At 35.0% G+C, this 72,089-nt stretch overlaps 1 protein-coding gene across 1 annotated transcript; it reads right to left on the bottom strand.

The window, feature by feature from the left end:
• Window positions 1-48,861: 48,861 nt before the first annotated feature.
• LOC149217257 (uncharacterized) lies at window positions 48,862-49,627 on the bottom strand. Its single transcript, XM_089390175.1, has 3 exons — window positions 49,340-49,627; window positions 49,142-49,201; window positions 48,862-49,049 (listed from the first exon to the last, which is right to left on the bottom strand). The coding sequence occupies exons 1-3, from the start codon at window positions 49,625-49,627 to the stop codon at window positions 48,954-48,956; spliced, it is 444 nt and encodes a 147-aa protein (XP_089246301.1). The 3' UTR covers window positions 48,862-48,953.
• Window positions 49,628-72,089: the final 22,462 nt, after the last annotated feature.

Below are 72,089 nucleotides of genomic sequence, written 5' to 3'. Positions count from 1 at the left end.
ATTCATACCATATTGTTATAATATTAATGAAAACATTATCTGTGACTATTCATGTGACAACAAACCTTGTTCGTATGACAAGTTCAATGGTAGTCGTTAGGAATCAATAGTTGGCAGGGGTCGGTAAGATCTGAGTTTTAGTCAGTGGGGCTCACTATTAATTCTTTAGCTCATGCATGTAGAAATAATAGTGTTTCGTAATTAAATTGACAAGGTCTTGAGTTGTGTTTGCACCTCTAACATGGTATTAGAGTTGAGGGTTTCAGCATAGTATTTTGACAGGTGCAGTGATTTTATCAGGAGTAGCATTGAGGAGTTGTGACGGTGTATGAGGAGAGTCATCAATCACTGTGAAGCCAACAATCCTGTGTAAAATTTGAGTGACTTGTGTATGCTCCATGTTGGAGATATTGGATAATGAGGCTATAGATCTGAGCATTGTCTGATTCTGGCGTCAAGTGAATTTTTGTGCTGAAGTGCAATTGAGTGGTGAGGAGGAACCATTGAGTTATTGTGATGAGAATTGTCTAGAGGAGAACACTGCATAGGGGCATTGTTAAACCTATTGTATGTAGAGTATAAGGGCATAGGTGCTCCACTCTGGTTTAATTGAGGTGAGAGTGGATGTATCCAAGTATATTATATCTGCATTCATCCACCTGTGGCGTTGCATGTGATTATCAGACTAAGTTTCAGAGGAGGTGGCCGAGGGTTGGACGTAGTGGAGTGAGCGACTAGCATCTATGGTGTGAAAGACCATAAGAGAGTCTCCTTTGTATCAAAGGTCTCTTTGTATGGGTCAAGCGACGAGGTGCAGTGAGCGTGGAAGGTCGATCTACAGTAGGAATTGGTTGTTAGTCTTAATAATTGAATGTTTAGAGAGATTGATCGGTTGCTAATCCAAATCTCACCAACTCAGAGAAAGGATAAGGTACGAATTAGTACTGAATTCATTGGTTGGAAGAGTAGAGAATTTAATCTTCAATAGTGTTAAAAATTTTCTACCCGGTGTAAAATTGGTACACTTTACGCTATGCATTTAGTGTCAAATCTCCTCTGCAATATGAAAGTGGATGTGTCTTGGTGTATTCTTTTTCAAAGAACTTTTTCTCAAAAGCTAAAGTTGAGCCCAATGGAGAAGTTGTGCTTCTATGGATCATGCTCCAGAAACATATATTAGAAGAAGGATTTTGGAGTTTGCAGAGTTGCATGCAGTGGCCAAGGAAGCTTGAGGAGTGACTACAAGGTTGTGACAAGAACTGTGTAAAGAGTCATGCTTTTTCAGAGCTGTGTACAAGTGAATATAGGAGTTACCAAATATGTAGAGAGATGTGATGGTGAGATAGGCACTAATACATGGTACAAGTTGAGTTTTTTTGAGAGGCTGTGAGAGGAGGAATATCGAAAAAAATTGTTTGTTGTGGGCTTCTTGAGCTATCTTAGGGTAAGTCAAACCGTTGGCCATGGTTTAAGATAATTTGAAGATTCATTGTTGGGTGTCACATTTGAGCTCAAAGTTCTATGTGGCATTTAGATATCAATCTTATTGGGCTTGATACTGTTCAAGATAGTCATTGGTGCTTGGCATGGGTTAACAAAGGAAATTAAAAGGTTTCAAAGAGAACTAAAACAACTAATGAGAAAGAATCAAAGGGAAAAAGCCATAGAAAAATATGAAATGTTTCTAGTAGAAGAACCCATACTCAAGGATCGAAATGCATAATTGGACCCTATCAATGAAGAATCTGAAGAAACTAGTACAATATTGAAGTGATTAATGTCAGTCCTGCCATCATTCTCAGGTAAAAATTTTAAGCTTTGGCAAATTAAAATGTAGGGACTGCTCAGTTCAATAAATTTATGGAAATTTGTTGAGGAAACTTCCATAAATCCCCATGATAAGAGGAGATGTGTAGTGACATTGCTTCTCATTATATCATCTCTGGATGAAAAAATTGTGTTTAGTATTTTGCATGAATTTGGTGAAACACATAATGAAAAACTATTTTCGGATTTTCTTGAAATGACGCATAGTGAGAAGCTCACGATGATGAACATCTATAGAAATATGTAGATATTACAGAGATAAAGGTTGAGGACTCAATAACAACTGATGAATTGAAGAAAGTGAATAACCTCTTTGAAGTAGAGGCATTACCTCCAAAGGTTGCTTTTGATAAAGATGAATTTGCAACAAGAATAAAATATGATGATGAAAAGAACTCAAATTATGATTTAGTGATTCTCATGAATGTTTACCAATGTGCACGTGTTGGTATTGGTAGTTTCCAGGAAGAAGCAACAAAAAAAGTAGAAGAGAACTCAATTGTAATTTCAATAGAAAAATTATTACAAACTCTCAATGATGGAATTGAAAATGTTGAAAAAGGAGTTGAAATGAATTTGCATCATCCAAGTTGTAACAAGGAGAAATATCCAGTGTTAATGATCTGGAGTAAGAAGAAGAAGAAAGAAGTTTGGAGCAACAAAATTGTTAGGTCCTTATAATTCTATTGTTTCCCTTATTATTATTGTCATTGTAGCCTCTTATTGTTATTGTTGTGCCCATTTTGTCCCCATTTTGTTATTATTGTGCCCGATAGAAGCCCTCTATTTTTATTGTTTTTCCCTTACATTATTATTGTTGTGTCGACTTTGACTATATTGTGACCCCTTGGACTCCTATATATAGAAAGGAGGCCTTGTCATTTGTATCATCCAAGAATTGTTCATATATGTAATGTAAAGGAGGTTTCCCCCTTGAAGAGGCTAATTTGATGTCGTTTCTCTATCTTTTCTTCTATTTTGTGAGTTGGTTGGATAACAATTGGTATTAGAGCATTGGATTTTAGGGTTTTGGTGCTTCAAACAGGTCATCATGGAATTTTTGATATAATGTTTTTTCTATGACATTTCAAAAGCTAAAATTAAAACCCATTTGAGCGACGATATTGATGAAACTCAGCTATGAATTGCAGATCTTGTCTCACTATATTTTCAAAGATAGGATCCAAGAAATGTTGGGCTTTTCCAAGATCCTGAGTTATATCTTAAACATGTGACCTGGGGAAAGTTGTCATAACTTTCTCTCTGAGCATCAGATTGAAATTTCATAAAAATTTACAGAAAGAGGATGCAATGAGTCTTTCTATGAATCAGTTTCAGGTCTGAAGGTTGAAAAAGTGACACGTGGAACTTCATACAAGATCAATCTATTGAACTAATCTATAATTAAGTCATCATGGGGGATTTGGAATAGCTCTCTCTTGCAGAATCCAATATTGATTACACTTCCACAGTTTTAATGAGGATTCAGAGGGAAACCACAAGATAAAATTTCAGACCTTGGATATCTTCAATTACACAGATACAACCGATTCAATATTGAGCTCCTACAAAGCGAAAAAAGGTGTGTAGTTTTTTTTTAAATTTTGCACAAGTTTGGTTTGACAAAATATTTTGAAGGAATTCAAAGGACACAGTGAAGAATAATTATCATTAATTGATGCCTCGAAGAAAGAAAATGAAAACACATAGTAAGGAACCTGAAATCTCTAGCATGACTCATGAAGAGGAGGAAAAAATGCAACATGATATATAAAAATTACAAGACCAAGTGCAACAAATTTCACTCTCACAAAAACTAACAGAAGCTAAGATGGATGGTTTAAGTAAATGCGTGGAAGCTAAGATGTATGGTTTAAAGAATGGCGTGGAAGCTAAGGTGAATGGCATGGAATATAAGATGGATGGCATGGAAGTTAAGATGGATGGAGTGGAAGCAAGATGGATGGCATGGAAGCTAAGATGGATGGTATAGCAGAAGAACTTAAACGTAACATGGAATATTTGAAGATAGATTTCACAAAGTTGCTACAAAAAATGCTTACTAATGGCAAAAGGGTAGTAAAGGAAACTCATGATGAGAACAAAAGAAATGTTAATCATGATTTCATAGACTCTAATGTTGGATTGAAGACCCACCATGTTCCAAAGATCAATATGAGGAAGTTTGATGGAAAGGATACTATAACATGGATACTAGAGATGGAGAAATATTTCGATATCCATAATGTGTAAAACACAAAAAAGGTATGCATTGAAACTTTATATTTGGAACCCAATTAGTTTGTATGGCATCGATGGCTTTTTTCTTGTAACAAATTGTCAGTTGGGCAATTTTCACGGAATAAATGATAGCACATTATGAGGATACAAAAAGCAACACCTATTTTAGCCAATTGATAAATCTCGAACAAAAAGGTTCAATGGTGGAGCACATTGAGGACTTCCAAAAATTGAATATAAGGGTAAAAGATATTCCAAAGGAGCATAGGACTGGTGTGTTCATAGGGACATTAGAGTATAACATCCAACATGAGGTTCACATTTGGGAACTTGATTCATTAAAGGCATTCAGGTTGGAAAGAAAAATTGAATGCAAAATTATGGCAACAAGGAATCCTACCAATCACAACTATAAAGATGGAAGCGTTGTTTCCACTAGCCTTCCACAGCCTACAAGCTTGACACCACAACATTTGGAAGAAAAAATAATAAAAGGGATTTTTTACAATTGTGATAGAAAATACAGTAAAGGTCATAAGTGTGCTGAGAAGAAAATATTTTACATAGATTCGAAGAGGAAGAAGAAAAGGAACAAGAAACATCAAAAGAAGAGGATACGCGTGAGGAGAAAAGACAAGAGAAAGAAGAAATGAATTTGACCATATGTTGTAATGCGTTGGCCGGAATAAAAACTCCTCAAACTATCAAGATAGAAGGACATATCAAGAAGAAAAAGGTAAGAGTGTTGATAATTCGGGTAGTGACCATAATTTTTTTCATTGTAAGATAGTGAAGGAATTGAATTGCTTCCTATATCCAGCACTAGAGTGTCAAGTAATGGTTGCAAATGGAAGAACCATAAGTTTCTCTAGAAAGTGCCATAATATCAAGCTATCCATTGGAAAATATGTGTTGAATAGTCCAATGATTTCCATTGCAATGGGTGGTGCTGATGTTGTACTAGGAGTCCAATGGCTACAATCTTTGGGTGCAATAGCTTTTAATTTTCAATAACTTTCTTGAAAAATATTTCAGAAGGAAAGGAAGTTGAATTAAGGGGTATCGCAGGGAAACCAGGAAATATAATAAGCTCTAATGACATGAAACAGCTTCTCAAGAAATAACAATGTGGAGTAATTGCATAATTATGTTTGCTAGAGGTTCCCACGTCGAAATCATCTATTTCTTCAGATCTCAAAAAATTCTTGGACAATCATTCCAAGTTATTTGAGACTCCCAGAGGCCTCCCATCTATTCATGATCGTTATCGTCATATTCATTTGATTCCAGGAAGTGTTCCTCCAAACATCAGGCCTTACAGATATCCCTATGCTAAAAAGAGTGAAATTGAACGTATGGTTGCTGAAATGGTAGAGGTTGGTATAATTCAGCATTGTCAAAGTTATTTCTCTGCTCCATTAGTATTGGTGCACAAGAAGGATGGATCATGGCAAATGTGTCTGGATTATTTGACCAAGTTGGACCTTCGTTCAGGATATCATCAAATCACAATGAATATTGAAGACATTTAGAAAACAAAATTTAGAACTCATGAGGGTCATTATAAATTTTTGGTCATGCCTTTTGGCCTTACCAATACACCTTCTACATTTCAGGGTTTAATGAATTCAATTTTCAAACCCTTAGAAAATTTGTGTTAGTATTTTTTGATGATATACTGATCTACAAAAGGTCTTGGAAGGATCATGTTCAACATGTTGATAGAGTGTTCTAACTATTGGAGGAGAAACAATTATATGCAAAAACCTGCAAATGTTTCTTTGGAGTACAAGAGGTGGAATATTTGGGTCATATTACATATCATGAAGGTGTTAAGGTAGACACTAGAAAAATTAAAGCCTTTAAGGAATGAAAAATCCCCACATCCATAAAGCATCTGCAAGGATTTCTCGAGTTGACAGGGTATTATCACAAGTTTGCTAAGAATTATGGGAGAATAGTAGCACCTCTAACGACATTACTGAAGAAAGATGCATTTTATTGGACTCTAGAAGCAACGAAAGCCTTTGAACATCTTAAAGAGGCAATGTGGCAAGCACTGGTCTTAGCTACACCAGACATGAAAAAAACATTTATTGTGGGATGTGATGCCTCAGGAAATGGAATTGGTGCTATTTGAATGAAAGAAGAAAGACCTATTGCTTTCAAAATTTGTCCAATCAAAGGAAAGTATTTACACAAAGCTATTTATGAGAATGAGATTTTAGCAATACTACATTCACTTAAGAAATGACAACCTTACCTAATGGGAAGACACTTCAAGGTAAAAACATCTCATGATAGTCTTAAATACTTTTTATAACAAAGATTATCTTTAGAAGAGCAACAAAAATCGGTCACAAAGATGTTGGGTTATGACTTTGAAACCGTCTACAAAAAAGGGAAGCAAAATGTTGTTGCAGATGCACTCTCAAGAAAGGATTAGGATGTGGAAGCATTTCTTTGCACCATTTCTATTATCCAATGAGATTGGATAAACGAAGCAAGGGATGAATGGAAGAATGTCGAAGAAGTGTGGGCCCTCATTCAAAAGTTACAACAAGACCCCAGTACATTTGATACATTTAGCTGTAAAAAGGATTCGTTATGGTACAAAGATTGCTTACACCTCTGTAAGAATTCCCATATCAAACAATAGATTCTTATGGAATTGCACACCTCTCCCTTAGGAGGGCACTCGATATTTTTAAAAAGTTACCACAGGGTTAAGAAGGAATTTTTTTGCAATGGCCTGAAATCTAATATTCAAAAGTTTGTGGCAGAATGTTTAGTTTTCCAACAAAATAAAGTTGAAACAATTAAGAACCTGGGTCTATTACAACCTTTATCCATTCCAAGTCGACATTGGGAAGAGGTTTCAATGGATTTTATCACAGGTTTACCCAAGTCTGAAGGAAAGACTATCATCATGGGGGTAGTTGATAGACTTACCAAGTATGCATACTTTTATGCCTTATCTCATCCCTTTAAAGCCAATATAGTTGCTATTGCATTTATGGAAAAAATTCAAAAGCTATATGGAAACCCAAAGATTATTTAAAGTGACAGAGATCCCATTTTCCCTGGAAAATTTTTGACAAAATTATTTTCTTGTCTAGGTACTCAGTTAGCTCGTAGCTCATTGTATCATCCTCAATCTGATGGGAAAACTGAGATAATGAAAAAATGTTTGGAAGGATATCTTCATTGCTTTCTATCTGATAAACATAAATAGTGGGTCAAATGGTTGCCTCTGGCTGAATGGTGGTATAATACTTCCTTCCATAATGCAACAAAAATGACCCCATTTATGGCACTTTATGGATATTATCCACCGTCCATCACATCATATTTACGATAAAATTATAAGGTTCAATAAGTGGAAGATCACATCGAGCATCGACAATAAGTTCTCCAACTCTTAAAGGATAACTTCACTTTGGCATCGAATAGAATGAAACAACAAGCAGATCAACATCACAAATAAATATCCCTCAAGCAAGCTAATAAGGATAAAAAATTATTATGCTTGTTGCATAACAAAAATCAAGAAAAAGTTGCATCATTATATTGTAGCAAAGAAAGTAAAAATGAAATATTCAAGTAATGTTTGTAAGCCTAGCTGAGACTGTGACTAGCATGAAATTTAAAGTATAGGCCTTAATTAAGGGTAGGTGTTATAATATTAACCATGACGTCTTCCGTGACTATTCATGTGATGAAAAACCATGTTCATGTGATAACAAGTTCAATGTAAGCTGACAGGGAACCGCTAGTCGGTAGGAGTCAGTAGGATATGAATTTCAGTCGTAGAGATCACTATTGATTCTTCGCCTTATGCATGTATAAATAATAGTGTTTGGTAATGAAATTGACAAGCTCTTGAGTTTTCTTTGCACCTCTGATAGTTCCATGATCGAAGGTATTAAGTAACTGCATGTAAGATAAGCTATATATTGGCCAAGAAGGATCAGAATTGTAGAATATCTTTTTCAAAAAAAATACTATGCATACTTACATGATGAGTTCAAAATCAGGCGGTCGAAACCTAACATCCATGAAAATTTTGAAATGAAACGAACAATACATATTTATTCAAATCGGAATCCAAATGTGAATTTTCTAGGAAATGAGAAGTGGTTGAACTTGCTCATATTGAAGTTGTGGTTTAACCTCACCACATTGAACCTACACATCCAACATTAAACATATGATCATTATTAGCCTTGTTCTCATAGTCTTCTGGTAGAGTTTCTTTCACCATATCACGATCACTGTCCAATTGCATAGAGAATACACAATTGTGACTTTCCTTTAAAGTTTGTGTTGATGATGAATATATTGATATATTCTGTAATCTAGGTCAAGCAATACATTTTTCTCCGTGAGAAAATTCACAATCACAATTGATATGAATGGAATGAGCGATTATGTGAGTGAGTGTTGCATTCTTGAGTGATCTTACTAGAATGAGTTCAACTTGGTGATGTGAACCTCAGAGCAATGGAATAAAGATACGATGGTGAAAATTTTGAATTAGAAAGAAATAAAATAGTGCTATGGTGTTCAGAACCAAAAAAATCAGTCGCATTAAACTCCCACAACGAAAAAGTGTGGTCATCCATTATCTAATCAGGAAAAGAACCAGTTAAGCTAACGATCCATCGCGCACCATCATGGTGTATCTATAGTCTCTGCACAACTCTATTGCCGTGTCTTTTTTATTTCCTATGTTGCCACATTACTGACGAAACAAGGACCAACTCGATCGAATTTTAATTAAGAAAATAGCATGTTACATTTTATTCCATCGATATATGCTCCTTTCGCGACATAACCATAGATATGTGTCTCAGACGAAACATATTAGGGGCATATTTGTGCCACATTTAATCTCACCGGTCCAATTATTTTTGTAAAAAAAATCAACAAACCTACTTCCAATATATAAAAGCCTTCCATTAATAAATTTGCAAAACACGAATAGAAACACCATCTCTACTTTCCAAATCTCTACATTTCTTTTAATTGAATATTGTAATTATTTTCAAATAGGGAGATAAATTGTAATCCCCAAACATATACATTTTGTCAAATAAAATATATAGTTGTATGATTATTAGCCAAATGAAATAAAACAACTTGTAAAATGAAGCCAAAAACATTCAAACTCTCGACATGATGAATGCTCAATAAAGATGAAGTCATTGAACAAATGAAACACAACACCATCCCCATTAAAGCACACCATGATATCTATTTGTGGAAGACAAATTCTTTTTCCATAATTTTTTCTTTAGTTCCATTTGTTCTTAGATGAATATAGACTATAATATAGACAAGCAACAATCACAAAAGCTTATAAACACACATATTAGGCAAATAATTTATTTTTTCCCTCAAAACTTGAATTCATTGAACTCATTAGCTAATTAATTTTTTTTTTTATCCTCCAAACTTTTCATTAAATTCTACAAATTAAAAATTGGGATGAAAAGGTAAAAATCATATAATTTACTCTATTTAAATAAACGTAATTTTTAAAAAATAATATTTTACTTAAATATTTTTATTATTATATGACAATTTATTTATTTTTAATAATAATAATAATACTTTTAAATAAATAATAAAATCAATCACTTTGATAATATTTTTTTCATATTAAATCAATCAGTGTTTTAGTAACTAAATGCCTAATATTTTCTTCATAATTGGTTAGCTATGAAATCTACGTATAGCACATGTTTGGTATAATATTGACGAATGACTCTCGATTCCATGATATCTTTATTGGTTTATTTATTTGATGCAATATTTAGTTTCTTTTATAATTATTTTCAATCTATTAAATAAACAATTATTTTTTATATTAATTTTATTTTACGTAATTAATTTTATTCTATTAAATATCTTATATATACATTTACACAATTTTAAGTGTAAATATTATAAAATTGGATTTAGACGCTAATGAGTATTTATTGAGCTAAAACGTATTTTTTTATTTTTTTTATTTTTTTTCATTCAGTTTTTTCCACTCACGTGACTTCAAAATATGTAAATCAGTATTATATGTTTAGGTCTATTCAAAATATGTAGAGTGAGTATAAATTTGATGTAAATTTGTTTCAGTATTTAACAAATGTGCGAAAGTGGAGTAAATTTATAAAAAATAAATAAAAATTAAAAATAAAAATAAAAATTTTTCTCTCTCTAAAAATATAAAATTATTAATTATTTTAATGTTAATTTTGTTAATACTTTTTCATTTAGAAATATAATTATGTTATATTAATAAAATATAAAAAAAAAATATATCATGTAAATTAATATTAAAAATACAAATACATATAATTCTATTTTAGTTTTAATTTTTTAAATCTAAAATATTGAATTCTACTTCATACATATTATAATAGATCAACTATCTTCCCATAAATCAACTAATTATTTACAAATAATATTGACCATGTTCATTGTTTAATGGTTAAAAAATATCTACGTATGTATGTTGTCTAATTATATATGTATTATCATTATGATTATTATTTAATATTTACGTATGTATGTTGTCTAGTTATATATGTATTATCATTGTTTAATGCTTAAAAAATATCTACGTATGTATGTTGTCTAATTATATATGTATTATCATTATGATTATTATTTAATATTTACGTATGTATGTTGTCTAGTTATATATGTATTATCATAATTATTATTATTTTATTAGGATGGAGAGTTTAAGAATTTAATTTAAGTTAGATTTTATTTATATCAAAATTGTAAGTTAAAAAAATAATATTAACGAAATTTGTAAAAGTAATATTCATGCCGTAAAAATTTATATGAAAACTTATATATTTACAGTGTAAATATTGTGAATTAATTAGTGAACATAAATGTGAAATAATTGATATCGAAAAATTAGTTACAAATTAATTTTACATTTGTGAAACAAAAATGACATTGAAAATAAGAGGCTACTCTCAATATCCTTTCCATGTTCATGAATATCATTCTTATTACACAAGATCAATAAATAGTTATTAAAATGACCTAAAAGAGAATATGAAAATAAGAGCTTTTTACAATGTCTCACGGGCATACATAACCACAGAGAATACGTGGAAATGACAACAAGAGAAGAAATGATCTGAGATAAGCTAAGCTAATCATTCATTTGAGGATGAAAGGGAGTTGGTTTTGTCTTGGGAGAGTGTATTCTTATCTTCTCACGATGTGGAAAACAAGGAGAATCCTATATAGATAAGTACACTATGTTTTGTTGACATTAATTCTTATGTCCAAAGTGAATTATATATTTTTTTTAAAGATATTTCCACGAATTTTATTTATTTAGTTGGAAAGGTATGTTTGGGATTTTATTTGGAAAAACATTCGTGGCTTCTGCGTGGAAGATACATAAAATTACCTATATTTTCATTAAAGATTATACATGGACTTTGCAAAACTGAAAGAAGTTATGATATTGCTTTAGAAGACCATGCTACTTTTATGGTAAAAGACTACATAGAATATGTGTCGAGAGTATGTCATTGATAAATATTATTTATTATATAGGTTTTTTGCAAAATAAAACATGTGCACATGAATAATAATATTTTTTCTTAGAAAATATGTTTTGCACGTAGATAATAATTATTTTATTAGCTATTTGGAATGAAATTTTATGTAAATAAACAATAATTATTGTATTAGTTTTTGGAGAAAAATATGTCATGTGTTAGTTCTCTCTAAAATAATAATTTCCCGTAAGAAAATATGTGCTTTATCATGCAGTAAAAGAATAATCTTTTGGAAATAAAATATATATATTGGCATCTAGTCAAGGAATAATTTATTGAAATATATATATAATGCAGTAAAAGAATAATTTCATGAAAAAGAAAATATAAGCTGCAAGCAAGAAAACTAGCTACTATGCATTTAAATTTCTCGGAAAGAAGTATATGTTGCATGTAAGAAAAGCTATCTACTACGCATTTGAATCCTTGAAAAACTAATACGTGTTTGCATACATGAGGGTATAGCTACTATGTTTTTAATTTCATGAAAAATAAAGAAATATGCATAGACAATATTATTGAATTCAATTATTCAATGCATAAGAAATATGGATAGATAGACTTTTATATTAAATACAAATATTCGATGCATTGGAGATATGCATATATAAGTTTTACATTGAATGCAAATAATCAATGCATGAGAAAAACACATGTGAACATTGCACATAGAAGGTGAAGAAGTAACATTATTCTTTTCAAAAGTTCATGTGATTACATGCTATTATGTTTGACTTCTTGAAAATAATAGGTAAATATGTGATTGCATGCTATTATGTTTGAATTCTTGAAAAGAAATAAGTTATTCCATCCACAAAAAGTTAAACTATTATGTTAAATTTCTTGAAAAGAAATTTGGTTTCGCATGCAAATATAGAATAACTATTGAGCTATATTTCTTTAAAATAATATACAATTTTTATTAGTTTCTTGAAAAGAAAAACATGTGCTTAAATGCACATAAATAATAGTTATATGGCAAAATCATGGGAAAATGATATGTGTGAGATGCACAAAACAATAGTCATCATGTTAATTTATCTTAGGAGGAACATGTGTTTATTTTTGAGAGATTTCTTGAGGAAGAGATAGGTATTTCATGTATAAAAGAATAGTTAGATTGTGATAATCTTTACATGAAGGAAATGAATAATTGATATGCTTAGAAAATAAATGTATATATAATGTAATAAGCATATAATTAAATGCGCCAGATTTCTAGGAAAGGAAATATTGCATGCATGGAAAAGAATAATTCTCTTGTTAATTTATTTTGGAAAGTATTATGTTTAACATGTGGGAAGAATGGATATTATATTTGTTATTTTACATGCATAAGAATAGTATATTTTATGTTATCTTTTCTTATGTTAGTTTTTCTTTCGGAAAGATTATGCATTTGCATACAAGATTATTATAGCTTTATTTTGGAAAGATTATGCATTTGCATGCAAAATTATGTTGGCTTTCTTTTCATAAAAGATTATATATATACATGCTATTGTGAAAAGTTTATTTATTCGCATGAAAAATCATAGCTAATGTTCTAGTTTCCTCAAAAATAATAACGACAGTTGTAATGGTTTTTCTTTGGAAATGAATATGGACTCATGTGTGAGGGGAATAACAATTAAAGTGACATTTCTATATAGATGTTCTTGATACTTATATGGTTTTTATTAATGTGTGTGAAATGATGTTAAAGAAGGCATGACATGATATTTTATTTATGTTTTACATATGCACTTGAATAGACGTTGAAGCATCACTGATAAAGTTCAAGTATTGGTTTATTAATACTTTAACTAATCATGATATCGAAGTTTGTTGATGACAACAATTGCAGGGAAGGATGGCGACATATGCAAGTAATACTTTAACTAATCATGATATCGAAGTTTGTTGATGACAACAATTGCAGGGAAGGATGGCGACATATGCAAGGGAAAGATTATGTTTAACTTTACGACTGATAATAGATCCATGCATATTGAAGAATGTCAGTTGTAAGATGATCCATTGATGGAACAACCACATTCTAAACACTTACTATTCAAGGCTTTGTTGGTAAATCATTTCATGATGATTGTAATAACTTATATCTAGTCATGTTACATTTAAGAAGCTATTTCTTTGTAATATTTTATGAAAATGGTTAAGAGGTGGACTCCCTGATAAGAAATTAAGTGAGGGGTGAACACCCTCACAGGAATTTAATAAAAAATAAACATATGTTGGTTTTCACCCTATGGGATTTTCAAGGTATATCAGTGTCTAATAATGTGGTTTCCCATTGTTCCATTTTTATGATGTTGATTCTTTGCATCATGTGATGTTTACTTTATCAAGTATGTGATTAACTAACATAGTTAAAAGAATCATGGAAATGATGCAAGGTTACATCAAGGAGTTTATGACAATATGCCACAACAATGACAGTTAATGACTCTGTAATTTTCTATTCCTTTACTAAAGTTACTTTATGTAAATATGATGCTTTATCTAATGGTTAATGAAGGAAGACAAAAAGTAAATCAAAAAGTTACAGGTTCGTAAATGTTGTAAAAAAAATTTAACTTCAAGCATTTCCATGCGACGTTACTGGTGGATGTTATAGTAAAGGTTAAGATTTTTGCATGGATCAACTTTACGTTGTTTTTTAATATTTATTTATTTATAAAAGATTAGTTAAATTTTTCAAAATAAATTAATTTAATTTAATTTTTAAAATTTCATTAAAAAGTATGGTATTTTTAGAAATTTTAATTGGTATTTTAAGAATTAGTAATATGGTTTATCATGACAATTCTGTGGCAAGACTAATATGGAAAAACAACAATTTTTTAATATTGATTATTTTTCAAAATAAATTAATTTAATTTAATTTTTAAAATTTCATTAAAAGGTATGGTATTTTTAGAAATTTTAATAATTTTAATTGGTATTTTAAGAATTAGTAATATGGTTTATCATGACAATTTTGTGGCAAGACTAATATGGAAAAACAACAATTTTTTAATATTGATGATTAAATCTAGGTATTTTTACAATGGATTTCAATATGATGTAGAACGATAAAAAAGAGATAAATGAAGTATATTTTCATATATATAATTTATTTATACTATTTGTGTATAAGTCTGACTAAATTTGTTAATTTGGATGGATAATTCTATGCACTCTCATAATCAATTTCAACGTGAAAAAAAAGAAGATGAAAGGTAGGGAAATGAAGTAGTTTTTCAAATATATAATTATTTTTTTATAGAATTTATGTATATGCTTGTGAAATTTGAGTTTCTGGAATGTTATTTATCAAGGAAAATATAATGCATATGTTTAGTACCGACATGAGGAAATTTGTCAAAAATTGTACATGGATCTCAAGTCCCTAGGCCAGGTCACTAGGGGAAGTGTGAATCTTACTATTTAAAGGAAATTTCCAACCATATATGGCTAAGGAATATTCCTCAAACAATAATACATGGCATCCCAAGGGTATCCTTGGGTTATGATTGAGAATGTCATTACAAGTAGGAATTTTTTAGTAGCAGGTATATGTCTTAAGACCTTTGAAATTATTTAAGGAATATGGTATTCCTTATATCCCAAGAAATATCTAATACATACATAACCATTTTTTATACCTTAAGGCATTATGTATGCCCAGTAAGGTATACCCTTGTTCTTTAAGAAAAGATGTTAGTTTCTTCACAAGGTTTTGAGAATTGTATGTGACTTAAATCCTTGATACGGTTGATGGGGTAATCCTAATCCTTATCCAAAGTACAAAATTTCTAGGCATCAATGACCAAGCACAAATTCCCAACCACCATAGTAACCATTGAAGGTATCAAGCAACTTGTAGGGCTTTAAGGGTCATAATTCACATCCCCAACAACCGTGATTCACACCCAAAATCATTGGGATGTTTTGATAAGTAAATGTATAGGTTTTAGGCCTATGGATATGATAAAGAGAGGAAACACATGCTTAAAGTCCTAGAGGACTATTCTATTAATCTAGGGACAATAATAACATTTTCAACCACCACAATAGGACCATTCTAGAGTATCCTTGGTTTGTGGATGGGATAATAAACATTATGAATTTTTTAATATTATTAATCACCGTTTATAACCTATAGAAGGTGAACATAACAAGCAAAATACAACCACCCTTAAAAAAATATTAGAGGTTTTTTGGGCTAAGGATAAGACCATGAACCACCTCTAACTAGTTATATAGGTACCATTGAGATTTATAAACACTAATTATGGCTCTTGGGTCATTTTATATAGTCATTACAACAAATATGAACCTTAGGCCATAAAATAAGCTTATATTTGTCAAGACAAAAGAATAATTCCTTGGAAAACCACACATGACCAACTAAGTGTATCCTTTACCTATGGTTAGGAATTTTTGTGCCACTAGGTAGCTTTGAGAAGTAAGTATATGTCCTCAAACAATGAAAATTATATAGGGAACAAATCCATGGCATAGGTACTAGTAAGTCGTTCAAGGAATAAAAATCAATTTATTAATGCCTTGAAGCACAACACATGACTTCTAGAGAGTCTTTTTGGCCTTTAAGAAAGGGTACTAATTCCATAATAAGGATTTTATAATTATGTATTGGATTCAAGGACTTAATATGGTTGAGGAAGAGATCCCAATACTAAACCAAAGTACAAATATTTTAAGAACTCGAGGGAAAACATAATTTCTTGAACCACCACACTTGAATTTTCAAGTATTTTAGAAATGTTTAGAGCTCAAGTGTTACAAATGACAACTCAAACCACCATAGGTGACCTCTTGAGGAGATCTTTGGCCTTCGAATGGGAATATGGGAATCGTTAGGAAATTTTAAGAATTAGGTAACAATTTCAGTTCTTTGAATGTGATGAGAGAGGAAAGCCAAGAATTAGGTCCTAAAGGAAGTCTCTAGGAATCTAAGGTAAAAAACAACATGATCAACTAACTTAAACTACATTTCTACAAAATCCTTTTTCTTCAGATGAAAGTAATCATAATTACGACCTCTTATCCTGAATCCTGAGTTTCTAGACCCTAGATATAAGTAGGGGAACAAACACAATAGTAGGCTCTAAATCAAGCTTCTAGGCTTATGGGGCCAAGAAGGACACCTTGAACCACCAAAATTTACCCCTTGAGGGAATGATTTTCCTATAATCAGGTGTTTCACACCATTAGCATTTTTTTCACTAGCTATAGGTATTAGGGCCTTGAACATGGTCAATGAAAGAAACATGAGCCTTAGGTTGTAAAGGAAGCTTGTATCCATCCAAGTCCCAAAATTTTTCCTCAGAGAACAAGTGAAATGGCCTCCTTGGGGGTATCCTAGCCTATGACTGGGGATGTTAGTGCCACTAGTTGGTTTTAAGTAGTGGGTATGTATCCTAGGCTTTTCAAAACGATCTAGGGTAGAATTACATGTCGTGTGTCCTAGACCAAACTTTGAGACATTTAAAGCTATCATCGGTGCATCAAAGTAGTTCGAGTGACCTCTGAATGTTATCCTTGGCATCAAAGAAAGGAATAAAATGTATAAAAGTTTCAGAGGTTATCTTATGCAACCCATTTTCACAATTTTTTCCCTATATTTCTTGCAAAGATCTTGATATTCAACAATATTTCTACATTGAGTTAAATGTAGATCATTGAAAATTTCCTTGCAAGGTATTGTTAAATAATTAAACTCCAAATAAAAGAAATAAAATTCAATAGTAATATCATAGTGAAACAAGGATATTCCTTCTCTCGAAGATCATTTCTATTTTTGTAGATTAGATACAAAATTAGATATTTCTACATTTTGAATTAAGTGTAGATCATTAAAAATTTCCTTGCAAAATATTGTTAAATAATTAAACTCTAAATAAAAAAACCAAATTCAATAATAATATCATGGTGAAACAAAGAAGATTAATAGTATTTTTGTAGATTAGATACAAAAGTAGATATAAAAGAATTGGGAGGGGGAATATAAGAAAGAGGTTATTTTTGTTATTGCCATTAAAGAATGTGTTATTACAAAATTAAAAGATAGTATCCAAAAATATTTTGATTTAATAAACAAGTTATGCAGTTCCTTAGAAATGAAAATTAACATAAACAAACATAACTATGATAACATTTATTTTCCATATGAATAAATTATCACAACTTAATAATGGAGAATCAAAAGGTATTTTCTTCTCAACCCTTTCATTTAGTTGGGGATAGAATTGGATCTCTTTTTGTGGGCTAAAGAAGCGGTAGTGGGCAACGAGGGTCCTTTATTTTATGCGAAATCAATGATGAAATAATATAGTTATGGTGTTGTAAATTAAATTAAGTTAATTTTGTCTTATTCATTTATTTAGAATTTTATCGTGCCCGAAGCCATATGAGGCTGAAAATGGTTACTATTTAAAAAAAATAATAATAATACAGCTGTAAAACTTCTCGTATCTTATTTTTCACACTAGTAGTGGAGACAGCCATAATGTAGGTGTTTTCACAATAGTAGTGGAGATAACTAATATGCAGGTTGACTGGCCATTTCATTTAAAATTTTATTAAAATTAGTGACTGGTAGGTTGTGAGGGAAGGTTTTAATTTCTGGAGATTTATCTAGGTACTGGATTGTTAACTTGTTTTTTGAAATTGGAAAAAAAAAAATTAATTAAACCAAAATAATTTTAAGAATACTATAAATCTAATTACTTCATTAAAATATATTAAAATCTAAAATAGACCATAAAAAAACATTCAAATTTAGAAAATAGATGAATAATGATGATGCAAAGTATATATATATATATTCAGAAAGAATCCGATGTATCGAGTCATAGGATGTGCAATTAACTTACACATCGAATAATATCTCGTTAATAATTTTAATAAAATTATTAAAATATATACTAAAATTGCAATTTAAATTACAATAACTATATTTCTTTAATGTATTTTCACTTTACAATAGGACAGTCTAACTACTTATTAGATGTGGACGACTTACATCAGCAATAATCCAAAAGCTGGGCTCGACGTGGACAACTTATTCCAAATTCTACAATGAACATTGTCTCTCTCTTTGAGGTTGGCATGAGAGAGCTTGTCCTCCAACGCTATGAATGTTGAATTTCTCTCAGCGCTGCAGGGTTTATTTCTAGCCACCGCTTGTGCTTGTGATTAAAAACACATTAATGAGTAACTAAGCAGAGCACGACGATAAAGAAGGATGAAGCTATTTAACATGTGATGTGGGAAGCCCTTGTCTCTATGCCTTTTTTATTCATATTATTGTTAATGATCAGAATCGATAGTTAGGTTTAGCTGATCAGGAGTAAAGAACGTGACATTCCAATGAATACTGTAGCATGTCACATTCCTCTCTGTCAGTAAATTTTCGGCTCTGTAATCTCAGTTAATTTGTACAATCCTATGCAGTGATTGCCCAGAGATATAAATCATCTATTTGATGAACACATTCCTTTAACAACCTATTTCAGGAGTGAAGTGCCATTGTACTCGTTGTAATGTAGAGGTGGTTTCATAAATTAAAGAAGATGAGAGAGTGTGAAATTTAAGTCTCAGATATGGGAACTGCTCAATGAATTGTACACAGCACACAGCTACCTGCGTGTTAGGGGACTTCATAGTGGCTGTCAAAGCCGCTATTGGCGGCGTCCACTGAATTCAAAAAAAGAAGATCGAAGAATATAACAGTTTCTCTAGGAAACCATTAATGCCATATATCTCGGCGGGTAATGGTAGAACAGATTGTAAAACAAGTTCTCTGTGTGTTTTACTACGAGACAATACTAATGAACTATATACAAGTTTGTTTGAATCCTCATTCCGGATGTGTATTCATCTGGAGGCTCCTGATCTGGAATTTTCTTATCAAAAGATAATCTTTATCTTATGCTGTAGAAATAAAATAGTTTCTTGCATGTAAACGGGTACCGGAATTTGATAGAAATTCGGATTAACTCTATGTCGGGGCAATATTGCTGTTCCTTGTAGTGTAACGAAGTTTCCTGAAAGCAGCCCTATCCCAAAAATTGCACAGGTGAAGATAATTATCAGTGCTATCACTGAGTTTGATATCAGTATCAGTTGAAATACTCATCGGACTCTGAAAATTTTCAACTTAGCATTTCTTAGAGCGGAACTCCTCTGATTCCACACACACAACAGTTAGTTTCGAAGTGATTGCAAATATGGACGCCATAACAATAATTTTTGATATAGCTTTTGATTGCCGTATTTTCAATTTTTATAGGACTTCTTCTAAAAAGTCCAATCAGCGAAAGAAGCACACAAGCTCTGAACAAAACCATTGCTAACTTCAAGATCATTTAATTCTCGCTCCAGCTATAAATGCACAAACTGTAATCTTTAGTTATCTTCCATCCTCGATCTTCTCTTCTGTATAAATATCCTATGTTTATTTACTGCAAGTTGAAGAATCAGTGTCAGGCTATTTTATCTACATATATTCAAGAACATGCTAGTATTGCTTTCAATATAGTAATTTTGTGATATTCTTATAATGTTTTTTAATTTCTATTTTAAATAATTCATTGTTTTAATTAATTAAGGTATATTTCTTTTAGTTAAAAAATTGAAAATTTTCAGAACAATAACATATATAAAAAACATTAAATATAAAAATAGATATATAATATAATATTCAATAAAAAATTGTAAATAGCTAATTTTTTAATTACAAAATTTTGAAGGATTTTTAAATTTTCTTTTAAATTCGGTTATATGGAAAAGCTTAATAGAATTATCTGGAATTTGAATTTGGTAGAAAAGATAATGAACATTCCCTCAATCACCAAATAAAGCCCATTAAGCCTAAGGTTATTGAAACACGCATCATCTCTACGAATAAATAAAAAATCGCTTTCTAAATATAGTACCGTATATCTATCTTAAGTAAAATGTATGATGTATAAAGAAACCAAAAAAAAAGTATTGTATAAATGAAAATGTTATTATTGATTGGGTTGTGGCATAGTGCATCGGTTTTATAGCTAAACGTTGAGTAATACGTCGAGAGTTCCAGTCTCTCTAACCCTATTGGTTCAAGTTCACCAAGCTTTGATTCGATTGTGTAATGTTAAGCCACTTTATGCAAAAGGTTATTAGTAAAAACGTCGAGAGTTCCAGTCTCTCTAACCCTATTGGTTCAAGTTCACCAATGTCACACTCTCATAACTATATACATAAAAAAAAATTTAAAAATAATATTTCGAAACACATATATGCATGGTAACTCTCAACCATATAATCTCTACCCTATTATAATGCTGCATGTCAATTCATATTATTGTGGTCTAAGTTTTACCGCATAGGGATTATATATATAACGCATCAATTATATGCACTGCACGGTGATCGAGTTATGGCGGTTGTAACATGTTGTATAACGTTAGCCTTGCCAACCCTCAGTACGTGATTTATGTTAATGGGCGCGGAGATCTTTGGTCCGGCAGCTGCCTTTGCCGGCGCCGAGTCACTGGTTGCTTTTATGGCAAGGGCTCATACCTTGACAGGTGGCTTGACTTACCTGCGGGACCATGTGACACCTCGGGCTCCGTCTTTCCGTCCTCCCTGCTCCATTTTCCCACGCTGCATCGACGGCCGAGATCCACCGTTTAGATCGGAGGGCTGGGATGAGCCCAAGGGCTTTGGGTTAATACTTAAACCCCTTGCTGCACGCCGAGGTTCATTTGTTTCACCCGAGCACTCTCACTTCGTTTCCTCAGACCCTGGTTCGAGTCTTATTGCTCTTCCGGATGCCATGATACACCCTTCAGAGTCTCACGCAGGTATTGTATACCTCAGTCTGCATGATTATTTGCTACGGTTTCTGTTCTTTATTTGGTTATTCGCACTCAGAGACTAAATTTGTCCGCTCGTTTATCTTTTGGAAGCCTATACTAATTTCTCCCTTTTCTGGTAGCGCATGCAGGTGGATCTGTGCGAGCCTCTTAACTGTGTAACCGCAGCGCCTCGACTTTGTCGACATTTTACAGGTATGGTTGCTCTTAATTCGGTGCTCTCTTCTAGGTGCGAGAGCTCTAAGGCTCCTTCGACCCTAATGTTTCCATTTGGTGAATGTTGCAGTCCAGACCCCTGATGCGGGTTTCCTTTTGTTTTCATGCTGAAGAGGGGTTTTCCCCATGCTTATGGATTTTGGTGATCAGGCTTAAAGCCATGCCGGCTCCAGCAAGATATGATATGCAGTGAATATTGCGTGCTCTATTTTGCTTAACTGTGACTTAGTTTTGGGCTTTTCTACCCATTGCGGGGTCTAGGGCACTATTGCCTCTGTATATAATTTATTTTCATCTGTATTTGAGCTAGCTATGTGCCGAACTCATTTGTTAGCGGAATCGGCCTGTACATTTTCATGTTTCCAGTTATATATACGAATGTTACGATTTCAGGGTTATAATATCTGAGTTTTCTTTTTTAAGAAAAATGCATTCGAAGTTATTTACTCAGTCTGAGTTCGTTTCTGGGTTGCTTGCGTTTTGAATGATAGTGATATGATTCCCAGTTATCATTGTTCTTAATGGTTGCCTACCTCCGACTATGATTCCGCTGCATTACTGCGATGGCAGGAGTCGTCAGGCTTACGTAAATCTTGTTATCTGTTTTTGAAATATATGGGTTCATAACCTCTGAATATTTTGCATGATTCGGGTAATCGATGTTTCGTTTTGTTAATGTGACAGTGCCATAATTATTACTTGTTTCGCAGAGGTTAGATTTATTCCCGGTAAGGGTTATTCGGAAGCATGTACAGTTTTTCTTTGTTTAACATGGTTTACTCCGGAGATAGTTTTCTCACAGCCAGACTTGCGGCTGTGTTAACGCATTCTCTGGGTTGTTAACCCTATTATGACACTGCTTAATATCTTATTTCCGTAAGCGGTATATATATTGAACTTCTCTGTTGGCTATAACTCGGTTATTGCTTCCACGGCTTGATTGCATATGGTTATTGTGGTTCCACTATTTCATACGTTTGCAGGGTTTGCTCTTTCCCTTTCCTGAAAGATATGCTAGTTCCGGAAGTTGACAGTCATATGTAACCTGAATAATTCTCCCCTTTCCGTCGATTTTTATGTTTATGAAAAAGATTTATTGGCTGGCATTCCTTGCATGGCTCAAAATGTTTTATGATGTTACTCTCAGTACATGAATAATTGGTTATGTTCTGGCTGCTTGTTTCACTGTACGCTTTTGCTTTACTAGAGACTGCCCCTGTGTCTTTGTTTGTTCCTTAATATAATTGTCGGTTAATGGTCTGTTATCTAAGTTAAACTACCCTCTGTTCAACTATAATATTCTTTTGATAATCTGGCATTTAAGTTAAACTACCTCCTATTTAACTATAATATTTTCATGATAGTCTGGCTTTTAAGTTAAACTACCACCTGTTTAACTACATTTAACATCATAACAGTAATTAAAGAGATAGAACACACAATCATTTCCTGACTACATGAGTCCTCTGTGTATTCCACACATATTTTTCATTCAGTTTCTCTGCAGTATGAATTCGTACCTGGTTCGCTAGAGTCGTACATGGGTACTTTAGTGAATTCTTCTGCAAGCAAGTCTGCTCTACCACCCAACCATGAGATCCGTCTACATGACTAGATTCTCCCCCCGAGCCATCTTGCAGCCCTTCAGCCCTCAACAAGATTTGTGCACCTCGTGCCTGGTTATCTGGTCCTCACCAGACTTAACCAACTTTCTCTTGTCATTTCCTTTTTCATTTTTCCTGGAAAAGGATCCTTCTGTCTGTCCCCACAGCACAGAACTTCCTCCCTACAACCAGGACTTTTCCTGTTTGGGAGGGCAGTTTCAATCAGTTATTACAACTGATCTCTTTCTTTGAAATCCACCTCCCAGAGGCTGCCAGCATTTCAAGAAAATATTTAATTATTCAATAAAGTAGTTTATCAAAGTTTTGTTTTTTTTTTAACATAAAACAACAACTACCATACTGTCTTTTACCATAGTAAAATTTCACATTTACATCTTCTGGGGTCATTACATCTCCCCCTCCTGTGATTGGACATCGTCCCGATGTCTGTTTCCCTTAAACAAATTCGGGTAAGCTTCTTTAAGGAGTTCCTCATCCTCCCAAGTGGCCTCTTCAGGCCCATAGTGCTGCCACTGCACTTTAGCTTGGAAAATAACCCGCTTCCGCAGCCGCACCTCTCTCCGGTCGAGAATGTTCAGTGGTTCGACCAGAACCTCACCTTCCGGCTCGACCTGCAAACAGCAACAGATCTAGTTATTTCCTTGTTTGAGATCAAAGCTTAACTAGAACGACCAGATTAATTCTTACCCGAACATCCTGCCATTGGATCACATGTTTAGGATCGTAGACGTATTTTTTTAGTACAGATACGTGAAAAACATTGTGGATCTTAATATGACTTGGCAGGGCGAGTTGATAAGCTACTGGCCCCACTCTCGCCAGGATTTGAAAGGGTCCAAAATAGCGAGGGGAAAGTTTGGCACACCCACTCCACTCCAAGGTACTCCTTCTGGTTTGAATTCTTACAAAAACATGGTCTCCGACCTGGAATTCTTTGAACCTTCTCTTCCGGTCTGCAAAACTTTTTTGTCTGTCCTGGGCGGCCTTTAAGTTGGTACGCACCTTTTTCACCATGTCTTCCATTTCCTTGAGCATTTCCGGGCCAAATCTTAACCTATCCTCAGGTCCACCCCAACTTGAGGGTGTGCGGCACTTTCGCCCATACAGGACCTCAAAGGGACTTAGCTGTGTTGACGAGTGATACCCATTATTATACGCGAATTCAACCAGGTGGAGGTATTCCTCCCATTGGGTTGGTTTCATCATAACACATGCTCTCAGCATGTCCTCCACTACCTGGTTCACCCGTTCCGTTTGGCCATCGGTCTGGGGATGATAGGTTGTGCTAAAGTTCAGCTGTGTTCCCAGTTCAGCAAACAATGTCCTCCAAAAAGTTGATGTGAACTTAACATCACGATCAGAGATTATTACCTTCGGAAGTCCATGCAATTTGAACACATTTTGCATGAAAATATGAGCAATTTGCACAGCCTTATACGTGGACTGTACAGGTATGAAGTGTGCTGCCTTACTTAACTTATCCACTACCACCATAATGGAATCATTATTTTTCTTGTTCGCGGCAACCCGGTTATAAAGTCCATGGAAATAGTTTCCCATTTCCATTCCGGAATGGGTAAGGGTTGTAGCAGCCTTGCTGGATGCAAATGCTCCACCTTAATCTGTTGACATTCCAGGCATCGTGCCAGATATTCAGCTACATCCTTCTTCATTTTTCGCTAATAGTATTCCTTCTGAAGTGCGGTGACCATTTTTTGGTATCCTGGATGCCCGGTGTAGTGGCTGATGTGAAATTCGTCTAGAATCAGTTTTCTAAGACTATCTTCATCAGGTAATTACAGCCTTTTATTAAAGTACAGCATTCCGGCATCATCTAATTAATGTCCCTGTGGTGTTTCCCTATCAGGAAGTCGTTGTACCTGCTGTTTAATTTGCTAATAAACAGCATCCTGATCAGCTGCCATCTTTATCTTTTCGAGTAGGGTACTCTGCCATCTACTGACTAAAATTTTGCACAAGCACTGCACCTTTTGACTCAACGCGTCAGCTACCCGGTTCTCCTTTCCTTTTAGATGTTTAATTTCAAAATCAAAGCCACTTAGGAAGTATGCCCAACGAGCTTGCCTCGTATTTAAGGTGGGTTGGCTGAAATAATTTGTTAGACTATGATGGTCTGTCAACAACAGAAACTTTCTTCCCAAGAGGTAATGTCGCCACATCTTTAGTGCATGAATAACGGCTGCCAACTCCAAGTCGTAGGCAGAGTATTTCTGCTCATGCTCCTTTAGTTTCCTTGACTCGTATGCAATTACTCTTCCTTCCTGCATCAACACTCCTCCCACACCCTCTATACTTGCGTCAATACAAACCACGTAATCCTTATTAGGATCAGCTATGCTCAAAATGGGTGCGATGGTGAGTAAGTGTTTAAGCTGCTCAAAGCTCTGTTGACACTCTGAGGTCTATTTGAATACCCTTCCCTTCTTTTGTAAGGAGGTGAGAGGGTATGCTACCCTCGCAAAACCTTCCACGAACCTTCTATAATAGCCAGCTAGCCCCATAAAGGACCTAATATCTGCCACGTCCTTTGGTATGGGCCATTCCATTATAGTCCTTATCTTTTCAGGGTCCACTGCAATCCCCTCCTTGGTGATTATATGGCCTAAGTATTGTATCTCTTCCCGAAAGAAATCACACTTACTAAACTTAGCATATAACTGATGTTCTCGCAGCGTTTGTAACACTATTCTAAGATGTTCCTCATGCTCCTCCCTTGATCGGGACTAGATCAGAATATCGTCAATAAATATCAACACAAACTTATCCAAGAACCTGTGAAACACACTGTTCATCAAACACATAAAGGTAGCAGGTGCATTGGTTAGGCCGAAAGGAAGCACCACAAACTCGTAATGTCCATACCGTGTTCTAAAAGTTGTCTTAGCGATATCCTCCTCTTTAATTCTAATCTGATGGTAACCAGACCGCAAATCGATCTTAGAAAACACCGTTGCCCCCTTCACTTGATCGAACAGTTCATCAATCCGGGGCAAAGGGTATTTGTTTTTGATCGTGAGCTTATTCAGCTGACGATAATCAATACACATCCGAAGTGTTCCGTCTTTCTTTTTGACAAATAACACTAGGGCTCCCCAGGGTGATACACTGGGACGTATGTAATTTTTGTCTAGCAGCTCCTGCAGTTGCATTTTCAATTCTGTTAATTCTGGTACGCTCATTCGGTATGGTGCCCGTGACACAGGTGCTGCCCCCGGGGTCAGTTTGATGGTAATGTCCACATCTCTTTTATGTGGTAATCCCGGTACTTCCTCTGGAAAAACATCTGCAAATTCTTGCACCACTGGAATATTGTCCAGCATAACGGTTTTGTTCTTCTGATCTGCGTAGCCCACCTGAATAGCATAAATCTGACATTTCTTTTTGATACATTTAGCTAATTGAGACGCTGTAATGGGTCAGATCCGTACAGGATGCTTGATCCCTTGCAGTTCTTGCTGCTCACCAAGATCATTTTTATAGTAAATGGTTTTAGTCTTGTACTTTATTAATGACCAGTGTTTCTCCAGCCAATCCATCCCAATCAGGATGTCGTATGAACCCAAGGGTAATATGTTCAAATCCACAACTATTGGCTGCCCTGCTACGGTTAAAGAGCAATTATTTATTTTTGCCAGGACCCGTCTCTTGGCTCCCGTAGCTAGTTGGACCAACCATGGATTTCTGAATTTTTCAGATTGTAACTTACACTGTTCTACTATCTTTGGGCTAATATAACTTAAAGTAGCTCCTGGATCAATGAGAACAGCTATAGAAAGGTTTGAGATTTTACCTTCAAATTCCACCATCGTCGGCTGGTATTCCGCTTGGTGATCATCCAAGGCTGCGTTAATCCTTGGTACATTACGTGCCACATCCCCAACAGTCGATGCTTCATGAATCTGGGATATCTGATCTGTACCCTTTCGCTATGGGCAGTTTTTAACATAGTGAGGTCCTCCACAGCCCCAGCATTGAACTGGAGGTCTGGTCATTCCTTCACCTTCTGGCCTAACAGGCTGTTCACTTACTCTAGTTTCACCTGTTGGCCTTGCTCGGGGCACACTTTTTGCTATATTTCTGCTGTTTAATCCTTTACCAGCTCCCTTACCCCCAATACTACGACCTCCTTTGCTGTTTCCAACAATCCGACTACTCCTTCTTTCATTCCATCTCTTATTTGAGGCATCCCCCTTCTGTTTATTCTGCTGGTAGCAGATCCTTACTTTGCGGATAGCCTCATCCATGGTCCTGGGATTGTCAAACTCAATCCTCTCTCTTATGTATGAAGGTAAGCTACTCACAAACCTTTGTACCTTGGCTTTTTCCTCCTTAATATAGGGTACATAACGTAGCAGAGAAGTAAAACGATTAATAAATTCGTCCATAGTCTGCTGCCCCAGTCTTAAATCATGGAATTCTCTTGCCTTTTCATCGTAGAAGCGCTCAGTCAGGTATCTTTCTTTGAAGTATCTCTGAAACTTCTCCTATGTGATGGTCCATTCACTTACCCCCTTGACAATCTTGATTTCCTCCCACCACAGGGTTGCTTTACCTTGTAACTGGAATATGGCCAGTCGCGCCTTCAGGTTATGATCATACTCATACAGCTGAAAATATTTGTTCATATTTATTAGCCATGCTTCAGCCGCTTCTTCCTGTTCTCCATCAAAATGTGGAGGTTTAATTTTTCGAAATTCTCCCTACAGCTCCATTCTCTGACGTTTTGAAGTTTGCTGTTCTGGTACATTATCAGAATGGTCCTCCTTATCTCTCGAATTTTCAGGTCCAATCTAATAGTCCTGCTCTTCTGTTATCTTCTGCTGCTCCGCGCTGGGATTAGATAAGGGTGGGTTCTGCCTGTTCGACAAACTCTTCAAAATTCTCTCATGTTCCACCATCAAGCGCGCGTTGTCTTCCCGTAAACGTGCCATCTCATTTTTCAACTCCTGAACAGTTTCTAGTATTGCGAGATTGGTACTCCGTGTTTCCTCGCCCAACTGTACCCACAGCTCTGGGTTTTCCCAAGGGGTGCTGCCGGCTCCTTGCATTACGCTTCTTTTTCCCTAGCTTAACTATTAGCTGTTAAATTCCTGTATCTCACCCCTAAGATAAACAGAAACAGCAGTTAAATGATTTATTAATTTTTTCCTATACAGATGCATGGTGTAATCTTCTGCACAGTGAAACATGTCATTTCTGAGGCCACAGTGTTGAAATTGGGCTCTGATACCAATTTGTCACACTCTCATAACTATATACATAAAAAAAAATTTAAAAATGAATATTTCGAAACACATATATGCATGGTAACTCTCAACCATATAATCTCTTCCCTATTATAATGCTGCATGTCAATTCATATTATCGTGGTCTAAGTTTTACCGCATAGGGATATTATATATAACGCATCAATTATATGCACTACACGTTGATCGAGTTATGGCGGTTGTAACATGTTGTATAACGTTAGTCTTGCCAACCCTCAGTACATGATTTATGTTAATGGGCACGAAGATCTTTGGTCTGGCAGCTGCCTTTGCCAACGCCGAGTCACTGGTTGCTTTTATGGCGAGGGCTCATACCTTGACAGGTGGCTGGACTTACCTGCGGGACCATGTGACACCTCGGGTTCCATCTTCCCGTCCTCCCTGCTCAATTTTCCCGCGCTGCATCGACGGCCGAGATCCACCGTTCAGATCGGAGGGCTAGCATGAGCCCAAGGGCTTTGGGTTAATACTTAAACCCCTTGCTGCACGTCGAGGTTCATTTGTTTCACCCGGGCGCTCTCACTTCGTTTCCTCAGACCCTGGTTCGAGTCTTATTACTCTTCCGGATGCCATGATACACCCTTCAGAGTCTCACGCAGGTATTGTATACCTCTGTCTGCATGATTATTTGCTACGGTTTCTGTGCTTTATTTGGTTATTCGCACTCAGGGACTAAATTTGTCCACTCGTTTATCTTTTGGAAGCCTATACTAATTTCTCCCTTTTCTGGTAGCGCATGCAGGTGGAACTGTGCGAGCTTCTTAACTGTGTAACCGCAGCGCCTCGACTTCGTCGACATTTTACAGGTATGGTTGCTCTTAATTTGGTGCTCTCTTCTGGGTGCGAGAGCTCTGAGGCTCCTTCGACCCTAATGTTTCCATTTGGTGAATGTTGCAGTCCGGACCCCTGATGCGGGTTTCCTTTTGTTTTCATGCTGAAGAGGGGTTTTCCCCATGGTTATGGATTTTGGTGATCAGGCTTAAAGCCATGCCGGCTCTAGCAAGATATGATATGTAGTGAATATTGCGTGCTCCATTTTGCTTAACTGTGACTTAGTTTTGGGCTTTTCTACCCATTGCGGGGTCTAGGGCACTATTGCCTCTGTATATAATTTATTTTCATCTGTATTTGAGCTAGCTATGTGCCGAACTCATTTGTTAGCGGAATCGGCCTGTACATTTTCATGTTTCCAGTTATATATACAAATGTTATGATTTTAGGGTTATAATATCTGAGTTTTCTTTTTTTAAGAAAAATGCATTCGAAGTTATTTACTCAGTCTGAGTTCGTTTCTGGGTTGCTTGCGCTCTGAATGATAATGATATGATTCCCGGTTAGTATTGTTCTTAATGGTTGCCTACCTCCGACTATGATTCTGCTGCATTACTGCGACGGCAGGAGTCCTCAGGCTTACCTAAATCTTGTTATCTGTTTTTGAAATATATGGATTCATAACCTCTAAATATTTTGCATGATTCGGGTAATCGATGTTTCGTTTTGTTAATGTGACAGTGCCATAATTATTACTTGTTTCGCAGAGGTTAGATTTATTCCCGGTAAGGGTTATTCGGAAACATGTACAGTTTTTCTTTGTTTAACATGGTTTACTCCGGAGATGGTTTTCTCACAGCCGGACTCGCGGCTGTGTTAACGCATTCTCTGGGTTGTTAACCCTATTATGACACTGCTTAATATCTTATTTCCATGAGCGGTATACATATATTGAACTTCTCTGTTGGCTGTAACTCGGTTATTGCTTCCACGGCTTGATTGCATATGGTTATTGTGGTTCCACTATTTCATACGTTTGCAGGGTTTTCTCTTTCCCTTTCCTGAAAGATATGCTGGTTCCGGAAGTCGACAGTCATATGTAACCTGAATAATTCTTCCCTTTCCGTCGATGTTTATGTTTATGAAAAAGATTTATTGGTTGGCATTCCTTGCATGGCTCAAAATGTTTTATGATGTTACTCTCAGTACATGAATAACTGGTGATGTTCTGGCTGCTTGTTTTACTGTACGCTTTTGCTTTACCAGAGACTGCCCCTGTGTCTCTATTTGTTCCTTAATATAATTGTCGGTTAATGGTCTGTTATCTAAGTTAAACTACCCTCTGTTCAACTATAATATTCTTTTGATAATCTGGCATTTAAGTTAAACTACCTCCTGTTTAACTATAATATTTTCATGATAGTCTGGCTTTTAAGTTAAACTACCACCTGTTTAACTACATTTAACATCATAACAATAATTAAAGAGATAGAACACACAATCATTTCCTGACTACATGAGTCCTCTGTGTATTCCACACATATTTTCATTCAGTTTCTCTGCAGTATGAATTCGTACCTGGTTCGCCAGAGTCGTACAGGGGTACTTTAGTAAATTCTTCTGCAAGCAAGTCTGCTCTACCACCCAACCATGAGATCCGCCTACATGACTGGATTCTCGCCCCGAGCCATCTTGCAGCCCTTCAGCCCTCAACAAGATTTGTGCACCTCGTGCCTGGTTATCTAGTCCTCACCAGACTTAACCAACTTTCTCTTGTCATTTCCTTTTTCCTTTTTCCTGGAAAAGGATCCTTCTGTCTGTCCCCACAGCACAGAACTTCCTCCCTACAACCAGGACTTTTCCTGTTTGGCAGGGCAGTTTCAATCAGTTATTACAACTGATCTCTTTCTTTGAAATCCACCTCCCAGAGGCTGCCAGCATTTCAATGAAATATTTAAATTACTCAATAAAGTAGTTTATCAAAGTTTTTTTTTTTTTTTTTAACATAAAACAACAACTACCATACTGTCTTTTACCATAGTAAAATTTCACATTTACATCTTCTGGGGTCATTACAACCAAGCTTTGATTCGATTGTGTAATGTTAAGACACTTTATGCAAAAAGTTATTAGTAAAAATGTAATGTATTACTAATGTAATGTAAATAATTTAAATGTGAAAAGTGTAATGTTAAGGCACTCTATGCAATATGTTGTCATTGATAAAAGTCTAAATAATAACTATAATATTTTTATTATATTTATATTTATATTTAAATTTTATTTATTTATTTATTATTTTTATATTAAAAAAATTGTTAAGATTAGTATAAGGAGATGTCGTCATTTTTACGTCGAGAGTTCCAGTCTCTCTAACCCTATTGGTTCAACTTCACCAAGCTTTGATTCGATTGTGTAATGTTAAGACACTTTATGCAAAAGGTTATTAGTAAAAACGTAATGTTTTACTAATGTAATGTAAATAATTTGAGTGTGAAAAGGTTATTAGTAAAAATGTAATGTATTACTAATGTAATGTAAATAATTTGAGTGTGAAAAGTGTAATGTTAAAGCACCCTATGCAATATGTTATTGGTAAAAGTCTAAATAATAACTATAATATTTTTATTATATTTTTATATTTAAATTTAAATTTTATTTATTTATTTATTATTTTTATATTAAAAAAATTGTTAAGATTAGTATAAGGAGATGTCGTCATTTTAATTTAAATTAGTCTAACTAAATAAATTAAATGACTTATAAATTTAGATAGACATCAATTCATAATAAGTTTTAAAAAATACTTCATCATACACCTCAAGTTACTAACCTTGAAAAATCATAAAAATTAACAAAATTATAACTTTATTTAAAATTATTATTATTTACAAAAATAAATAATATATAAATTAAATGTATATATTTTTCAACCATAGATATTTGCAACATTTTATCATGGATATTTTTAACTTTTAAATAGAGTTTCTTTCAATACCATGGGCCATGGCTTATCAATACCACATTCACAGAAAACCATAACTTATTTCATATGACATTTGTTATTATTATTATCATCCAATTTTGTTTATGTCATTTTGTTTATTTTCCCAACAAATTTTGTTTATTATCATATGACATTTATTTATATATCATTTTTCTTAAATTATTGAATTTAATTAAAATGGAAAAATTGCATATCTACTTGTTGGAAGCGATGCTTCCATGTCATGTGTAATATGATTTACAACTTGTCATTGTGAATATCAAGGTATCGATGTAGAAGATGTTGTTTCATGTGTATGGGTTGTTTTTGTATCAAGAAAGATCTTGTTTGTGTAGGTTTTTTTTCTTGCGTATGGGTTGTTGTTGTATCAAGAAAGATGTTGTTTGTGTGTATGTGTTGTTGTTTTATTATGTTCCAGTGGTAGATCCACTTTCTTTGTATATAGATTACTGGAAGTCCATGTTTTATATCTTATATATATGTAATTATTGTGATCAATAAAATATGAAGTGTGATTTGTGTACGACATTGATTTCTATCCCAATTTCTATTACTATTTTGGAAATAAACCTCAATCTTTCATTTGTATACAGAATTAAGAATATTTTAAAATATTTTATAGAGATTAAATTGATACCATCTACTTAATAATTATTAATATTTAAATTGAAAATTTAGAAACTTTATTTGAAAAACAACAAATTTATTTATAAACCTAATAACACAAACAAATTTATATCTGTTTTTTTATTAAAAAAAATATTAACTTTATTACAGTATGATAATAATAATAACAAAATTGATATTTGATTAGTAATTGGTTATAAGAAAAAAAAAAAAAACAAAACAAAACAAAAAAAACTTTATTTAGGTTTATAAATTAAAACAAAACAAAAAAATTTATTGAGGTTTATAAATTAACAAGGGAGGCTGCATGGCAGCTAGTCCCTGCCTTGAGCGGAGAGGGGAGCGGAGCAGAGCGGACAGTGGGTTGCTCAGCTTAGGAGTAAAACAAAAGTACCATGACCATTCTTTCCAAGCACACCTCTGGTATAGCCCATCTTGCTTAACCGTCTAGTAGCCAAAAGAACATGAGAAGCTGTCATAACATCGACATCATCTTTCTTTGCGAGGGATCCTAGCCAACCAATAGGAACGCTACGGACAGAGACAAAGTGCACCATTCACATTGCTCTATGTGACATGAAATAGTTTATAGAGTTCAGTCCAGCTCGGCCAGCTCAATTAATGTTAAACCACCGGCGCCAATAGGGTAAAAGGCATAGCGTCAAAAGCAAAGAAACAGAGCCACGAGTAAAAGGCATAGCATCAAAAGCAAAGAAACAGAGCCACGAGTAAAAGGCATAGCGTCAAAAGCAAAGATGATATATATATATATGAAACAGATGCACACGTAAAAGGCATAGCGTCAACAAGAAAGATGATATATATAAGAGAAGTATATATATAATTATTTGTAAAATTTCAATTTGGTATTGCGAAAATTTTATTTTTTTTAACTATTCCGAAAACTAACTATTTGTTTAACTATTCCTCATAATTTTTTAAAACTATCCAAAAATTAAAATGGTTCTTTCTGTAATGTTATTCCTTGAGATGCTCTATTCCCACAGCAAATTCAGAAACCGGAACCTTATAAAAAACAAACCAATATGAGATTTTATACTAATATATAATGGTTGTCCTAAAATGTCTTTCAACCGTCCTAAAAAGTCCTTCAACCCGTAAGGGGCATAGAACAACGGCATGAAACGGTGACTGGTACACCTGTTTTATAAGCAAACCTCAACACAGCCACGTATCTCTCATGCCATGAACATGAACCTGCATGCATATCAAATGTCTTATTCCGGATCTGAGGTGCATGCATACCAAATGTCCAGATTGGGAGGCTTTTCTGTCACGTTCGATGAAGGCCAACCTGCATGCATACTGAATAATGTGACAACCAGATCAGTGTGAAGGCAGGAAATGTGAAATTTTGCATAGTAGTGCACAGTCTAGGCCTATAGTTCTCAAGCTTCAAAGTGCAGAGTCGGCGAAAATTGAACATATTGCTTTTAATCTAGAGAGACCGATAAGCCGATCCTTAGCTCGATGTTCATTAAGGAGTTCAGAAAGAAAGTGCCACGACGTTTGCAGAACGTCCATGGACACTGGTTATGCCGAGATAGAGATGTGAAAGGGGTTTCTTCATACCAACGTTTTATTCCATATCCATTCAATCTGTAGCCTGATTTGTATAAAATTGAGAGTATAAACTCTGTCATGCATACACTGATGCCAATTATTGCAAATCTATAGTGATGAATTTTCTGCAAAAGTTCATAAATATTGATAAAGTTTTGGCAAGTTTGGCTTGGTATTTTAGCAGGGTGTGCTTATAATTATGACTCATCTTTTGTCTAGATCTCACTTGAAGTGCCATCTGGTGGTCTGTTTTTGTAACAGATATCTGGGGAGATAGTTGGTGAAGTGAAACTGTTGTAGACATGCACGAGAGGAAAGCAGAAATGGCACGTCAAGTCGATGCTTTCATTGCTCTATCAGGTGTGTGTTTTCAATACAAGTCTTAAAGAATTTTCGACGAACAATTATCGATAGCACATGTGGAAATTTACAAATTCCATTCAAGATTCTTGAAGTTCATATTAGTCCTGGTTTAATCATAGAGAGTTGTTAATAAGGTAGTGATGTTTCAACCTACTGCTGATTGTAGGTGGTTATGGAACAATGAAAGAGCTCTTAGAGATGATCACATGGTCACAGCTTGGCATTCATGAGAAGCCGGTATCTATCCATAATAATAATAATCAAATCTTCCCTAATTTGCTTGCATGAATTTGCCATTGTAGGCAGTGGAATAAAGGGTTAGATGGTTTGAAATATTAAAGTACATAAGTTTTCACAACTGTATATAATATATATAATATATGAACTGTTTGAATTTGCAGGAAATGTTCAACGTCATTATACAGCTTCTTAAGTCCCTCGTCTACTTAGTCTTTTCCATTCTTTGCACCCTAGGTTCAAAAGATTTCAGTCTGGGATTTCCTGTTTTGTGTATATGTTCTTTTCCAGGAGGGTGTAGAGGTTTGGACACTAAGTATACCCGCTGAAGCATATTATCATCAGAAGTAGAAAGCTAAAATCGTTATAATTTTCCATAAGTCATGTATGTATATTTTTATCTGGTTCAATGGTTTAATGAGTGTATTGGTGCAAATAAATGGTTTTCATTTCAGCTACTCTTCCATGAATTTCCTGGTTTCCATCTGCAAGAAGGAGGGCACGCAGTTCAGATTCCCGGGGAATTCCATCACATGGGAGGGGCTTTCGGAGGCTTCAGATGTGGAACTCATTGCGGAGCAGTAGATATGGGTGTACGGAGCAAATAAATAAACAGTCCATTGAAATTACTGCACGACTAGGTAACTTTTTTTCTTTTTTCTTTGGACATACAGTCCATTGTTTTGTGTGAACGAAAAACTTGCATATTGTAAGCACGGATTTGGTCATCAAGTAATATCAGGAGCAGAAATACCCTCATCTTGAATGGGATAAATGTGTTGTTGTGTCAATTTGTGTTTACAGAAACTAAATGACTTGTTTTTTTTGAGGTGCCATCTCGTGGTCTGTTTTTGTAACAGATATCTAGGGAGATAGTTGGTGAAGTGAAAATTGTTGTAGACATGCATGAGAGGAAAGAAGAAATGGCACATCAAGCAGATGCTTTCATTGCTCTACCAGGTGTGTGTTTTTAATACAAGTCTTAAAGAATTTTCGACGAAAAATTATCGATAGCACATGTGGAATTTTACGAATTCCATCCAAGATTCTTGAAGTTCAAATTAGTCCTGGTTTAATCACAGAGAGTTGTTAATAAGGTAGTGTTGTTTCAACCTACTGCTGATTGTAGGTGGTTATGGAACAATGGAAGAGCTCTTAGAGATGATCACATGGTCACAACTTGGCATTCATGAGAAGCCGGTATCTATCCATAATAATAATCGAATCTTCCCTAATTTTCTTGCATGAATTTGCCATTATAAGCAGTGGAATAAAGGGTTAGATGGTTTTAAATATTAAAGTACATAAGTTTTCACAGCTGTATATAATATATGAACTGTGTGAATTTGCAGGAAATGTCCAACGTCATTATACAGCTTCTTAAGTCCCTGGTCTACTTAGTCTTTTCCATTCTTTGCACCCTAGGTTCAAAAGATTTCAATAGATAACTTGGATACTGTCATTACAACAAGAACAACAAGAATACGTGCATGGAAAGAAAATAAAACATTGAATGAATATGTGCATTGAAGGAAAAGAAAACACAAATATTTGCATTGGATCATTTATATTCTTAACCTGAAATGTTCAGGTGCAGGTGCAAGTAAGACGCTGAACTTATAGAGGTTGTAGGTAAGATGCTGAGTCTACAGATTCTCAGAGGCTCCTAATGCAACAGCAGCTGCAAACATCAACATCCTACTCATCAAGAGCATGTCGCTAAATTAGCAACAACATGCACTAAAGTAGTAGGAACAAACTATCAACGGACATGGCAGAACTAGTAATTCCATCAACATAAATGGCAAAACCAGCAGAGGACAAAAGCAGAGGTAGTGCTTTTTATAAGCCATACTTCCTATTTCCACTGCAATATTCATGGCACCACCATGCAACGTGTAGTTGTAGTGTTTGTTTCACCGTCATGAAAGGTGTAGGTGGCAGTTACAAGGTGGTGGCAGTGGAAGCAGGTGGTGGCAGTGGAAACTAGGATGAAGGTTTATGAATAACATTTTCGTAGCATCTAATAACTTTAAACTAATGCTAGCATTAGTTAAGATTTGATATTTCTTTTGAAATATGAACGACACAAGTTGAATATAACCTATGGTTGCCTCTTCCCCGCCTTGGGAAGAGGCCAAATAAGACTGTGAAAGCAATATGAGCCTAAAACTTTAGCAATGAATAATTAGTGACCAGCTTATTCCGAATGGTAACCAGCTCAAACTAATGTTAACCTACAATTTTCGATTTTCGATTACTATAGTTCCTGGCCATTGCCAAATGGCAGGGACTAATAAATTAGAAAAGAAATTTTTTATTAATCGACCGTTATCCCGAAGTTAATTGATTGCATCGGAGAAACTTTACAGAGCGAAAATAAAAATAATTAAATCTATAAATAGATATTTGCGTATGTAGATATAATATATTTAAAATAGTAAAGAAACGTAAATATCTTAAATATGATATAGATTAAATATTTAATCTGTAATGTTTGTTAAATGGAATGAAATTAAAGAATAAAGTTTTATATTTAAAGAACTTTTATGGGATAGTGTTTGGTTATTTTTATGTAATTATTTTATAATTTATATATGTTGAGTTTTGGTAGTTTAATTTTCTATGAAATTTAAATATTTAGTTAAAATTTTAGTTAGGTTAATAGGGGTATTTATTTTGAAATAGGGTTTTTAAAATTTTAATTTAATTATTAATAATTATTATGTGGATGGTAGGGATAAAATCTCCCAAAAATATTTTAAAATATTCATAATAGTATACACAAATGAAAAGTTCACGCTTTCTTTCAAAGTGGTTATGCCTATTTTTTCCTTTTAATTAAATTGATTAATTTAAAAAAATATATAATATGAATAAATGTCACTTGGAGTTATAATTTTTTGGGCATGTGCTATTGATAATCCATGGTATTGTCCCATGGTATTTACAAATTAATTATTTGCATGGTAAAACATATACATGGTAAAGTGAGGTAAATATCCATACGTTTAATGATTTTATTTTATTCTTTCTCAAATGTATATGTATTTAACTTATATATTATTTTTATTTATAATTAATATTGAAATACTCATTTTGATGCTTATTATGGGTTGATGTTCATTGACATTTACTATTAATTTACTTTACATGGTTGTGCTAGATATTGGTATATATTCTAGTAGACTTTTACATAAAAAAAAACTTTCCAATATTAACCACATTACATCTATAAATTCATATTTACCTTTTCACGATTACTTAATACAATTATAAACTCACAATGTGTTCAATTCCCTATTTTGATGTTATTATTAGACGTGACCATGATGTAGCCCCAGCTAAACTAAAAAAAGAGAATGACATTTTGAAAAAAAACAATCCACATATATCATCTACATCCACGTTAGTAATGTAGTTGTCTAAACATATATATAAATATTTTGAAAATATTAATTTGTATTTTATGAGAATGAATGATTGTAAATGGGAGAAGGATGTCATCTACGTGTAGTGAAAGGAAGTCACTTACTCAAGATTGATCTCAGGTTCAAGATTGATCTCATATTCGAGAAGGGAACCCAAAGGGTATTGAGATTAATTGAGTGAAGGGTTGTGATGAAAACGTTTTGATAGGGATGCTAGCAACAATGAAGGAGATAGACAAATCCAAATCATAGGAGTGAGAGCATTATCACCTTGGAAATTAATGAGCCGTTCATCCCCATCAACTCAAATCTCAATGCCCTCATGATTGGACGAGGAAATTGGTATAAACATCCTCCTAGTATGAACTATGCCATTGAACTATGCCATTGGTGGTGAATAGGTACTACTTAGTGCATTTGGATTATTAGGTGGCTAGATTATGATGGTTTGTTGGTCTGTAATTTAAGTTGCTCTGCTAGTTTTTTTGTTTATGTTCTTCGATACTATTTGACTAGTTGACCTAATAAGTTTAAGTTCAAGGACCTCGAATGGATTTAACTTCGGTCAAAATAATTCACCTCCAATGGTAGGCCACAACTTCACTTATAAGTAGGCAACCGAGTAAGCCTTGGGTCAAACTTTGCATTGTTACGGTTTGCCCTCACGTTTGGAAGAGAAACCATACTCTGGTGTATCCATGTCACTTTCATCCCAAAAAGAAACATGCCAAGAGGGATGGGGAACAAGGTTAAGGAAAACAATTAGGTTCGTGATGTGATAGCCTGTAATGACCCCGTAAAACTTGTAATTATGAAAGTTACCATGGTAAGAAATTAGTGTGAACTGCTAATTACTATTGTTAAAAGATATTATTTTATTTATGAAATGGAAGATATTTTGGATAAATGCTGGCAGTCTCCTAAGGGAGGATTTGAAAAAGAAAAAGAAACAGTTATAAAACTGAAAAGGAAACTAACCCCTCAGCCAGGAAAAGTCCTGGGAGGGAAAATCCCTGGTCTATGGTGACAGAGAGGGAGAGGAAAATCTGAGAAAAGAGGAAAAAGAAAAAGAGAAAGGGTTAAGTCTGGTGAGGACCAGATAACCCAAACACTGAGGTGCTGGAGTCTTGTTGAGGGCTGCAGGCCTGCAAGATAGCTCGGGGGGAGAATCCAGTGAACTGATGGATCTCATGGCTGGGTGGTTAAGAGCAAACATGTAAGTTGCAGGTGAACTCCTGGAGCATTAACTCTTGTAGCTGGTAGACCAGGTACGAGTATTCACCATTATTCACCAGATTTATATCTCTGTATCAGTTTACTGGGTGTTCAGGAGGAAAATACAGTAAATCTAAGTCTCTGTTGTTATTAGATGCAAGAATATATATCATGTTTGAAACAGTTCTTATTAACACCTGAACTGGTTATTTAAACAGAAAGAATAGAGATTATCTGTCGTATATATATATTGCTTGTTAACAGAATGGAAAGTGTTGTATAGTATCTGTATAGAACAGAGACAAATCATTTATATGCAAACTATACAACCAATACATGTTGTCTATATAGAGAACGGAAATATATTTCTTTGCAAACTGATAACCAAAGCACATTATCGATATAGAGATAAAGATCTGTTATTCAAATGCAAACTGTATAACTAGAGCATGAAGTCTATATAAAAGCAGAGACACTCTAGTTATAATCAAACTGTATCCGAATCCGGAAATAGAGACCCTAGTGGTATGCGAGAAATGAAGTGTATATTAGAATAATACAGCACGCTGCATTTAGTAGAATAAATTAAATGAAATACAGAACTGCAAGACAGTATTGTGATGCGACGGAAGACAAAGCACACGGTGGAACAGTGTCATTGTCCTCAAGCATAATATAAGACTATAACAAGAACGTAACAGACCCTGCACTGAGGGTTAGATAACATTATGTTCAAACCTATTGCAAAAGAAATCACAGCGGCATATTATTATGCTCGGAACTTATGCGAAAGAAAAACCATAGTGGTATCGTTAAACATTTTCAACTGGTATAAAGAACAGAGTAAGCCGTTAATGGTGCGAGGTTGACACGAGGTCACCGGGCAACCAAACCCTGTAGAAGGGACGGCCAGGTACTGCCATGGAATAGTCGCATGTAACCAGTGAGTACGCGACTAAAACCCTCAACTAAATAAATCAAAAACTCTGTGGTCATTGAATAACAGTGAACCTGTACAAATGTCGAGCATTATACCTTCGTAAATCAACATTATATGTGGTAAAGTAAAATAGAATGCCAGAATAAACGAAATCCATTGATAAACATATGCAAGGTATTCCATAACAATTTCTTAAAATTATTATAACCGGAAACCCGGTTGGGTATAAGAGCAGTATAAAGGTCCAAATGTCCAGAGTACTGAAGGAGGCTCTCGGCCGTCCTAAATTCATACAAAAACTTGGAAATTTAAATAGAAACCCTCATGTCAAATAACAATAGTAAACGTGCTGAGGACTTAATTCGTTTGGGTATTATGGTTCCGGCAGAGGGCCGTAAACTCTCAAACATGTAATACTTGAAACCTGGCAGAATGCCGAATGGATAGTTATTCACAAACTGTATAATCAAAGATGGAAAGGCCATCCATGATTTGAGCTAGGGTTGATCGAATGATAGAACCCTGAGCCATTAAAATAGACCGCCATGAGGAACACCTCAGGCTGGAAGAAATCACCATAAGATAAGCCGTAACAATAAACCTTTCTATTAAGTTTAACCATGATTCCGGCTGGAAAATCGTAATGGTAAATACCTGTGAGTGCAGTGGCTGCATAATGATCCTTCGAGCAGTACTGAACCCCGAATCCAATACCTGTAAGCAGAATAGCAAGCAAGGGAAGCTCAGAACAATAGGAACTCCAGAGTATAAATAAGACACCGTAAGCATAAACATATATGAATTTATCAGTGCAGAAGACCTGTATATGGCGCGTAATGGAGGTCAAAGTACCTGGAATGGCGTTGCAGGTTTGCTCACCGGTGCATGGAGGGCTGCCGAGCGGAGCAGAATGCGGCCCTCTTCCAAACAGATGCAAATGAACCCGAAAACCACGGCTCGGTGGTTTATAAAACCCTTAAAACCCTTGAACCATCGTGAGCCCTTGGATCCGGTTATGTGATCTGGGCCGTTCATCCAAATGAAGAACTGGCGCGCTAAACCCCGCGAAGTTACCGAGGCTTCACATGGCCTCTGCACGGTGCTAGCCACCTGGCAGAGGTAGGTGAAGATATTGACCACGCATTCACCACTTGGCACCAGGTTTGGTCGGGTAGTAAAGCTGAAATGTGTCGCCTTTGACTTAGCTCATCGTATATTCACCAATGATTTTTAATCAAACAGGTTGATACGCTATGGAAGTAAAGATTATATTTGTATGTGTTAATATATAGGCATGGTTGTGGTAATTAAAGGAAAATTGTATTTACGCACATGGGTAATCCATGCTGATTATATATGGGCGGATGTTAGGCCTAGATTATACAATTAAATTTTTTTATGTTGGTATAATTGTCGTGGAGTCGTGACAATGTGGTATCAGAGCAGAGGTTTCAAAACTGTGGCCTCTGGAGCAGTAAGATCCAGCTGCATGGAAATTATCATATAGTATATGTATGAGAAAGAATTAAATTCCGCTAATTGGTTTCTGTTTATTAATTAGGGAACAAATACAGAAACAGCAAACCGATAACAGCCAACAGTAAAGATGGAGGGAATGCAGGGAGCGGACGGCGTTCCTCGGGAAAATCCAGAACTATGGATACAGCTTGGTGCAGAGACACGCAGTACCAATCTGGCGATACTGCAAACTGTTCAAGAACTGAAAGATGAGATGGCGCGTCTGCGAGAAGACAACGCGCGATTGACAGTGGAACAGGAAAGAATATTTAAGAGTCTGTCGGAAAGACAAAATCCACCATTAGCCAATCCCAGTGCGGAACAACAAAGGGCAACTGAAGAACGAAATTATGCACCTGAAATTTCAGAGGAGAAGGAAGATCATTCTGACAATGTAGTGGAACAGCAGACGCCAAAGAGACAGAGAATGGAATTATAGGGAGAATTCCGGAAAATTATACCTCCACATTTTGACGGAGAGCAGGAGGAAGCGGCAGAGGCTTGGTTAATTAACATTAACAAGTATTTCCAGCTGTATGAGTATGATCAGAATCTGAAGGCGCGGCTAGCCATCTTCCAGCTACAGGGCAAAGCAACCCTGTGGTGGGAAGAAATCAAAATTGTAAAAGGAGTAAGTGAACAGAACATAACCTGGGAAAAGTTTCAGAAGTACTTCAAGGAGAGATATCTAACTGAGCATTTCTACGATGAGAAGGCACGGGAGTTCCATGATTTACGACTGGGATAGCAGTCCATGGACGAGTTCATTAACCGCTTCACCTCCCTACTTCGCTATGTACCATATATCAAGGAGGAGAAGGCCAAGGTGCAGAGATTTGTGAGCAGTTTACTAGCCTATATAAGAGAACGTATTGAGTTTGATAATCTCAGGACAATGGATGAGGCGATTCGTAAGGCAAGAATCTGTTATCAGCAAAACAAGCAGAAAGGTGACACTTCAAATAAAAGGTGGAATGAAAGAAAAAGCAACAGAATTGCTGGTAATAGCAAGGGAAGTCGTGGTAATGGCAGCAAGGTTGCTGGTAAAGGACAGATTGGCAGAAATGTAGCAAAGAGTACCTTTCGGACTAAGCCAAGTGAGAGCAGAATCAGTGAACCACCTGCCAGGTCAGACCTTGAGGGGATGACCAGACCTCCAGTCCAATCTTGGGGTTGTGGAGGCCCACACTACGTGAAGAATTTCCCTCAGAGTAAAGGAGGGGATCAAATATCTCAGATCCAAGAAGCATCAACTATTGGAGAAGTGGCGCGCAGCATGCCAAGAATTAACGCAGCTCTGGAGGACCGTCAAGCGGAATACCAACCGAGCATGGTGGAGTTTGAAGGTAAAATTTCCAATCTTTCTATAGCTGTTCTTATTGACCCAGGAGCTACTTTAAGTTATGTTAGCCCAAAAGTAGTAGAACAGTGTAAGCTATCTTCTGAAAAGTTCAGGAACACATGGCTGGTACAGCGAGCCACCGGAGCTAAAAGAAGAGTCTTAGCCAAAATTAATAACTGTTCTTTCAGCATAGCTGGACAGCCAATTACAGCAGACCTGAATGTGCTTCCATTGGGGTCCTATGACATCCTGGTTGGTATGGATTGGCTGGAAAAGCATTGGTCGTTGGTGAACTGCAAGACCAAAACCATTTATTACAAGGATGACTCGGGACAGCAGCAAGAATTACAGGGAATTAAACACCTTGTACAGATCCGGCCTATCACTGCCTCCCAGCTAGCTAAATGTCTCAGGAAGAAGTGTCAGATTTACGCTATTCAAGTTGGTTATGCAGACCAGAAGAACAAGACATCTGCATTGGATAATATTCCGGTAGTGCAAGAATTTGTGGATGTTTTTCCTGAAGAAGTACCAGGATTGCCTCCGAAACGAGATATAGATTTCACTATAGAATTGACACCAGGGGCAGCACCGGTGTCACGAGCACCGTACCGGATGAGTGTACCTGAGTTGACAAAATTGAAAATGCAACTACAAGAGTTGCTGGATAAGAATTATATCCGCCCCAGCGTGTCACCGTGGGGAGCTCCAGTACTATTTGTCAAAAAGAAAGATGGGACTCTCCGTATGTGTATAGACTATCGTCAGCTGAACAAGCTCACGATCAAGAACAAGTACCCTCTGCCTCGGATTGACGAACTCTTCGATCAAGTGAAGGGAGCAAAGGTATTTTCTAAGATCGATTTGCGATCTGGTTATCATCAGATCAGAATTAAAGAAGAAGACATTGCCAAAACCGCTTTCAGAACACGCTACGGGCATTACGAATTTGTGGTGCTGCCCTTTGGCTTGACCAACGCACCCACCACCTTTATGTGTTTAATGAACAGCGTGTTTCACAGGATTTTGGACAAATTCATGCTGATATTTATAGATGACATTCTGATATATTCTCGTTCCCATGAGGAACACAAAGAACATCTCCAGATGGTGCTGCAAACTCTTCGGGAACATCAGCTGTATGCCAAATTTAGTAAGTTTGACTTTTTTAAGGAGGAAATCCAATATTTGGGCCATGTGATTACTAAATAAGGAATAGCAGTAGATCCGGAGAAGATAAGGACTATTATGGAATGGCCCATACCCAAGGATGTAGCTGATATCAGATCCTTTATGGGACTAGCAGGCTACTATCGAAGATTTGTGGAAGGGTTCTCAAGGATAGCCTATCCTATCACGTCCTTGCAGAAAAAGGGAAAGGTATTTAAGTGGACACCAGAATGTCAGCGGAGCTTTGATCGGTTGAAGCATTTACTTACTACTGCACCCATCTTGAGTATAGCAGATCCTAATAAGGATTAAGTGGTATGCACTGATGCAAGTAAAGAGGGGGTGGGAGGAGTATTAATGCAAGAAGGAAAAGTAATTGCGTATGAATCAAGGAAACTAAAGGATCATGAGAAGAAATACTCTGCTTACGATTTAGAGTTAACAGCAGTGATCCATGCTCTGAAAATCTGGCGACATTACCTCTTGGGGAGGAAATTTCTGTTGTTAACAGATCACCACAGTTTGACCAACTACTTCAGCCAACCTACCTTGAATGCAAGACAAGGACGTTGGGTAGATTTCCTAAGTGGTTTCGATTTCGAGATTAAGCATTTAAAGGGCAAAGAGAATCGGGTGGCTGATGCATTGAGTCGAAAGGTGCAGTGTTTGTGTGAACTTTCAGTCAGCAAGTGGCGGAGCTCTCTGTTTGAGCAGATTAAATCAGCAGCAAATCAGGATGCTGAATACCAGCAGTTAAAACAGTAGGTACAACAATCAGTTAATGAAATATTGCAGCAAGGTTATACATTGGACAATGCTGGCATGCTGTACTTTAATAAGAAGTTATATGTACCTGATTCAAATGACCTTAAGAACCTGATTTTGGACGAGTTCCATACCAGCCACTATACTGGCCATCTAGGGTACCAAAAGATGGTCACTGCATTAAGGAAGGAATGCTTCTGGCCTAGAATGAAGAAGCAAGTGGTTGAGTACTTGGCAAAGTGCTTAGAGTGCCAGCAAATTAAGGCAGAACATCAGCATCCGGCCGGGCTGTTACAACCTTTGCCTATTCCGGAATGGAAATGGGAAACCATTTCCATGGATTTTATAACTGGGTTGCCTCGAACAAGGAAAAACCATGATTCCATCATGGTAGTGGTAGATAAGTTGAGTAAAGCGGCACACTTTATACCCGTGCAGTCCACCTATAAAGCGGTGCAAATTGCTCACCTTTTTATGCAAAATGTGTTCAGATTGCATGGACTACCAAAGGTAATCATTTCAGATCGGGATGTAAAGTTCACATCCACCTTTTGGAGGACGTTGTTCGCTGAGTTGGGAACACAGCTGAACTTTAGCACAGCATATCACCCGCAGACCGATGGTCAAACCGAGCGAGTAAATCAAGTGTTGGAAGATATGTTGAGGGCGTATGTGATGATGAAACCAAACCAATGGGAAGAATATTTGCACCTGGTTGAATTCGCATATAACAATGGATATCATACCTCGACACAATTAAGCCCTTTTGAGGTTCTGTATGGGCGAAAATGCCGCACACCCTCAAGTTGGGGTGGGCCTGAGGATAAGCTGAGTTTGGGTCCGGAAATGCTTAAAGAAATGGAAGACATGGTGAAAAAAGTGCGTGCCAATTTGAAGGCTGCACAGGACCGGCAGAAAAGCTTTGCAGACAGAAAAAGAAGGTTTAAGGAATATCAGGTTGGTGACCACGTGTTTGTGAGGATCCAAGCCAGAAGGAGCACACTGCAATGGAGCGGATGCGCCAAGCTGGCTCCTCGGTACTTTGGTCCTTTTCAGATCTTGGCTAGAGTGGGGCCGGTGGCTTACCAACTCACCTTGCCAAGCCATATTAGAATTCACAACGTGTTCCACGTCTCTGTTCTAAAGAAATATGTATACGATCCCAAACATGTGATCCAATGGCAAGATGTTCGGGTAAGAATTAACCTCGTTGTTTGAACATGTGAATAGACTTAATGGAAACTGATTAAGAATATTGATTGTCTGCAGGTCGAACCGGAAGGCGAGGTTCTGGTCGAACCACAGAGCATTCTCGACCGGAGAGAAGTGCGGCTGCGGAAACGGGTTATTACCCAAATTAAAGTGCTGTGGCAGCACTATGGGCCTGAGGAGGCTACTTGGGAAGACGAGGAGCTTATGAGGAAAGTGTACCCAGACTTATTTAAAGGGAATAGACATCGGGACGATGTCCAATCCCAGGGGGGAAGATGTAATGACCCCGTAAAAATTGTAATTATGAAAGTTACCATGGTAAGAAATTAGTGTGAACTGCTAATTACTATTGTTAAAAGATATTATTTTATTTATGAAATGGAAGATATTTTGGATAAATGCTGGCAGTCTCCTAAGGGAGGATTTGAAAAAGAAAAAGAAACAGTTATAAAACTGAAAAGGAAACTAACCCCTCAGCCAGGAAAAGTCCTGGGAGGGAAAATCCCTGGTCTGTTGTGACAGAGAGGGAGAGGAAAATCTGAGAAAAGAGGAAAAAGAAAAAGAGAAAGGGTTAAGTCTGGTGAGGACCAGATAACCCAAGCACTGAGGTGCTGGAGTCTTGTTGAGGGCTGCAGGCCTGCAAGACAGCTCGGGGGGAGAATCCAGTGAACTGATGGATCTCATGGCTGGGTGGTTAAGAGCAAACATGTAAGGTGCAGGTGAACTCCTGGAGCATTAACTCTTGTAGCTGGTAGACCAGGTACGAGTATTCACCATTATTCACCAGATTTATATCTCTGTATCAGTTTACTGGGTGTTCAGGAGGAAAATACAGTAAATCTAAGTCTCTGTTGTTATTAGATGCAAGAATATATATCATGTTCGAAACAGTTCTTATTAACACATGAACTGGTTATTTAAACAGAAAGAATAGAGATTATCTGTCGTATATATATATTGCTTGTTAACAGAATGGAAAGTGCTGTATAGTATCTATATAGAACAGAGACAAATCATTTATATGCAAACTGTACAACCAATACATGTTGTCTATATAGAGAACGGAAATATATTTCTTTGCAAACTGATAACCAAAGCACGTTATCGATATAGAGATAAAGATCTGTTATTCAAATGCAAACTGTATAACTAGAGCATGAAGTCTATATAAAAGCAGAGACACTCTAGTTATAATCAAACTGTATCCGAATCCGGAAATAGAGACCCTAGTGGTATGCGAGAAATGAAGTGTATATTAGAATAATACAGCACGCTGCATTTAGTAGAATAAATTAAATGAAATACAGAACTGCAAGACAGTATTGTGATGCGACGGAAGACAAAGCACACGGTGGAACAGTGTCATTGTCCTCAAGCATAATATAAGACTATAACAAGAACGTAACAGACCCTGCACTGAGGGTTAGATAAAATTATGTTCAAACCTATTGCAAAAGAAATCACAGCGACATATTATTATGCTCGGAACTTATGCGAAAGAAAAACCATAGTGGTATCGTTAAACATTTTCAACTGGTATAAAGAACAGAGTAAGTCGTTAATGGTGCGAGGTTGACACGAGGTCACCGGGCAACCAAACCCTGTAGAAGGGACGGCCAGGTACTCCCATGGAATAGTCGCATGGAACCAGTGAGTACGCGACTAAAACCCTCAACTAAATAAATCAAAAACTCTGTGGTCATTGAATAACAGTGAACCTGTACAAATGTCGAGCATTATACCTTCGTAAATCAACATTATATGTGGTAAAGTAAAACAGAATGCCAGAATAAATGAAATCCATTGATAAACATATGCAAGGTATTCCATAACAATTTCTTAAAATTATTATAACAGGAAACCCGGTTGGGTATAAGAGCAGTATAAAGGTCCAAATGTCCAGAGTACTGAAGGAGGCTCTCGGCCGTCCTAAATTCATACAAAAACTTGGAAATTTAAATAGAAACCCTCATGTCAAATAACAACAGTAAACGTGCTGAGGACTTAATTCGTTTGGGTATTATGGTTCCGGCAGAGGGCCGTAAACTCTCAAACATGTAATACATGAAACCTGGCAGAATGCCGAATGGATAGTTATTCACAAACTGTATAATCAAAGATGGAAAGGCCGTCCACGATTTGAGCCAGGGTTGATCGAATGATAGAACCCTGAGCCATTAAAATAGACCGCCATGAGGAACACCTCAGGCTGGAAGAAATCACCATAAGATAAGCCGTAACAATAAACCTTTCTATTAAGTTTAACCATGATTCCGGCTGGAAAATCGTAATGGTAAATACCTGTGAGTGCAGTGGCTGCATAATGATCCTTCGAGCGGTATTGAACCCCGAATCAAATACCTGTAAGCAGAATAGCAAGCAAGGGAAGCTCAGAACAATAGGAACTCCAGAGTATAAATAAGACACCGTAAGCATAAACATATATGAATTTATCAGTGCAGAAGACCTGTATATGGCACGTAATGGAGGTCAAAGTACCTGGAATGGCATTGCAGGTTTGCTCACCGGTGCATGGAGGGCTGCCGAGCAGAGCAGAATGCGGCCCTCTTCCAAACAGATGCAAATGAACCCGAAAACCACGGCTCGGTGGTTTATAAAACCCTTAAAACCCTTGAACCATCGTGAGCCCTTGGATCCGGTTATGTGATCTGGGCCGTTCATCCAAATGAAGAACTGGCGCGCTAAACCCCGCGAAGTTACCGAGGCTTCACATGGCCTCTGCACGGTGCTAGCCACCTGGCAGAGGTAGGTGAAGATATTAACCATGCATTCACCACTTGGCACCAGGTTTGGTCGGGTAGTAAAGCCGAAATGTGTCACCTTTGACTTAGCTCATCGTATATTTACCAATGATTTTTAATCAAACATGTTGATACGCTATGGAAGTAAAGATTATATTTGTATGTGTTAATATATAGCCATGGTTGCGGTAATTAAAGGAAAATTGTATTTACGCACATGGGTAATCCATGCTGATTATATATGGGTGGATGTTAGGCCTAGATTATACAATTAATTTTTTTTACGTTGGTATAATTGTCGTGGAGTCGTGACATAGCCCTAGTGGTATCAGATTATGAACTTCATGAAACACATCTTATGTATTTTAATTTTCAAATTAAGGTGAGGTTGAGTGAGGCACATAGATTCCAAAGATAGGGTGGTTACTTTCTTGAGATGTTTAGTTTACTTGCACCAAGAAAAAATGGACTATTTTGGGTCACGGATTGAAGGTTGTTGTGTTTCTAATAGCAATAATGTTCTTAATTTATGGGATGAAAAAGGAGTACATATGCACATGTTTCCTAGGGAAATAAACAACACAGGAAGGGACAAAATTTAATGAAAAATCACATGCAACATAGTGCAATGGGCAAAGGAGGAAGTTAGTGGAGGCCTTGATCATGTGGAGGAGAGCAGAAAGGGAAAATAGAAGTCAAAAATCATGCAATGGGGAGTATGTAAGTATTGAAATGAAAAGGAAAAGAAAAATGCATAGTGAGGAGATTATGCATAGGCTTATGCAACTACAGATTGTGAAAGAACTCATAGAGAAGAATTGTCGTAGGCAAAAAATCATAGAGAAAAAACATTGTGGACAAGAATTCATAGTGACGAACCACTGTAGATGACACCACACACGGGTGCACACATAGTTAGGAGATGTTGAGTTTTAATTCTATTGTTTAGACACTTTAGACGGGAAGGAGGAAAATAGCAGATAAATTGAGAATGCTCAGAATAATTGGCATTTATGAAGCAAAGGAATAGAGAGAAGAAATAGAGTGTGCGTTGAGCAGTGAAATATTTCCTTTACACTGGTGGATATAGGAAGAACTTAGTGATAATGTACTGTAACAATGAGAGAACTTCTAATCTATTCCAGGACTCTCAGAGGAGTTGGTTTATTTTTTGATTGAGATAGAGGTATAGGAGGAGCTTCTCCAAGTGAGCGTAAATCTCAAGACATTCAAGACAAAGAGTGGAGATTGTCTTCTCTAGATTCCCTTAACAGCCTGGGGTAGATGTTTATCCCTTGGAGTCTTAGCAAGAAGTTTTGGATTCCCCCTTTACTTGTTTGTTTTATTTTGGAAGTTTATTCTTGAGTCCCCTTAATGGGTGGAATCAATGTGTGACAAGTTGAGGGTGGAGGTAAGGAGTCTTGATTTCCTAGATCTCATTAGCCATTTAACAAATGGAGGGTGGAGGTAGTGATCCTCTTGATTAATTGAAGACATGTTGACTAATATTTGGTTATTGGGTGGAGGTAGGAGGACATTAAGAGTCCTTTTTTTAGCCATAAATTGGTATACAAACCCTTGAGTTGGCCATCTCAGTCTCCAGAATTTAGCTCAGGGGTGATATTTGTAATAGAAAAATAGACTACATCTATCTACAGTTGGGTAGAGAGTCATAGTCCCAGACTCAGTTTCACAATTATTTACAAGATTAGTATTTCTTACGTATGTTTTTCTGGTAATGAATATGTTATACATTTATGGTTTGAAATGGAATTTCTTTGCAAAAAATAAATCACCACATTATTACTATTACATAATTAACGAATATACTGTGCAATGTTAAAGGCATCCAAATAGCCTACAAGAATATTTATTTTATCAAAACAATATTTAGTATGATAATGACATTATGAATTAACATTGGTTATGTGCAATGTGATGACGATAGGACTTTTTTCTCTCTCATTCTTACTAACCTATGATGTTATAGGAGGGGCCTCTTCAAACCTTCAGTGATGTGTATGCGATATCAAGTACCTAGAGATTCTCAGTGCTATTCGGCTATAGACCTATCAATACACAGGGTGGAGGCACCGGCTCGCCCTTGATCTGAGCTCACTAGCTATCGCCATCTATCGTAGAGAAAGAAAGCTGGAAAGCATTGGTATAGGCTTAGAAAGGTAGGAGGCAGCTGTGAGTTTAGGCAGTCAGTTTTGTTAGAGATGCTCGTAAGTTGATGGGAATTGGGGCGTCTTCGCTAGGCAAGTTAACAAGTTATTAATCAATTCTTTCATTTAAGGCCACCTTGACGATGGGACCACACATTCATTTTGGTTAGGACTTGGTCTAAGAGTTCTATGTGCTTTATTGTGTATCGCATAGCTCCATGACTTGGGTTGACTTGATTTTATACCCGTGCACTTTCTGCAAGATGCATATTTTTACATATGCATTGAAGTTTAATCTCCCATGGTAAGGAGCAATATTTTGTCTATTGTCCTGGAGTTCTGATAATGTCATTACAAGGAAAATACCTTCTAGCAAAGGTTATACCAGAGTTTTTTAGTGTGATAGAATTCGAAAAAATTTTCAAGAAAACATCCACTTGGGGTAAAGGATGTTTTAGTGGAGATTATAACAGAACTTCACCACAACTAAAAAAATATGGGCGAATAGAGGTTTTAGCAAAAAACAATTAGTGGTGTATTTCATGGAAAAACAACACGATGTGCTAAATATATAAAAGCATCGGGACTACATACATAACTAAAAGCACCGAGGCATTGAATGAAAATAACATTGGTTCTTGAAATGTATACTTCCCTGGTACACATATATTAAAAAAATGCCCTAAGGTGTTATTTTTAGGAACGACACTGGGGAAAGCAAAAAAAATTACATACCTATTGATTTTATTAAAATCGCACCATCAATGCCTATGATTTGTATTAACACACTGGTGCGCTATGAGTATAAAAGAATCGGTGATGTTAATTTTAATAATGCACCAGGGCTGTAAATATATTTTGTAGCATCATAGCATTATTTCTATCAAAACACTTGTGTATTAACACTTACAATGGATCAGAGTGTTAATTTCAAACAATATCGGTGCTTGAAGATTTAAATGCCCTGTGCTGTTATTTTATGATAGGTCACCAGCCATGCAAAAAATATGTTGTAATAGTGCTATTATATAATACAACGCGCCAATGAGTGTTTATGTTATTGACACACTGAGTTTTTGTATGAGATTTTCTCTTTTTTTGGAAACATCAACTTGTGACAGTGCAATTATTGTGATTTTTAAAATCTATTATTCATCGAAAAATCAACATATATCTCATAAATGTATTCATATAAATTAAAATTCGATTAGTGCATTTATATATGATGTTTGGATTAATTTGTTATATTATCAGATTTCACATATATTTATTATAATATTTAATTATCCATATATTTAATAAGTGGTGTAACATTTCATAGTGACATTGGATAAAACAATAAAATAAATTAAAATTTATTTTATTATATAACGATAAGAGGCTTATCTTATACAAAATGGGATTGTTATTGCTAACTCCTTGTATTTAAATTGGGACACTATGTCCATTACATTAAACAAAATGTTTGATTTTCACAGACAAGTATTTCAAAAAATAAAACACATTGCATTGATATCCAAATAGATCATCATTCTTCACTAGAATTGTTATCAGTTCTCAAGCTACTTCCATGAATTGGGTTATCTCGATGAATGTTTTGTTGATTGCATCAATTGTTTTCTTCTTCTTTACCTTGTTCCATCTGGAAACATAAAATTAAAGCGTAATAATTGTATCTACATTGGTGATAATAATGAAAACTAAAATAAATAACATACTTCAATGTAAATCGAATAACAATGTACCACAACAAGATGTGACTCATGACATGTAGACATGGTTTCAAAACCAAGACCCATGCCTTATTGCAACAAGTCTTCTGCTGGCATAATTTCGTATTTTTTTCCTTCATGTTTTATACCCTATTATAAATCATAGATTTCATATAAATAATTTTTTCATTCAATCAATTATAAACTCAGAGACATAAAGCAACATGGATACTTACAAACTCCATAATTAATTTTTGATATGCCAACATATACTCGCAACCCATATTTAACCCAATGTCAGTAAATTCTTATGATGCCTCTTATTTGTATGTGAACAACTATTTGAAGACATTCAAGGATCGTTTTTGTAAACAAATTAAAATATAAAAAAATGAAACCTTGATTTGTTATAAAACTAGCCTAAATCCATCTTAACACTGGATCTACCAAGAGACAAGAGGGATCAAATATATCGAGGTGAAAACCTTTTTTTTGAGTAAAAAAATTGAGGAAAAGTTTGCACCTAAAGATATATGATCCCTCTCGATGCTTGATAGATCTGATGTCAATATGGATCTAGGATGGTTTCAGTCGTGTGCATTCATACAAACTTTTTTGAACATCTAATTATTTTGATCATTTTAAATATGTTAAATATGTCTAAGATTAATTTGGTCGATTTAATTTCAAATTTTCTTAGTTACCTCAGTTTGTTGAGATGAGAGAGACTGTTCGTAACTTGAATGATGAAAAATGATTAAATAAAAATTTTGAGTGCAAAGTGTTAATGTAAATAATAAGAATATAGTAAATTACAAACAATCTTCATTGCAATCAATCTAAAACGTTTTTCTTCGTTGTTCTTATTTTCACGCCTATTAGTTTTTCCATTCTCTCATATTGATCATATGATAAGAGTAGTTGGAATCATAGTCCATTCAAATATTTAACTTGAGCTACTGTTGTAAATAATATACCTTTTCTTTGGTGCTCTCCAATATTAATAGTAGTTTTCTCCAAAGTAAATCATTGTGACTTATGGAGTGTTAAACCCCAAATAATTTTCAATGGTAGTTATTTCCTATTATTTCATTTGAATGCAAAGTAATTAGCAATGTCGAATGATGGAAAATAGGAATAATAAGAATGCAGCCAATTATAAATAGTTTTTAGTTTCAAGAAGGAAACATTTAGGGTAAGAAAACATTTTATTTAGGATCAAAATTCAAGCATTGTATCTATGGTTGAATTATTGTAACACATAATTCAATGCACGTCATAAATAATTTTTATGTGGTTACACTGAGAGCGAGTGTGTATGTTTTCGGGGTGAGAAGGAGAGATGAGGGGAGATAGTGATATAGATGGGGGAAGAGGGAAGAAGAGAGAGGAAAAGATAGGGAGGGAGGAAGAGATATAGGTATGGAGAGATAAATGTTAGAGAGAGGGACATAAGGGGAAGAGAGAGAGAGAGAGGGAGGGGAAAGGGAGGGAGGGAGAGAGATATATAGATCTAGAGAGAGTGTGTATGTTTAGGGACTGAGATAGAGAGATAGAGAAGGAGAGAAAATGGGAGATAAAGATATAGATGGAGGAAGTAGAGATGTGCTTACACTGGAATCAATGAACATTATTAATCTAATTACTTTGAAATTAATGTACATCACAAATCTAGTTGCATCAAATCAGAAATCAACATCTACAGTAAAGTCAATGCATCTAGTGCAAACAATCAAATAGGATTAGAACTCAACATCTACACTGAAATCAATGCATCTACTGCAAGCAATCAATTAGGATTAGAAATCAATATCTACACTAAAACCAATGCATCTAATGAAAGTAATCAAATATGAGTAGAAATCAACATCTACGCTAAAATAAATGAATCTAGTGTAAGCTATTAAATAGGATTAGACATCAACATCTACACTGAAATTAATGTATCTAGTGCAAGTGCTCAAATAGGATTAGAAATAAATATCTACACTGAAACCAATGCATCATGTGGAAGCAATCAAATAGGAGTAGAAATCAACATTGACACTGAAATTAATGCATCTAGGGTAAGGTATTAAATAGGATTATAAATCAACATGTAAACTAAAATCAATGCATTAGTGAATGCGATCAAATAGCATTAGAAATAAACAACTACATTGAAATCAATACATCTATTTTAGTGAAATCCAAAATATTCATGACTTTATAGATCTAAATTGCATGTCTTTATTTGTCTTTGTGTGTCCCTTTATTCTTCCCTCTTTCTCCACTTTCCATTTTGTTTCTATCTCCTCCCCCTCTCCTTATCTCTCTTCCCCTCCCTCTCTCCACTGTCTCTCTCTATCTGCCTCTCCCTCCCTTTCTCTATCTTTCTTTTCTTCCCTCTCTACCCCTGCCATCTATATCTATACCTCCGTCCATATCTCCTTATTCTCCTCTCTATCTCATCCCCATAAACACATGTCACACACTCTCTCTCTCCCCATATATATCTATCTCTCCCTCTTCCTTTCCCTCTCTATCTATTCCCCCCCCTCTCTCTCCCATTTATCTCTCTTCCTCCCTCCCTCTATTTTCCTCTCTCTTCTATCCTCTCCCGCACCATCTATATATCTATCTCCCCTTGTCTCTCTTTCTCAACCCCAAAACATACACACTCTTTCTCCATACCTATCTATCTATCTCTCTCACTCTCTCTTCTTGTCCCTCTCTCTCTTCCCCTTCTCTCTCTCTTTCTCTCTCTTTTTCTTCTCTCTCCCTCACTAACTGTACATCTCTTCCTTGCCACCCCCTCTCCATCTTTCTCTCTCTATGTATTTCTTTCCCTTCCAACTCCATCTCTCCACCCCCATCTCTTTCTCCTCTCTCTCAATTCCTGTCCCTTTTTCCTTCCTCTCTCTCCCCTTCTCTCCCACCTCCTTCCATCTCCCCCCCATCATACACTCTCTCTCTTTTCACCCTCCAGCTCTGCCACCATCTCCCTCCCTCTCTCCCTCTCTCTCTCCCCCTCTCTCCCCTTCCATGTCTATGTCTCCCTGTCTCTCTCTTACCCTTCTTTCCCTATCTTTATCCTCTCGTTTTCTCTCTCTTCCCTCATCTCTTTTCTCCCTCATTCCATCTTCATCTCTCCCCTGTCACCCTCTCTCCCTCCACCTCTATCTCTCAATGTCTTTTTTCTTCTCACCCTCTCTTTCCCCCTCCAAATCCATATCTATCCCTCCCTCTCTCCCCATCCTCTCTCTTCCTTTCTCTGTCTCACTATCTCTCCCAACTCTATGTCACTCTCCCCCACTCTATCCCCCCTTCCATCTCACTCTCTTTATTAAATATGATATCATTCTATTGTATTTAGGAAAGTATCTAAAATAAATAAATAAATAAATAAATATATATATATATATATATATATATATATATATATATATATATATATATATATATATATATATATATATATATATATATATATATATATATATATATATATAGATATATATATATATATATATATATAGAATTGGTTGTAAAATAGTAAACCTATATTTTGGATCAATCATGTTAAAGAAAATACAATAATAAAAAACTTAAAATAATCATGCACTATCTTTCCTCTATCATTGTCAATCACTTTTCTTTCTCACTTCGCTTGGATCCTTGGTTAAGATGCATATATCCTGGTTCTTTATAATATTATTTATATTATATAAATTTCACATATGTATATATAAAGTATTCTCATTTTTTAATTTGTTAAAACCTCCATTTAATCTCTATGGAATATTGTTAGTGGTCGTGAGGATGGAGGGTTTAAATACACCTCAAAAGTAATGATAACCTTTTTTCTCTTAGATTTAATTAAAAAATGTTATAAAATTAAATTAAAATAAAGTATTTGTAAATATTTTGACTTTGAAATAAGTTATGGCTTTTGGGCATGTGGTATTGATAAGCCATGGTATTGGTCCATGGTATTATAACAGAATAATTGAAAGCCTAGATCTATAACATAATAATCAAAATTATAGATTTCCCATGGTATTATAATTTTATTCCCTCCTCTCCCTCTCTATGTTTCTCTTGTGGGTATTGGCCCATGGTATTGTAAAAAACCCTACTTGGAAGTTAATAATATCCATGGTAAATATTCATAATTAAAAATATTTTCATATTGTAAATATTAAGTTTTTATCCACTTATTAATTAAATTAATAGAGGTAACACATCCATATTAATTATTACAAATATATTGATTACAATTAAATTTCTTACTTTTTGTGACTCTCGGCACAAAAAGTTAATCGGGTATTAGATTTTTCTTAATATTTATGTAATCAAAAAGTGAATTGGGTATTAGATTTTTCTTATTATTTATGTAATCAAAAAGTGAATTGGGTATTATATTTTTCTTAATATTTATGTAATAATTGCATTTTTCCTAATATTTCCCCACCTCTACAAACAAATTCCTGTGCCAACATATCCATAATTTGTTTTTACCTTTACAAGAAATTTTTACCTTTATAGGCTACATGGATTCATGCCCAGTGCCAACATATCCATAATTTTTTTTTACCTTTACAGGAAAGTTTTACCTTTATAGGCTACATGGATTCAACACCATCATTTTCTACAACTAATTATGTATCTAAATATAACATCAAACTAACATGAATCTAGGCTAGTTTAATCCCCCCTTAAATAGATTATATTCCAGAGGAATTCCATGAGTCAATACCATGGATTTTTAAAACCATGGGTCAATACCATGAGTCATTTTTATTTTTTTTATTATTTAATTTTTATAGGGTTATTTTTATTTATTTTTTGTTATTTTAATTTTATTTTCACCAAGTTACAATGTTTACATTACATTAAGTTACACATATCTACCATATTTTAATTTTATTTTGACCTAGTGAAAATGTTAACATTATATTACTTTACATTACTCATTTCTAGCATACTATACACATTAAATCTGGGCTCAATGAAGAAATTGAATTTATGCCTCATTCTAAAAAGTAATTTATTTATTTTTTAAATTAATTTATCTCATTATATAAAGTTTGATGTAAAATAAAAGTGAAAATTCAAGTATTTAAAAATGGTGACATTGTTTTTTAAAGTAATGTTATTATTTTTTTTTTAAAGTAACGTTACCCACAATATCTCTTGCATATACATATATTAGCCCACACATATATATTTTAATTCTTTTACTGTAATGTGACACGACAACATCTCCACATCTCCCTCATGTACTAGGTTGTAGAGTGCCGAGAGAGTGCCTCTCTCTAGTGTGTGTGTATATATATATGTATATATTATTTTTTTTTAATGTAACGTTACATGACAACATCTTCCTAATGTACTGGGTTGTATTAGCCCACACATAGATATTTTAATTTTTTTACTATAATGTGACACGACAACATCTCCACATCTCCCTCATGTATTAGGTTGTAGAGTGACATCTCCACATCTCCCTCATGTACTAGGTTGTAGAGTGATGAGAGAGTGCCTCTCTCTAGTGTGTGTGTGTGTGTGTGTGTGTGTGTGTGTGTGTATATGTATATATATATATTTTTTAATGTAATGTTACTTGACAACAACTCCCTAATGTACTGGGTTGTAGAGCGTCCAGAGAACGCCTCTTTCAGTTCAAAAATATTATCTATTACTCACAAACTTTGATATCAACCATTTTATTCCTTGTCATAGTGTTTTATGTGCTCAATGAGCTCCATTTTGTTTTCTTTTCTGCAAATACTTGAAAATTAATATTTAATTCTAAATTATTATTTTTTATGTACTGAGTCAATCATGATTACATACATTTTGTTTTCTTTTCTGCAAAAAAAAAAAAACTTGAAAATTAATATTTAATTCTAAATTATTATTTTTTATGTACAAGTCAATCATGATTACATATATTTCAGGCACATTTTTGTTGAGATGGTTCTCGTATGATGCAATTATGTCGAAATATTTCCATTTCTTTGACTATATGGATTACATACATTTGAAGCACATTTTGTTGAGAAGGTTCCTCCTATGATGCGATTATGTCGAAATATTTCCATTTCTTTGACCATATCCTTGTACACTTTTTTGGACATTATTATTGGCATGTTTTGCATATCTAGTCATTGATCCTTTGGGATTTTCATAATCTTCTTGCAAAAAGTAATAAACTATTTTTCTATGGATATATGAAAATTAAATATAACAAAATTCATATTAATAAATGAATGGTTTGTAGTAATATATACAGATAATCCTATAAAATAATTTTAATTAGGAATATTACCTTTTGAATGATTTTTTCTTTTGTGTTTTTTCTATTGTAATTTTGATAGGTCTCATTGACCATTGTTCTATAAACACTTCCTATAGTTTAGATATAATTTGGTTCCTGGAATCATTGGATTGAATTTTGTATTGTAACTGGAAAGTACTTTTATACGTTTGTTCCACTACACCCCTCATAGTTAAAAAAAAAAAAAAAAAAAAACTCATTTCGTTAACCTCTAGCACCACTCTAGATGAGCTAAGGACATCTCACTCTAGATGAGCTAAGGACGTCTCATTGACCATTGCTATAGAAGCACTTCCTATAGTTTAAATATAAATTGGTTCTTGGAATCATTAGATAGAATTTTGTATTGTAACCTAAAAGTACTTCTATACGTTTGTTCCACTATACCCCTCATAGTCAAAAGAAAAAAAAAACTCATTTCATTAACCTCTAGCACCACTCTAGATGAGCTAAGGACCGATACATTGTCATTGTTCCACTATACCCCTCATAGTTAAAAGAAAAGAAAAAAACTCATTTCATTAACCTCTAGCACCACTCTAGATGAGCTAAGGACCAATACATCGTCATTTAAATGTTCTATAATTTTTCTTTTCTTAGAATCAGATTGATATTTTCCTTTCTCGTTCCTCATTGTATAACATTAAACATATATGAATTAATATATTTTTTGAAACATGTTATCTAGTATTCTTAAGTATATTATTAATGAAAAAAAAACTCATATTGAATAGTATTTTTCATTCACCTGATTCATTCTTCTGCAATTTTTCTATCAAGCTTTTACACTCTTTTGTACTTATATTAGAAATAATATTGTATACCTTCTTCTTTTTGTGGCTCTGTATGACACACACTAACCAATACATATTAGTTAAACATACACATAGTTCAAACATACCAATTTTGCATAGAATTTACAAATAACTTTCCTTCTTTTCTTTTTTGGATGTGCTATCATTGTGTCGATCAATATTTTTGTTACTTAACAACTTCTCAAGCATTTTTTATCAATATACAACTTTTAAAATTCAATAAGCCATTAAAAATATTTCCTACATAAATCAAATAATTTTTAGCCAAAAAGAGCTCGCATAGATAATGCATTTATTTGAATAAATGCCTCGATGTGGTTTAGCCACTAGACACACTCGACAGTGAAAATTTTTTTTTTCTTAAATAATTTTCAATTATGATGGTGCGGTTTGTAATTATAAAAGCACCGCAATGACTTAACAATTTTATTTGGCATAGATGGGTTGGTCAATTATATTACATCAAGAGCACTGATAAACAAGCCAACAAAATTATAATGTACCTGCCCATTTTATTATACAGGGAGCACCGATGTGTAAGCATATACCATATTTTAAAAATATGGACAAGGTTTGGATCTAATTCAATAATTGATCCCCCTAGTTTACATGTCAAGCACATTATATATAGTAAGTACACAAACTCATTCAATCTAAAATGCCTAAAATGAAAAAACACTAATTGTGAAGTGGTTGAGGGAGTTGAACCCCTAAGGTGAAATTTTCTAGTCACATAAACAACAAGAAGCAAGGGTTTAAGGAAAGTATTTTTTTTGTTTTTTTAATTATAATTAAATCTAAATAGGAACAAAGATCGTTAAAAAATTTACTAGTAAAATAAATAGTAAAATTTAATTTTTCTGGCGATGTAGGATGCAGGGTTTTGCCAAATTTTGATCTTTCTTTGGTTCCAAAATATTTACAGTGCTTCCAATATGTCTCTCTTGCAAATGATATCTCTTTTAATTAAGCCCTTATATAATTTGTAACAAAAAATTATTAGTAAAATCAACAATACTTGTGTTGTTTTCTTTTCACTTAAAGAGCATCAGTGCATTTGATAGTTAAGATCACTGATTTGTTTACAAGTAAAGCACACTAAAATGTACTGGGGCAAAAAATTTTATCAATGCACCAACATGATAGAACTCCTTTTTGATTACTTTCAAAATCTCAAAAGATGCGGTTAATATTTTAACACAATAGTGCAATTTGTATTTAAATGAATCGATGATGTAATTGTTATAAGACCATTGACATGGTAGAATTTCTTTTTTCAAAATCTTAGAAACAAGTGTGGACCAATGCTGTTTTTATTTAAATGCATTGGTGTGGTTTTGGAGAAGAGCACTAATATGATAGTTTTGAACAAGAGCAATGATATGATAAAATATTTTATGTTTTTAAAATGTTGGAAACCAATGCAGGTATTATCTGAATACCATGGCATTGTTATGATTTAAACGCATCAGTGCGATTCATCCTGATAAGAGCACCGATAGGGTTTAGAATATATCTGAAATTTTATTTTCACATAAAAGGACATATTATCTCAAAATATCATTTAGGACAATTCCACATGAATTACAGTTGTTCATAGTATACATTTTCTACATAGATTCATCTTATTCTTAAAAAAATGGTTTGAAAACTATATTGAAATTCATATTGTGGTTGTATGGTTCGAAATTAATTTTAGACATGTACACAAAATTTTATTTGTGATTTTCCTCAAATGCAAGGAGAAAATATCAATAATATCAAATGGTCCATTTTGGTTTTCCTTGTTCTAAGTTGGAGGAATAATTTTTTATGTATATTATCTGTGGTTTCCATTGTATATTTTATATTAGTTTTAAGAATTTATTTTCAGGTATTATCTCTATAGGGTTAAAACCTACAATTCCTTTAAATAACTTAATTCTCTTCACTCATATATTGTACCCAATGTTGTTCTTTCACGTCCTCTTCAAAATAAGTAGGAAGATAAGATAATAAGGAAAAATATCTTGTTGATCCATAATGTCACACTCCTCATATATTTCTCTTAATCTCCTTGTTCTCTTAATTCACCACTACAATAAATATCATTTCTCTAATTTCTCACTGAATCTAATCACTCTCTATTGGAAGAAGAAATATCTACTTCTTTTTGCACCTGTAACCTTGGCAATCTTAGTGGAGAGACGTGTTATCCTAAACTTTCTACATGTTAATTTTATTGTGAGAGATGTATTTCTACTATCCATTACTCTACTCTCTTTATCATTCTAATTTTTTCCCTCCATGAATTTTATGTCTCTACTCAACACAAATCTCCAAGTGAATCATTATATTGTCTATAATATTTGGATTATTCACTATATCCAATGAAAAATCAATTTCACTTATGTTATGAAGGTTTCTCTTTAGCTATCTTAAGACACTTGCATGTGAAATACAACCAAAAACTATAAAATCAGACACACATGACTTTGTTCTAGTCCATGCTTCTTAAGGAAATTTAACATTCACATTATTTGTTGGAGATCTCTTCAAAATGTAGACTAAACAAGAAATGGCTTCAACCCAAAAATGATTGGAAAAAATTATATCTTTGAGTATACTCCTTTCCATGACCATAAATATATAATTCTTTCAATGAGAGACTTCATTCTAGCTATGGAGAATATTTGGAGGCAAAATGCATTTTATTTTCCTATTTTCTACAACAACAAAAAAATGTGAATCTGTTTGAGTCATACTCTTCTCTGCCATATAAGTGCTTTAACATATTTTCAACCTATCTTCTCTGTTACAACCTTAAATTATTTGAAATTTCTAAATGTCTAATTTATATTTGAGAAATTACAACAAATTTTTCTGCTAAAAGTATCAACATATTTTAGAAATTAAAAGTTTCCACCAATGAAATGAGTTTGCATGGGTCCACATAAATATGTGTGGATAGGCTTAATATTTCTTTTAGTTAAGTAGGATAGTTTTAAAAGGCTATCTCCGTGGTTACTTTTAAGAATGTGACTCTAACCAATACTAATTTTTCTCTTTAATGTGGGTTCTACATTAATTTTTTAATGTTTTTATAATAGACAAAGACTCCACAAAGATCGGTGACCTTACCTAATATGCCACAACAAAGTATCAGATATTCTCCAAAAATTGAGTTCATATTGTTGTGACATGATTACACTTCTCGAACTCAATAGGAACATTCTATTCTTGGACATTTATACCTTTGCACAAGTATTATACTACGTGACTTATCTAATATTGTGCATGTGGAGTATTTGAATCTAAATGTTTACTCAATTCTCAAAAACCTAGAAAATAATTTTTAATATTTTTTACATAAAAGAAATCACAAATATATTTATTCTTATTTTTTATAGCCGAGATATATATAACACCTTTTCCTATTTCCTTGACATGATGATCATCTCCTAAAGTAATTTGAGATTGAATAGAGTTATCAATAGTAGAAAACAACTTCTTGTTCCCTAGCGTGTCATTGTTGCAACCAATGTACAATAACCAAAGGTCCTTATTTTGATCATTTTTTCACATGAGATTAAAAATTAATAAAAAGATCCCCTTTTCAGTGTTGGAGACATTTTTCCTTCCTTTTTTAATATTTGTATACTTCTTCCTCCATTCAATTTCATAGTGTTTATGTCCTTTTTAACAGTAGTGACATCATATTTTGGATTTGTCCATACACATTATACCTATATTGCTCTAATTTTGAGAGTGGCTAGACTAACTTGGTTTCCTTGATTATTCTGGTGTAGATGTTCCTTGTTTTTGATGATTACCTTCGTCTCATTGAACATTGTCTCTACTTCCTACACCTCTTCCTCTACATATGGATGACCATGTCTTAAAGGTACCTTTTAGGGAATCCTCTTCCATTTTGATTCTTGGTTCAAGGGACAAAACATATCCCATTATTTCATATACATTTAGTTTTAAAAAATATTGGACTTCTCTATGATAATGAACATTATATTAAACTTCTTGGGTAGGATCCTAATAATTTCCTCCATGAGTCATGAGATAATTGACAAATCCCATCACTTTGGTCATTAACTGGTCAATGTTATCTTACTCTTCATCTTCAATGTTTTAAACTTTGTCCCAAGTGTTTGAAGCTTCAAATTTTTCCCTTTTTCATTACCCTAATATGCTAATGGTAGGATAACTCCATCTTGATTTATCTTGGAAGTTCCTATTATTTTAGGAAAAAATGAGATGCTAATTGAAATCTAGATCTAAACATTGATCTTTTTCTCCTTCGCCCTCATTTATACATCATTATTTTTATGGGAAGTAGACATGGCCTATAGAGTGGCTTGATCCTTTTCTATAAATCCATTTCCCACTGCTTCTCAACATTCTCATACCTACAGGAAGGTATTCAGTGTCATTAACCAAAACTCATACTTCTTCCAAACAAGAAGTAGCCCATGTATCCCAATATTGCTTCTAGAGGCCATTCAAAAATTCTCTTAATTCCAAGATTGTTTTTTAATATGCAAGTCCAATTATGAAAACCCAAGTCTACATAATTCATAAATATGAGTTCTCATAAAACATTAAGAACTTTGAACAAATCAAATATGTGATGGATCTACTCACGGATTTGTGTTAGAAAAAAAAAACCTATTTCTTTAATGCCAACAATAACTTCCTCAAATCTCTATGATTTAGTTGAAACTATCATCACAAGAACTGAAACAATCCATAGATATGAGACCATAAAAAATTTGTATCCCCGTATTCATGATTTACTCCTCACTCTTTGAATAGGCTTAAGCCTCCTCGGATACCATGTTGAAGCTCATATGTAGAGACATGAATGAAACCATTTAGAAATTGATCAACCATTATACACCCTTCTCACCATTAAATATATTTTATAATAAATAAGTATTTTTTTGTAATTTTCTAGGACTGACCACATTTGGAGATATCTAGCATTAATAAGGATTTTCAAAAAATATCTAAACAAACAACTTCATGAGGTATATATGTAAAAATATCTTTGTCTAGAAACTAATTTCTTGAAGACCTTAGTTAATAGTAGATACTACTTTTAGCATAGTTATTTCACAATATTAAAATTTACCCATTCTATCAAGCCAGCATAAAAATTTATTAACAATTTAAAAATATGTCAACAATTACATTTCTTCATTCATTACTGACATTATCATTTAATGGAGAGATGAATTTTGTATAATAACTAGCATATTTCTAAATATTACAATCTTGTATTTCTGAGTTGTTTAGTGAAAATATCAACCATATTCTCATTTGTATTATTATACATCAAATCAATATATTTTTTATTAGATTTTTTCTAGTACAAAATGATGTTGAGTTTCAATGTGATTCATGATAAATTAGATTACTTGCCAGAATAATTGAACTTTTATTATCACTGTAGATTCTATATGAGCTTTTTCCATGTCTTGAATAACAATATTTAGCCAAAAAGAAAATTCTTATTCTTAATATAAGGAAATGGCATAGTTGGATACCATTTACCACTTTAAGACAACACCTTGGATCTCGTACTGAATATACATCTAGTGATTCCTTTTTTATCATCCAGATTATATTCCAAATAAAAAGTTTAATAATTGGACAACAAAACATCGTGTGTATTAGTATATTTAATATAAAAATCAATTGTTACTTTAGGGCATGCAATATGGGGTATTGTTGTGGTTAAGTAATTTAGGATTCCTACTAGTTATCTACACAAAGTACTATTTACTAAATCCATATCAGCATTAATGTAAAGATTAAAAATTATATTTTAAGATAGTAGTTTGCAATGATTCTGTTGTAGCGGCTACAACCACCCTCCAAAATTTTTCCTTAGCTTTGTTTTGGAGCCTCCCTACCAACCTTTCACAACAGCATGTCTTGCTTCGTCAAGTACACAAGCTTCAATGATTTTATTGCAGAAAGACAACTTGTTTATCAAAGCTTGATGCATTCCCCTCACCGGTTGTTTCTCCAAACTTGGTCCAGCTGCAGGCTGAGAAGCTCCCTCAAGAAATTATGCAATTTAGGAGGGAAACCAGCCTTCCCTCCAGAAATTGTGCAATTTAGTCTAACATCTTGCTGGGCTCTAGAATTGCACAATGTTGCCAGTGAGGCTTCATCTAGAAAATTCGGAAATTCCTCCCAGCAGGGCTACTCAGCCCAGGAATTGTATAGTCCTAGGTAACAGTCAGCTCCTCTACCTAGAAATTGTCAAAATCTTCTGGGCATCCAGCCCAGCTCCCTTCCAGAAATGCAGATTTTATCCCAGTAGTTAAGAAGCCTCTTGCATGTACAATTGAGTTGACCGGTTCCCTCCGGGACCGAGAAAAACTAATTTTAATGCATGGGTACTTCTGCAAAGGAAACATGCAAAGGCACTCCTTGATTCAGGGATCTACTTTTAGTAGCTAGAGGTTTCGTACAAGGATCATTTCGAAAACCTCCCACAAAGTGATGCTCTTCCTAGATTTGTGGCATGCACGTCACATCTTCGATTTGATCAAAACTCATGATTCGGACATTGCAGAGCTCATTCCTCACATCAACCTTGCAACTCTGACATCCCACATAACATCTAGGAGTGCTTGGCACATTCGACTCAACTGTTTTGGGGTAAGCCCGCCTTCCATGTCTTATGCTGCATTTCTAGCGCTTTTTGTGTTTTGCTTCGAATGAATGTTGTCTACTTGATTTTAGTGAGAGATTGCTTTCATTATGCAACATACTAGATTGTACTAGCATCGTTTTAATGTTCGTTTGCATCTCACTGTTGTCGCATGCATGACACTATTTTGCACGGACGATCGTCGTTGCGGCGACTCGCTTCACACACATGCATGCTTTCCCATTTTCCAAATCCTGCACTTATTGTTTGCATGAATGATCATTCACTCTCATTTTCACTTATCTCACCATGAATTTAGACTTCTCATGTTCTCAGTTGCCCGTGGGTCGGACTAGGTTGCCTTGGCCCAGACTATGCCTTCCCCGGCTAGCACTATGCATTTCCGGAAGTGAAGGCTCTGCCTTCCATCGAGAAATCATGTAAATCTAGCCCAACCCTAACCTCTAGGCTTGCATTATGCAATTCTTGGATACACTATCCAGTTGGCCCCAGAAACTATGCAATGTAGTTTGTTGGTTACATGTCACCACTGACTAAAATTGTGCATTATGCAGTTTTAGTCCTCAACAAGCCAGGCTAGATTGTGCATTGTGCAGTTCCAATAGTCAGTCAGCCTCTTGACAGCTTGCACTGTGCCTTGCACATTTTTGGCAGCAAGTCTCCTGACCTCCCAGCGGAAATTACGCAACCTTCATGATTAGTCACATAGGTATCGCAGGTGTTCATCTGCCTCTCAACAAAACAGGTACAATAGTTTCTAGGGGAGAAAAGTCAAAGACACCATTCAAAGTATGCTTAAGGATGCAGTCAATCAAGTGTCTATGAACTTGCTTACCCACGAAGACATCAAGTTGTTCATAGACAAGGACATCAAGATATGAGGGCAGCAACATCACATAAAGAAGGACCATCAATAGCAGTTGAAGGCAACATACTAGATGCAACGAATGAGAAAGGAAGGTTGTTGACAACATAGAGGTGGAATAATGTTGCAAGCTCAAGAAGATCCAGTTGTGATGAAAGAAACTTTGGAGACTCAGGCTAGGAGGTGACGACACAACATGAAGATCACATGAAGGCAGAGAACGGACAGAGAGGGAGTTGCATGTGCTCAAGCAGCAACTCAAGGAAGAACAAGAGCTGCATATACAAGAGAATAAGTTGCAGCAAGAACATGTACAGTAGGGGGTGTAACATGCACTCACAGATGAAAATGCGCCCATACAAGTTATAGATCCATCCCAGCAACTGACATGGAGAAGACATGGTGAGCAGTGTTGTTGATCACATGCAAGGGAATTTAGCAGCATGCATGTCATTGTGCAAATGCATGTGATCACACCCATTCAGCACACTCACCGAGGTAAAGATAGGAGGAAAGTCTGACTGGAGATGAATACGCAGCTGACATTTGATGCGCATGACCACCAACACACATTGGAATATCAACATGGACACTATGCATCAGTGTGTTTCCGATTTCACCGCACCCAAGAAGACGATGCGCATTCTAGCAGACAATTTGGATGGAGGAACCATACCAATGCACCCAGATGCAACAGAGGCAAGGGTTCACTTTAGCCAGATGTCACCATGGAGGGCATGCACACCATCACAGATGACCAAGCCTAGCATAAGCTCACCACCTTCACCATCAAAAGCATGTCAAAGAGTTGGTCTCACCTCAATGGACCAAGTTTCAGTGGTTTCTTGCATGGTTTTCTCAAGCCATTTTGTCTCACATGGGCACATGTGCATTGTAATGTAATTCCTTGTCAAGTGGGAGTTCAAGTGTCAATAGTTGGATGTAACAGTCATAGAGTAGATGAAGAGTCATGAGGGTAGATGAACTATCAAAAAGAGGAATGTCAAGGGTCACCCCACCCTTTGCTATAAATAGAACCTCATAACTCATTGTAAAGGCTTTTGGTCAGCCAAGCTTCTGATAGGACTATCTTAGAGAAAGCTTGGACAGTTTTGTAATGAGCCTTGGCTTCTCCACTGTGCAGAGCTAGTACATCTCTTTAGAGGAGTAGGCAGTTGTGACTGTAACATTACACTATCAGAACTAGTGGTTGGACATGGATGTATTGTATGTCTGGAACTTACACTTCTTAATATAATAGAGCCAACATGTTTCATGCATATGTTGTATTGTATTCTATGCTATTTGGTTTACTCTAAATGATAGATATATTTTTTTGCTTATGCATGCATGTATGGAGTATTCTTTATAAGTATGTATGAATCTTTCTGAAATGTGCTATTGGTTTAACCATCACTTTGGATTACCTGCTAACTTTCTTTCCAACTTGTGATGCATCTTCACTCGTGTGTTCCCTTCCAATCTGCATTCTATTATAGGTTTCCAAGGGGCACACTCACTTCATCCTCAGTGTGTTATAACTTCTCATGCATCTACCTTGACTTACTACAACTGTCACACCCTTCCTACCAACAGAGTTATCTTACTTGCCTCTGTGTGAAATTGTGGTCAAGGAAATACTATATGACCCACTGTTGGGACCCCTACACCAAAAGATCTGAGGTCTAATTGTGGGAGTGGTTCTCACTGGCAAGGAGAACTATCCAGAATGGTCAAGGAAAATCAAACACACTCTCATTTTTAATGAGCTATGGAAAGGAGTGTGTGTTGGAGAGGGAGACAAAGAACCAAAACAACCTACCTCAGACAAGGAATTCGCCATTTGGGAAAATAAGAATAGTAAGGCTTATGCCTTGATTGCATCATCCGTAAATTAAGAGGAGAGTCACCATATTTCGCCAGTTTTTAGTGTGATTTTTTCGAGTTGAGGTGAAATTTTGATTTGTGTTATTTAAACTAGTTTATTTTACTGTATATATGGATTCAGCTCCCTGAAAAATCTAGAGCACTTTTATTGTCCAGATGTTACCCATAAAACTTATGATTTCAATAATATTCCACCTGAATTTAGAGAAATTAAACCCAAAAAATTCACCTAAAGAACTTCCAAAAAATCACACTGAAAACAACTTACTGTCAACCCCTACAATAACACATTCTTCGCTATAATTCAGCTATAGCCGGACCATGCACTGGTTATACTTCATCTAATTAGGTGCATCTGCTAGATGTTGGACCGCATGACCATTTAATTGAGTTTGTTTGAGTGAATAGGTCAACGAGTAGGGCTGACAAGCAGTTACATGTTAGCTGTTAGCGGTATCAATCACGTTAGCTAACATGTAACTGCTTGTCAGCCCTACTCGTTGACCTATTCACTCAAACAAACTCAATTAAATGGTCACGCGGTCCAACATCTAGCAAATGCACCTAATTAGATGAAGTATAACCAGTACATGGTCCGGCTATAGCTGAATTATAGCAAAGAATGTGTTATTGTAGGGGTTGACAGTAAGTTGTTTTCAGTGTGATTTTTTGGAAGTTTTTTAGGTGAATTTTTTGGGTTTAATTTCTCTAAATTCAGGTGGAATATTATTGAAATCATAAGTTTTATGGGTAGCATCTGCACAATAAAAGTGCTCTAGATTTTTCAGGGAGCTGAATCCATATATATAGTAAAAGAAACTAGTTTAAATAACACAAATCAAAATTTCACCTCAACTCGAAAAAATCACAGGGAAGCTGTATATAATATATGAACTGTGTGAATTTGCAGGAAATGTCCAACGTCATTATACAACTTCTTAAGTCCCTGGTCTACTTAGTCTTTTCCATTCTTTGCACCCTAGGTTCAAAAGATTTCAATAGATAACTTGGATACTGTCATTACAACAAGAACAACAAGAATACGTGCATGGAAAGAAAATAAAACATTGAATGAATATGTGCATTGAAGGAAAAGAAAACACAAATATTTGCATTGGATCATTTATATTCTTAACCTGAAATGTTCAGGTGCAGGTGCAGGTAAGACGCTGAACTTATAGAGGTTGTAGGTAAGATGCTGAGTCTACAGATTCTCAAAGGCTCCTAATGCAACAGCAGCTGCAAACATCAACATCCTACTCATCAAGAGCATGTCGCTAAATTAGCAACAACATGCACTAAAGTAGTAGGAACAAACTATCAACAGACATGGCAGAACTAGTAATTCCATCAACATAAATGGCAAAACCAGCAGAGGACAAAAGCAGAGGTAGTGCTTTTTATAAGCCATACTTCCTATTTCCACTGCAATATTCATGGCACCACCATGCAACGTGTAGTTGTAGTGTTTGTTTCACCATCATGAAAGGTGTAGGTGGCAGTTACAAGGTGGTGGCAGTGGAAGCAGGTGGTGGCAGTGGAAACTAGGATGAAGGTTTATGAATAACATTTTCGTAGCATCTAATAACTTTAAACTAATGCTAGCATTAGTTAAGATTTGATATTTCTTTTGAAATATGAATGACACAAGTTGAATATAACCTATGGTTGCCTCTTCCCCGCCTTGGGAAGAGGCCAAATAAGACTGTGAAAGCAATATGAGCCTAAAACTTTAGCAATGAATAATTAGTGACCAGCTTATTCCGAATGGTAACCAACTCAAACTAATGTTAACCTACAATTTTCGATTTTCGATTACTATAGTTCCTGGCCATTGCCAAATGGCAGGGACTAATAAATTAGAAAAGAGATTTTTTATTAATCGACCGTTATCCAGAAGTTAATTGATTGCATCGGACAAACTTTACAGAGCGAAAATAAAAATAATTAAATCTATAAATAGATATTTGCGTATGTAGATATAATATATTTAAAATAGTAAAGAAACGTAAATATCTTAAATATGATATAGATTAAAT

This window comes from Pinus tabuliformis, chromosome 1_1 (genome assembly GCF_031772625.1).
Source record: "Pinus tabuliformis cultivar Carrire ecotype Pingquan chromosome 1_1, CPIR1, whole genome shotgun sequence".
Classification (NCBI taxonomy): Eukaryota; Viridiplantae; Streptophyta; class Pinopsida; order Pinales; family Pinaceae; genus Pinus; species Pinus tabuliformis.
The sequence above is the reverse complement of the archived record's forward strand: the minus strand, read 5'-3'. Positions and strand labels throughout refer to the sequence as shown.

Bases quoted from the DNA above. Each gene is read 5' to 3' on its own strand.
- LOC149217257 (XM_089390175.1), bottom strand. From the start codon at position 49,627: ATGGTTAATATCTTCACCTACCTCTGCCAGGTGGCTAGCACCGTGCAG. The intron at 49,202-49,339 runs GTACTTTGACCT...TTCTGCTTACAG, and splicing joins AACCTGCAATGCCATTCCAG to GTATTTGATTCGGGGTTCAA. The intron at 49,050-49,141 runs GTATTTACCATT...GATTTCTTCCAG, and splicing joins TGCAGCCACTGCACTCACAG to CCTGAGGTGTTCCTCATGGC.